General features: G+C 47.4%; 1 protein-coding gene across 3 annotated transcripts; it reads left to right on the top strand.

The window, feature by feature from the left end:
- Positions 1 to 14,861: 14,861 nt before the first annotated feature.
- On the top strand, positions 14,862 to 69,514 carry LOC141162590 (zinc-binding protein A33-like). Of its 3 annotated transcripts, XR_012250789.1 has the most exons (8): positions 14,862 to 15,687; positions 35,559 to 35,654; positions 36,660 to 36,890; positions 36,979 to 37,001; positions 37,187 to 37,311; positions 51,698 to 51,795; positions 66,766 to 66,877; positions 67,820 to 67,956. XR_012250789.1 is itself a non-coding variant. In XM_073648847.1 (7 exons), exons 1-7 carry the CDS (start codon positions 14,995 to 14,997, stop codon positions 68,241 to 68,243), a joined length of 1,704 nt encoding a protein of 567 aa, XP_073504948.1. In that variant the 5' UTR covers positions 14,862 to 14,994; the 3' UTR covers positions 68,244 to 69,514. The 3 variants fall into 3 exon arrangements, 2 of the variants coding, with proteins under 2 accessions (XP_073504948.1, XP_073504949.1); XM_073648847.1 differs by lacking the exon at positions 51,698 to 51,795 and having other exon boundaries at positions 67,820 to 69,514; XM_073648848.1 differs by lacking the exon at positions 67,820 to 67,956 and having other exon boundaries at positions 66,766 to 67,797.
- Positions 69,515 to 72,089: the final 2,575 nt, after the last annotated feature.

Below are 72,089 nucleotides of genomic sequence, written 5' to 3'. Positions count from 1 at the left end.
TCCTGTTGAAAAATAAATGATGGTCCAACTAAACGCAAACCGGATGGAATAGCATGCTGCTGCAAGATGCTGTGGTAGCCATGCTGGTTCAGTATGCCTTCAATTTTGAATAAATCCCCAACAGTGTCACCAGCAAAGCCCCCCACACCATCACACCTCCTCCTCCATGCTTCACGGTGGGAACCAGCCATGTAGAGTCCATCCGTTCACCTTTTCTGCGTCGCACAAAGACACGGTGGTTGGAACCAAAGATCTCAAATTTGCACTCATCAGACCAAAGCACAGATTTCCACTGGTCTAATGTCCATTCCTTGTGTTCTTTAGCCCAAACAAGTCTCCTCTGCTTGTTGCCTGTCCTTAGCAGTGGTTTCCTAGCAGCTATTTTACCATGAAGGCCTGCTGCACAAAGTCTCCTCTTAACAGTTGTTGTAGAGATGTGTCTGCTGCTAGAACTCTGTGTGGCATTGACCTGGTCTCTAATCTGAGCTGCTGTTAACCTGCGATTTCTGAGGCTGGTGACTCGGATAAACTTATCCTCAGAAGCAGAGGTGACTCTTGGTCTTCCTTTCCTGGGGCGGTCCTCATGTGAGCCAGTTTCTTGCAGCGCTTGATGGTTTTTGCATCTGCACTTGGGGACACTTTCAAAGTTTTACGAATTTTTTGGACTGACTGACCTTCATTTGTTAAAGTAATGATGGCCATTCGTTTTTCTTTACTTAGCTGCTTTTTTCTTGCCATAATACAAATTCTAACAGTCTAGTAGGACTATCAGCTGTGTATCCACCAGACTTCTGCACAACACAACTGATGATCCGAACCCCATTTATAAGGCCTCCCACTTATTAAACCTGACAGGGCACACCTGTGAAGTGAAAACCATTTCCGGTGACTACCTCTTGAAGCTCATCAAGAGAATGCCAAGAGTGTGCAAAGCAGTCATCAAAGCAAAAGGTGGCTACTGTGAAGAACCTAGAATATAAGACATATTTTCAGTTGTTTCACACTTTTTTGTTAAGTATATAATTCCACATGTGGTAATTCATACTTTTGATGCCTTCAGTGTGAATGTAGAATTTTCATAGTCATGAAAATACAGAAAAATCTTTAAATGAGAAGGTGTGTCCAAACTTTTGGTCTGTACTGTATATATATGCACCAAATAATAATCAGATACATTGGTTCATTGAAACATTGGACATATTACAAGATTTTGAGCAGGGTATATTGATTCTTGGAGGAGATTTTAATGTGGCACTAGAACCCCCTTTAGATACATCATCAAGAAAAAAATCGATATTTTCACAGAAAGCCCATATACAAAGCCCCAAGATGACTTGATGCGGCTGGCCAATCACAGTATTGCCAGGAGCCAACATGGCTACGGCATTACCGTGTATGGCAGGCAATCCTCGCATGTTTATTGGCTATCCAACAGCCGCAAAACATGCAGGGCAGGGACTTGAGCATGGCGCCCGGTATACTTGATCGAGTAACGACCGTACCCGAGCACCCTGATGCTCGATCGGGTATCAAGCAGTGGCGAGCACGCTCGCTCATCACTATTAGGCATTCCTTTTGTCGCATTCATTTTTCACATTTTTTTAAAAAAAAATTCTCATTTTTTTTTTCATTTCTCAATTGTTTTTTAACCTACTGCATTGTGCCTACGCATCATGTATTTATTCTAGGTTTATTTGTTGGTGGCCACAACGTAGCTGTGCACCTGCATATTACACTTATTATTAGCAGGTCTGCCGGCCCTTGTTTTTGCTTTAGTTTCTTGTACACCATACGTTTGAGGTGTTGCCACCCCCGCCCGTGTGCACCTCAGATATCAACTTGCTCTAGAAAAAGGTTGTGTGTAGTAAAATACTGGTTGCGCGTGATACCCTTACTTGCTGTGTGCCAGGTGCCGTCGGTCTACGGTCTACGGTGTATGGAAGCAGGTACTCACTGAATCTTCATAGATATCCGCCTGATGTCAACGGTATCTGGCGCATGAACGCAGGTGGCTGCGTCCGAGGAGTCAGCCGTGTGCGGGAGCAGGCTGGAGAAGGAGACCTGCCTGTGTAGAGGCAGGGGCGCTCCGGTCGGTGGCGTCCCTGGATGCCAAGCAGGAGATGGTCAACAGAGCTTGAGAAGGCATGTGACGTCACGGAATACGGAGTCCCAAGAAGACCAAAAAGTTAACCAACACGTTTCGAGGAATACACGGTTCCCTTTGTCAGGGTATATGCTCCTGGTAACACAGGAGAGTGCTTTATAGACAAATGTGCCGCCCCTTCTCCAAAACAAAGCAAAAAGGGATCAATTAGTCCATCAGAGTCTCGGTACTGAGCGGCTTGCAGAGTACTTACATGCATGTGCAAGATATGCACAAGGATTGTTTCTATAAAACGAATAGACAAGTAAGGATTGGGTATCTTTAAAATGTCTCGACAGCGGATGATGGCCAATAAAACCTTTTTTAATATTATTAAGATGTCCTTTTATTCTTTGTGATAGTTTCCTTTTAGTGCTCCCCACATATATTTTTTTTGCATGGGCAATCAATAATATATATGACCCCCATTGTGGAACATGTAATGTTGTCGTTAACGGAATGGATTTCCGTGCCTGTTGAGTTGCTGAAATTTGTCCATGCTGATCTTGTCATAAAACATTGTCTACAAACCCCCTTGATCCTGTGACCGATGCGCTCCTTCATTCGTAAGTTTATTGATGACCTTACTGGTAGAAGCAATTTGTAGGCCCAAAAACGGTGCACATCTGTATACAGATTGTGAATGTAAAGGTAAAAAGTCTCCAATAACATTGCCTTGTTTAAGAACGTGCCATTACTTAAAGGCCCCATTGTTAGTGCGGTATTTTGTGATGATGGGCACTTTTTGGATTTGTGCCTGTAAATTCGAAGACTCTGGTGGAGGCCTACTGGTATGGATCAATTGTGACCTCTTAGTATCTTGTACTTCTTTTAAGGAAACTTCTAAGGCATCTGCCTTGTAGCCTTTACTTATAAATTGGCTTTTCAGAAACTGCGCTTCTTCTACATAATCAGTACTTTTTGTACAGTTTCTTCGAATACGGGTAAATTGACCCTTTGGAATATTAATGATGGGAGGTGGCGGCTCGTGATGGGTATGTAGCTGTTTGAATCCACCTCCTTATGGAAGCTTTTTGTGCTCAGTTTGTCTTCATCCACTAGAATTGTTAGGTCCAGGAAATTAATACTTGTGGAACTGATCGTGGGGGTAAAGATTAATTCAAAATTGTTATGGTTTAATTCTGTCAAGAAGTTAGTTAGGGCCTCAGGGGATTCCTTCCAAATGAAAATTATGTTATCAATATAACGATTCCATAGGACCAAACCTTTGTGTATTAGTCCTTGGGTGTATATGGCCGACTCCTCCCGTTTACCTACATATAGGTTGGCATAACTGGGGGAAAATTTGGTCCCCATGGCAGTACCCCATGTTTGCAGATAGAACTTCTGATCATAAAAAAAAATAGTTGTAATAATGAATTGAATACTCTCTCTGATGAATTTCGTCGGCATATGGGGGTTCTTGCCACTTTTTTTCCAAAAAGAACTAGGCTGCTTCACATCCTTTTTCATGTTCTATCGAGTGTGCCAAGAATATATTGTGGTTGCCATGTGACTTTTTCTAGGATTTGAATCACATGATGTGTGTCTTTCAGATAAGTTGGCCGCTGGGGTACACATTCCTGTAGGTGCTGATCAATGTACTTAGAGAGATTGGCAGTAAGACAGTTGATGCCCCGAAATGATGGCTCTGCTTGGTGGATGAACCACATCTTTATGCATTTTTGGTATATTGTAAAAAAATGGTATGCTAGGACTTTTGTTTAGGATAAAAAGGGACTCATTTTTATTGAGAATTCCCTTAAATTTGCCCATATTGATCAACCTAGTTAGCAGGGCTGTGGAGTCGGTAAGCCAAGCCTCCAACTCCAACTCTGACTCCTCAATTTCCATGACACCGACTCCTTCATATACGGCTCATGTTTAAGTGATACATTTACTGTTGCACGGATTCATCTCAGTTAAAAGTCCAGACCCTGTGATCAGGAATAGGACGGACATTTATAGGACATTTCATAACTTTCCCAAATTCTTATGAAAAAATATTCCCCACAAACTGCATTGAACTACTGTAACCCAATTTATTATACAGGGTGGTCCAAAAGTAGGTGGCCAGAAAATAATAACATTTATTTTGATTTATATACAGTGCAGACCAAAAGTTTGGACACACCTTCTCATTTAAAGATTTTTCTGTATTTTCTTGACTATGAAAATTGTACATTCACACTGAAGGCATCAAAACTATGAATTACCACATGTGGAATTATATACTTAACAAAAAAGTGTGAAACAACTGAAAATATGTCTTATATTCTATGTTCCTCAAAGTAGCCACCTTTTGCTTTGATGACTGCTTTGCACACTCTTGGCATTCTCTTGATGAGCTTCAAGAGGTAGTCACCGGAAATGGTCTTCACTTCACAGGTGTGCCCTGTCAGGTTTAATAAGTGGGATTTCTTGCCTAATAAATGGGGTTGGGACCATCAGTTGTGTTGTGCAGAAGTCAGGTGGATACACAGCTGATAGTCCTACTGAATAGACTGTTAGAATTTGTATTATGGCAAGAAAAAAGCAGCTAAGTAAAGAAAAATTAGTGGCCATCATTACTTTAAGAAATGAAGGTCAGTCAGTCCGAAAAATTGGGCAAACTTTAAAAGTGTCCCCAAGTGCAGTTGCAAAAACCATCAAGCGCTACAAAGAAACTGGCTCACATGAGGACCGCCCCAGGAAAGGAAGACCACGAGTCACCTTTGCTTCTGAGGATAAATTAATCCGAGTCACCAGCCTCAGAAACCGCAGGTTAACAGCAGCTCAGATTAGAGACCAGGTCAATGCCACACAGAGTTCTAGCAGCAGACACATCTCTACAACAACTGTTAAGAGGAGACTTTGTGCAGCAGGCCTTCATGGTAAAATAGCTGCTAGGAAACCACTGCTAAGGACAGGCAACAAGCAGAAGAGACTTGTTTGGGCTAAAGAACACAAGGAATGGACATTAGACCAGTGGAAATCTGTGCTTTGGTCTGATGAGTCCAAATTTGAGATCTTTGGTTCCAACCAACGTGTCTTTGTGCGACGCAGAAAAGGTGAACGTATGGACTCTACATGCCTGGTTCCCACCGTGAAGCATGGAGGAGGAGGTGTGATGGTGTGGGGGGGGGCTTTGCTGGTGACACTGTTGGGGATTTATTCAAAATTGAAGGCATACTGAACCAGCATGGCTACCACAGCATCTTGCAGCGGCATGCTATTCCATCCGGTTTGCGTTTAGTTGGACCATCATTTATTTTTCAACAGGACAATGACCCCAAACACACCTCCAGGCTGTGTAAGGGCTATGTGACCAAGAAGGAGAGTGATGGGGTGCTACGCCAGATGACCTGGCCTCCACAGTCACCAGACCTGAACCCAATCCAGATGGTTTGGGGTGAGCTGGACCGCAGAGTGAAGGCAAAAGGGCCAACAAGTGCTAAGCATCTCTGGGAACTCCTTCAAGATTGCTGGAAGACCATTTCCGGTGACTACCTCTTGAAGCTCATCAAGAGAATGCCAAGAGTGTGCAAAGCAGTCATCAAAGCAAAAGGTGGCTACTGTGAAGAACCTAGAATATAAGACATATTTTCAGTTGTTTCACACTTTTTTGTTAAGTATATAATTCCACATGTGGTAATTCATAGTTTTGATGTCTTCAGTGTGAATGTACAATATTCAAAGTCAAGAAAATACAGAAAAATCTCTAAATGAGAAGGTGTGTCCAAACTTTTGGTCTGTACTGTATAAAATTATATTTACTAGCACAAGCATAACATTGACAATTAAATTTTATTCTGAACAATAATACAAAAGCCCTTAAATGTTATCAGCGCAGGGGCTCACACTGTTTTCCATTACAATTTGCAGAGCTTTGAAGTCGCCTCTTTCACGTCAACAAACGTTTTTGCACAAGTCTCTTTGGGTAATAATTTGTTGAAATGATACTTATCTCCTGTGACTGTTCCATCAAAAAATATTGGTCCCAAAACACCAAAACTTGAAATACCCCAAACATTGACACCGGGCTCATTTAGTTGTTGCTCTAATGTGAAATGCATGTTCTCATTATACCAGTAAACACAATTATGTCTGTTAATATGGCCGGATAATGTGAAAGAAGCTTCATCTCTCAACATAATGTTATCGAAAATTACTGAATTTTCTTCAATCGTTAAGCATAATCTCACTAAATTGCAGCCGCCTGTCTGGATCATCCTCCAATAAACCATGAATTAGACGTGGAGGATCAGCTTCCACCCAATAGATTTCAGGATTCGCATGATAGAAGCTCTTGAAATTCCCAATTCCATAGAGGCTCTTCTGAGGACTTTTTTGGACTCTGAACAAATGTTTCAGCAACAAGTTGTTTCTTATCTTCTGTACAGACGGTTTTGGGTCGAGCAGTTTTTGGAGCATTAAGGATTGAGCCGGTGGCATTGAATTTGTCACGAATGCAGTAAATGGTTTGTCTCTTTGGGGCTTGAGAACCAAATGTTTCAACCCAATTTGCTGTAACGGTTTCAGCATTTTGAGATTTCCGATACTCTGTTAAAATCCATTTTCTTTCATCTGTATTTAAATTATTTGCCATTATGTGTTATCTGAATTATCTGAAAAGAAAACAGTTTTGGGGGAGATCTATCTGTGAAAACTAGATCTGTGAAACTGGCTCAGTGGCCCTTAGCAACCAATCAGATTCCACCTCTCATTTTCCAAAGAGTCTGTCAGGAATGAAAAGTGGAATCTGATTGGTTGCTAAGGGCCACTGAGCCAGTTTCACTTTACACCATGTTTGATAAATCTCCCCCTTCATAACCTTATTACACTTTCTGTCCACCCACTTTTGGACCACCCTGTATATTTTAGGAGTTGGAGTCGGTCCATTTTATGCCGACTCCGATTCCGATTCCACCAAAATGGACACTGACTCCGATTCCACGACTCCGACTCCACAGCCCTGCTAGTTAGGTCATTTCAGAAAGGGACAATTGGATTTTTCTTCAGTAGTTTTTAGGTTCTGTTGTCCCCTAGAAGGTGGAGGGATTCTTTATGATACATGTCTGAATCCATTATCACAATTCCGCCTCCTTAGTCTGCTGGGCGGATGATAATTTCATTATTGTGTTGGAGATGGATAATGACCTGTTTCTCTTTAATGGTTAAATTGTATTTATATCATTTTTGGTTCGTGGTTTTCATTTTCCTAATTTCCACCGTGACCCTGTTTTCAAAAGTGGTGAATGCTTTTAGAGTATTCATTTATCGGGTTGAATTTGGACTTAGTGGCCAGTTGTGTGTGAATGAACTCGGACCGTTCGAGTGTCTCAACTTTTCTATAGGTATGAAGTGTTTCTTTAACCGGTTCCCGACCGCCCACTGTAGATAAACGTCGGCGCTTGCTGGGCTCTGTGCAGCGCCGACGTTTAAAAACGGTGGGTGGTCCTGCTAGCGCTGCGGTACCGGTTCAGAGCGATAGCTCTGACATGTGGCATCATGGGGACCTGATTGGATCAGGTCCCCATGATGTTAACCTGTTCCTATCTTCTAGATGCCGCGATCCATAGCGATCGCGGCATTTTAAAGATAGTGACAGCCGATGGTCGGCGATCGGGACCCCCCACATACCTTACCAGCGGCGGGGATCCCGGTGCTGTGACCTCTGACATCATCGAGACCTGATTGGCTCAGGTCTCGATGATGTCAGCGTCCCACCAGCCAATCAGGGAGATCACCAGGGAAGTTTGTTTTAGCAACAAACTTTCCGGGGCGATCTGCCTGATAAATACATTGTTTTTCCTCCGATCTCAGTGAGAGAGCAGAGGAGAAACACTGTGACAAGAGCAGTCAGCCTTGCCACTGTGAAAGAGAAAAATCAAAATCAAAAAAGAAAGTAAGGTTAGGGTTAGTCAGTCTGTCAGATCAGTCAGTCCTGTCAGTCAGTCAGTTCTGTCTGATCAGTCAGTTCTGTCTGATCAGTCAGTTCTGTCTGATCAGTCAGTCCTGTCTGATCAGTCAGTCCTGTCTGATCAGTCAGTCCTGTCAGATCAGTCAGTCCTGTCAGATCAGTCAGTCCTGTCAGTCAGGTCAGATCAGTCAGTCCTGTCAGTCAGTCAGTCCTGTCAGATCAGTCAGTCCTGTCAGATCAGTCAGTCCTGTCAGTCAGTCAGGTCAGATCAGTCAGTCCAGTCAGTCAGTCCTGTCAGATCAGTCAGTCCAGTCCGGTCAGTCCAGTCCAGTCCGGTCAGTCCAGTCCGGTCAGTCCAGTCAAAAAATATAAAAATAAAATGGCCCGTCAGACTTATACCGCAGAGGAGGTGTATGCCCTGCTGTGTTCTGACACTGATGACAGCGCAATCTCAGATGGAGATGTGGATTTTGAGGGCTTTAGTAGCGGCGACACTGAGAGCTCAGAAATGAGCAGTGATTCTGGTCCATCCTCAAGCCCAAGGACCAGTACAGCAATAGGGGCAAATAGCGCTACTGGAGAAACGTCTCCAAATCAGGGAACACTGCCCAGTACAAGCGCTGTCCCTGCTACTAGTGAATTGGCGCACGCCAGTGTACAAGGGGCTTTGCCACATGATCTAGCATTTCCCAGATGGGAGGCTTCGGATTCGGCTGCTCCATTCAGCCCTGATTTCAACGCCACTCCTGGTATAAATGTGGAGGTGGAAGATTTTGGACCAATTCATTTTTTTAATTTGTTTTTTACAGACATCTTGCTAGAGCATATTGTCGTGCAAACAAATTTATACGCGTCCCAATTCATAAGCCAGAATCCCCGATCTTACTATGCTAGGGCAAATTTATGGACACCAACTAATGTCCCGGAAATAAAAAAAAATTTAGGACTTACATTTGCCATGGGGCTTGTTAAAAAACCGAGCATTCGATCCTACTGGTCCAACCACCCTGTTCAAGCCACCCCTATGTTTTCAGTCGTTCTTCCTAGGACCCGTTATGAAATGCTCATGCGGTTTTGGCATTTTAACGACAATAGTCAATGCCTGCCCAGAAATGCCCCAGAACATGACAGGTTATATAAAATTAGACCCATCATTGAAAATTTGTCAGAAAAATTCTTAAGCCTCTACACCCCAACACAAAATATTTCTATAGACGAGTCCCTTGTAAAATTCAAAGGAAGACTGCACCTCAAGCAATTTATCCCATCTAAAAGGGCAAGGTTTGGAATAAAGCTCTATAAAATGTGCGAAAGTTCAACCGGATACACATCCGCTTTCCGCATATATGAGAGGAAAGATAGCCAGCTAAACCCACCAGGATGCCCTACTTATCTGGGGACATCTGGAAAAATTGTTTGGGAGCTGATAAGTCCATTTTTTCAAAAAGGCAACAATCTATATGTGGACAATTATTACACCAGCATACCCCTATTTAAAAGTCTGGTTGAACACAACATCGGGGCTTGTGGGACCATCCGTAAAAACCGTCAGGGGTTTCCACAACCATTGGTCAACCAAAAGGGGCAGTCAGGGGCTGTACGCAACGGAGAGCTTCTTGCCCTGAAATATAGGGATAAGTGGGATATTTTTGTCCTTAGCTCGATCCACACAGATGCCACAAGGGCCACTGTAGAACTAGGATCCACCACTCCGAAGCAAAAACCTGTGTCAGTCATTGACTACAACAAACACATGGGGGGTGTGGACCTTGCAGACCAGGTTCTACAGCCATACCAGGTATCAAGAAAGTCCTATACCTGGTATAAAAAGTTGGTTATTTATTTGTTTCAGGTGGCCACATACAATTCTTTTGTGTTGTACGAAAAAGCAGGAAATTCAGATCCTTTTCTTGATTATCAAGAAAAGGTAATTGAAAATCTTGTCTTTCAAAGTGTTAGCCCCGCTCATCCATTAGAATCTGAGGATGTGAAAAGACTCACTGAGCGACATTTTATTGCACTTATTCCAGCAACGGAAACAAGAAGGAACCCCCAGAAAAGATGTCGTGTATGTACTAAGAGAGGAATGAGGCGTGATACCCGCTACTATTGCCCACAATGCCCATCATTGCCAGCCTTATGCGTCACTGACTGCTTTAAAATCTACCGCACAGAACCACGTTTTTAAACTGTAAAAATGTATCCCAATTTGTCATTCAAACATTTGGTTCATTTAGTGAATGACACATTCGAGTAGAGCTCACTTAATTTCCAGGGGGGGTTCTCCAGAATCTAAACCTTCCATTGCGTGCTTGTTTCTGGAAATCATCCATCGAGTTAAAATGGTCACTAAACCCATAGATGAATTCCCAGAGGGGTGTCATTTCCAAAATGGGGTCACTTCAGGGGGGATTCTTTAGTTATGGTACTTATCGCCTCTGAAAAGTGCCAGAACAGCAGAATCCCCCCTGAAGTGACCCCATTTTGGAAATGACACCTCTCTGGGAATTCATCTATGGGTTTAGTGACCATTTACCTATCTACTTATTTTCCCACCACTAGATTAATTTATACAGAGGAGTAGATTGTAAAATTCGGTCACTTGTTGGGGGTTTCCTCTGTTTAGGCACCTCAGGGGCTCTCCAAATGCAACATGGCGTCCGCTATCCATTCCAGTCAAATTTCCATTCCAAAAGTCAAATGGCGCTCCTTACCTTCAGATCCATGCCGTGCGCCCAAACAGTGGCTTTGCACCACATATGGGGTATCAGCGTGCTCAGATGAAATTGCACAACACATTTTGGGGTCCATTTTTTCTGGCTGCCCTTGTGAAAATTAAAAATTTGAGGCTAAAGTAGCAGTTTTGTGTTAAAAATGTGCTTTTTTATTTTCACACTTCAACATTATAAAATTCTGTGAAGCCCCTGGGGGTTCAAGGTGCTCACCACACATCTAGATAAGTTCCTTGAGGGGTCTAGTTTCCAAAATGGGGTCACTTGTTGGGGGTTTCCTCTGTTTAGGCACCTCAGGGGCTCTCCAAATGCAACATGGCGCCCGCTATCGATTCCAGTCAAATTACCATTCCAAAAGTCAAATGACGCTCCTTACCTTCCGAGCCCTGCCGTGCGCCCAAACAGTGGCTTTGCACCACATATGGGGTATCAGCGTGCTCAGGAGAAATTGCACAACACATTTTGGGGTCCATTTTTTTCTGGCTGCCCTTGTGAAAATTAAAAATTTGAGGTTAAAGTAGCAGTTTTGTGAAAAAAAGTTAAATGTTCATTGCTTTCTTCCACATTCCAAAAATTCCTGTGAAGCACCTGAAGGGTTAATAAAGTTCTTGAATGTGGTTTTGAGCACCTTGAGGGGTGCAGTTTTTAGAATGGTGTCACTTTTGGGTATTTTCTGTCATAAAGACCCCTCAAAGTGACTTCAAATGTGATGTGGTCCCTAAAAAAATGGTTTTGTAAATTTTGTTGTAAAAATGAGAAATCGCTGGTCAACTTTTAACCCTTATAGCTTCCTAACAAAAAAAAATTTTGGTTCCAAAATTGTGCTGATGTAAAGTAGACATGTGGGAAATGTTATTTATTAACTCTTTTGTGTGACCTATCTCTCTGATTTAAGGGCATGAAAATTCAAAGTTTGAAAATTGAAAAATTTTCTAAATTTTTCGCCAAATTTCCGATTTTTTCACAAATAAACGCAAGTGATATCGAAGAAATTTTACCACTACCATGAAGTACAATATGTCACGAAAAAACATTCTCAGAATCAGGGGGATCCGTTGAAGCGTTCCAGAGTAATTACTTCATAAAGTGACAGTGGTCAGAATTGAAAAAATTGGCCCGGTCACGAAGGCGAAAACAAGCTGTGGCGCGAAGTGGTTAAAGCCAGATTTCTTCAGGCCAATAAATAAATCAAATTTATTGGGAGCTGCTGTAGGGGCAAGTTGATATCTGAGGTGCAGTAACATTACCCATTGTGGCTTTGCAGATTGCATACGCACATTTACGGACATTTTTTATATGGAGTAGTCATCTTTTTCAATGTAGTTATGAAATGTGTTATTATGTAATTTAAATATAAATCTATTCGTATTATCCACTCATAGTTAACTTATTGATTAGGCTAGTGGGCTGCTTCTTTTTTATGACCTTTTTTTTTCCTATAGACCTAGATGACTTCTCCACGGACTCTCACACAGGATCAGTTCATCTGCTCCAGCTTCTGCACTTGGTCTCCATTTCTTGTATCCTCACACTCAGGGCGCTTGTGTACATCTTTTCATTTTCAATTTGTGTTTTTATTCTAGGTTTTGTTTTCCTACCAACCAGACAGTGAAAAAGAGCAAACGTTTGGTATCTTTAATGAACGCATTTATTTGATTGAGGGACTTTATTCCACAAACCCGAGTAGGGCATTTTTTTAACTTTTTTTTTTTTTTTTGCTGGCCATTGATCTTGTGAAAAGGGCCAATAGACTAATTTTCCATGTGCTAGGAGTAAAAAAAAAAAAATGGATAGCGCATGTATGTGAACTTGGATGTGTGAATGGGGCCTTATAGTGCCACCACTACATTTAGAGTAAATAAAGCTTCAGTCTCACCATAGAAGAGGCTTCTTAGTACAAGTTATCCGTTAATTGCCGAGACCGGGAATTGAGAAATGTAAAAGAAAAAATCCTTGGCATTCTCTACGATCAGGGGGAGAAGAATTTTTTTTCAACTTCTCCCATGTCATGGATCATCCGGAAGGAAAGATCCAGTTTAAGCATGGGTGGGTGCTTCCATTGTCATCTCTGTCTTTATTTCCTCTTGTTCCCTGAAAGATCTGATCCCATACACATAAACATTATTATCTGTAACACTGGCACATATACATATCTTCTGGTATTCACACTCAGGGTACATTGACATAAACTTATTTTTTGATGGGAGGGACCAAAAATGAAGCAGTTGTAGCCTACTTGTAAAAAAAAAAATAAATCCACATCTGAAGAAGAGTCGCAGCAAGTAGTTGACTAGTGCACGTGAATGAGCTCCTGCCCCCGTCTGCAGGACAGGCTAGCACAAAGAGACCTTCACGTTTGCAATTTACAAACATGACTGGTTTGCAAAGTTCATGGCTGGTCTAAACTTAATCCTATAGAAAATCCAGCAGAAACAATAAAAAAAAAATCATGAGTCCCCTACAATGCTGACGAGATTTCTTAGAGCTTGCTTTAAAAAAAATGTCTTTTTCTCGCCACTCTTCCATAAAGACCAGATTCGTGGATTACAAGACTAATAGTTGTCCTGTGGACAGATTCCCCCCCCCCCCCTGAGCTGTGGATCCGCAGCTCCTCCAGTGACCATGGGCCTCTTGGCTGCTTCTAGTGCTCTCCTTGCTTGGGATGTCAGGTTAGGTGGACGGCCATGTCTTGGTAGGTTTGCAGTTCTGCCATACTCCTTCCTTGTTTGTATGATGGATTGATGCTCAGTGAGATGTTCAGAGCTTGGGCTATTTTTTTTATAACCTAACCATGCTTTCCTCTTCTCCACACCTTTATCCCTGACCTGTCTGGTGAGCTCCTTGGTTTTCTGCTTTATCCCTGACCTGTCTGGTGGGGCTCCTTGGTTTTCAGCTTTATCCCTGACCTGTCTGCCGAGCTCCTTGGTTTTCTGCTTTATCCCTGACCTGTCTGGTGGGCTCCTTGGTTTTCTGCTTTATCCCTGACCTGTCTGCTGAGCTCCTTGGTTTTCATGATGCTGTTTGATCCCTAATGACCTCACACAAACCTCTGAAGCCTTCACAGAACAGCTGTAGTTATACTGAGAAGAAATCGCACCAAGGTGGACATGGTGTACTAATTATGTGACTTCAAGAGGCGATTGGTCACTAAGGATTTTATTTAGGGGTATCAGACTACAGGGGGGCTGAATACAAATGCACCTCGCAATTATCAGATTTATATTTTTTTTAAATATTTAGAAAACCTTGTATCATTTTGTGGGGGTCGTGACGACAAATCACTCGTCCTCCAGTCACTCCAAATTCAAACTATGAGCATGGGTCAACCATTCAAAGAATGAGTCAGACAACAAGCTGGTTCAAACTCAGAGCACGCTCAAAAGACTACTACAGACAACGTTCTCAGCAATGTTCTGTATTTATTTTTTACATGCACAAATCTAAATACACTACATAATGGGAGGGAAAAGGGGTTGTCCGGAGCGGGGTAAGCCATGAGAGTCCAGTGTCTAGCCACTCCTGATTGGTCCACATCTCCTTATCTCAGTCTCTGGGCAGATATTGCAGCCGTCAGCTTATAATCTTGTTTCGTTTCTCTGGAATGAGTCTTGGCAACACTGGAACTGTCTTAGTTTAAGTTTCGATTTAAGTAATACGTAGCAAGGAAAGCTTATTGTTATAAGACACAAAATGGTGGTTAGTACATTAGCAAAAAAGCGTATAAAAATTACAAAAAATATAAAAGTTACAAATATATATATTCTCTTTTACCCCGACAATTTCCTTTCACAAATACTTGCTACTTAGTGTCGATATCACATAAAATCCCAATAAAATAATTTAAGTTTGTGGGTGTAACATGAAAAAAAAAATGTGGAAAAGTTCACAGGGTGTGAATACTTTTTCTAGGCACTATACACTCCAATAATTTACAATCTTCGTTTCATCCCATTGAATTTCTTTACCTTAACTTTGTGGTTGTAATTATAATCTCTGAATTACTGGGAAGTCGTAGGCATCTGGTTCGCCCAGTCGTTTGCCCTTTGTCTTATAGAGTGAGCCTGTTTTTGTTGCTTTTTTGGGAACTGATCTTGTCGAGTTTCATTCCTGCACCAGGGAGCGTCTGCTCAGAACAAAACAGAAAGTAAGAGAATCACAAGACTTGGTTTTACTTAATACTTTGCTTTATACTTCACTTGGTAAGACATTGATCTGCCATGGCCAAGAAGAACATAGGAAATATGGCGGACGACCTCAACTGTCCGATCTGCCACCAGGTGTTCAAGGATCCAGTCGTTCTCCAGTCATGTGGCCACAACTTCTGTCGCACTTGCCTACAAGGGCAATGGGGAGACGCGGAAGGTCAGGATAAAAAATGTCCTATATGTAAGGAGTCATTACCTGCTGACATGTTCACCTTCAACATTGCGTTGGTGGAAAAGGTTAAAGAACCAGAAAATAAAGAAATGGTAAGACAAATAATGTTGGATCCTCAAGACATCTCCGACCAACTCATCTGCAGCCTCTGCAACAAAACTTTCCGAGATCCAGTTTTCCTGAAGACATGTCGGCACAACTTTTGTCACGAATGTGTGCAAAAGAGATCAACAGCTACAGATCAGGGGGAGATAGAGTGCCCCATATGTAAGCAAAAATGCCCCAGGGATGGCTATGCTTACAACAGAGTCCTGGCCAACCTGTTAGAGAGGATCAATCGTCCAGTAAATCGGGAAGAAGGGCAAGAAGAAAAACAAGCAAGTGATCCAGTGCATAAATGTGAGGCGCACAAGGAGAGGATCACTCTTTTTTGCCTAGATGATGAGACCCTGTGTTGCTTGGTGTGCAGAGACTCCTTCCAACACCAAAGTCACAAGCTGCTTCCACTGACCGACGCGTCAAATGTGATACAGGTAAGAAAAGCCCCAGAATGTGCCGCGAGCCCAAGAATGGCGCCAAAGGTCGATTTATAGCATCGCACGGTTACGTGACCAAAAAGATTTTAGGCAATGGGGCAGGTCACATTAGTGAAAGGTCCCATATACACGCTGTATATACCACTGCCCACCAGAGCCCAGACGCTGTATATACCACTGCCCACCAGAGCCCAGACACTGTATATACCACTGACCACCAGAGCCCAGACACTGTATATATACCACTGACCACCAGAGCCCAGACACGGTATATACCACTGCCCACCAGAGCCCAGACACTGTATATATACCACTGACCACCAGAGCCCAGACACTGTATATACCACTGACCACCAGAACCCAGACACTGTATATACCACTGCCCACCAGAGCCCTGACACTGTATATACCACTGACCACCAGAGCCCAGACACTGTATATACCACTGCCCACCAGAGCCCAGACACTGTATATATACCACTGACCACCAGAGCCCAGACACTGTATATATACCACTGACCACCAGAGCCCAGACGCTGTATATACCACTGCCCACCAGAGCCCAGACACTGTATATACCACTGCCCACCAGAGCCCAGACACTGTATATACCACTGCCCACCAGAGCCCAGACACTGTATATACCACTGCCCACCAGAGCCCAGACACTGTATATATACCACTGACCAGAGCCCAGACACTGTATATACCACTGACCACCAGAGCCCTGACACTGTATATACCACTGACCACCAGAGCCCAGACGCTGTATATATACCACTGACCACCAGAACCCAGACGCTGTATATATACCACTGACCACCAGAGCCCTGACACTGTATATATACCACTGCCCACCAGAGCCCAGACACTGTATATACCACTGCCCACCAGAGCTCAGACACTGTATATATACCACTGCCCCCCAGAGCCCAGACACTGTATATACCACTGCCCACCAGAGCTCAGACACTGTATATATACCACTGCCCCCCAGAGCCCAGACACTGTATATACCACTGCCCACCAGAGCCTAGATACTGTATATACCACTGCCCACCAGAGCCCCGACACTGTATATACCACTGCCCACCAGAGCCTAGATACTGTATATACCACTGCCCACCAGAGCCCAGACGCTGTATATACCACTGCCCACCAGAGCCCTGACACTGTATATACCACTGCTCACCAGAGCCCAGACGCTGTATATATACCACTGCCCACCAGAGCCCAGACACTGTATATATACCACTGCCCACCAGAGCCCAGACGCTGTATATATACCACTGCCCACCAGAACCCAGACAGTGTATATACCACTGACCACCAGAGCCCAGACACTGTATATACCACTGCCCACCAGAGCCCAGACACTGTATATATACCACTGCCCACCAGAGCCCAGACACTGTATATATACCACTGCCCACCAGAGCCCAGACGCTGTATATATACCACTGCCCACCAGAACCCAGACAGTGTATATACCACTGACCACCAGAGCCCAGACACTGTATATACCACTGACCACCAGAGCCCAGACACTGTATATACCACTGCCCACCAGAGCCCAGACACTGTATATACCACTGCCCACCAGAGCCCAGACACTGTATATATACCACTGCCCACCAGAGCCCAGACGCTGTATATATACCACTGCCCACCAGAGCCCAGACGCTGTATATATACCACTGCCCACCAGAACCCAGACAGTGTATATACCACTGACCACCAGAGCCCAGACACTGTATATACCACTGCCCACCAGAGCCCAGACACTGTATATACCACTGCCCACCAGAGCCTAGACACTGTGTATATACCACTGACCACCAGAGCCCAGACACTGTATATACCACTGCCCACCAGAGCCCAGACACTGTATATACCAATGCCCACCAGAGCCCAGACACTGTATATATACCACTGACCACCAGAGCCCAGACACTGTATATACCACTGCCCACCAGAGCCCAGACGCTGTATATATACCACTGCCCACCAGAGCACTGACACTGTATATACCACTGCCCACCAGAGCCCAGACACTATATATACCACTGCCCACCAGAGCCCAGACACTGTATATATACCACTGCCCACCAGAGCCCAGACACTGTATATACCACTGCCCACCAGAGCCCAGACACTGTATATATACCACTGCCCACCAGAGCCCAGACGCTGTATATATACCACTGCCCACCAGAGCCCTGACACTGTATATACCACTGCCCACCAGAGCCCAGACACTGTATATACCACTGCCCACCAGAGCCCTGACACTGTATATACCACTGACCACCAGAGCACAGAAGCTGTATATACCACTGCCCACCAGAGCCCAGACACTGTATATATACCACTGCCCAGCAGAGCCCTGACACTGTATATACCACTGACAACCAGAGCCCAGACACTGTATATACCACTGCCCACCAGAGCCCAGACACTGTATATACCACTGCCCACAAGAGCCCTGACACTGTATATATACCACTGCCCACCAGAGCCCAGACACTGTATATATACCACTGCCCACCAGAGCCCAGACACTGTATATACCACTGCCCACCAGAGCCCAGACACTGTATATACCACTGCCCACCAGAGCCCAGATACTGTATATACCACTGCCCACCAGAGCCCAGACCCTGTATATACCACTGACCACCAGAGCCCAGACACTGTATATACCACTGCCCACCAGAGCCCAGACACTGTATATACCACTGCCCACCAGAGCCCAGACACTGTATATACCACTGCCCACCAGAGCCCAGACGCTGTATATACCACTGCCCAACAGAGCCCAGACACTGTATATACCACTGCCCACCAGAGCCCAGACACTGTATATACCACTGCCCACCAGAGCCCAGACACTGTATATACCACTGACCACCAGAGCCCAGACACTGTATATACCACTGCCCACCAGAGCCCAGACATTGTATATATACCACTGCCCACCAGAGCCCAGACACTGTATATACCACTGCCCACCAGAGCCCAGACACTGTATATACCACTGACCACCAGAGCCCAGACACTGTATATACCACTGCCCACCAGAGCCCAGACACTGTATATACCACTGCCCACCAGAGCCCTGACACTGTATATATACCACTGCCCACCAGAGCCCAGACACTGTATATACCACTGCCCACCAGAGCCTAGACACTGTGTATATACCACTGACCACCAGAGCCCTGACACTGTATATACCACTGACCACCAGAGCCCAGACGCTGTATATATACCACTGACCACCAGAGCCCAGACGCTGTATATATACCACTGACCACCAGAGCCCAGACGCTGTATATACCACTGACCACCAGAGCCCAGACACTGTATATATACCACTGACCACCAGAGCCCAGACGCTGTATATACCACTGACCACCAGAGCCCAGACACTGTATATACCACTGACCACCAGAGCCCAGACGCTGTATATATACCACTGACCACCAGAGCCCAGACGCTGTATATATACCACTGACCACCAGAGCCCTGACACTGTATATACCACTGACCACCAGAGCCCAGACGCTGTATATACCACTGACCACCAGAGCCCAGACACTGTATATACCACTGACCACCAGAGCCCAGACGCTGTATATACCACTGACCACCAGAGCCCAGACACTGTATATACCACTGACCACCAGAGCCCAGACGCTGTATATATACCACTGACCACCAGAGCCCAGACGCTGTATATATACCACTGACCACCAGAGCCCTGACACTGTATATATACCACTGCCCACCAGAGCCCAGACACTGTATATACCACTGCCCACCAGAGCTCAGACACTGTATATATACCACTGCCCCCCAGAGCCCTGACACTGTATATACCACTGCCCACCAGAGCCTAGATACTGTATATACCACTGCCCACCAGAGCCCTAACACTGTATATACCACTGCCCACCAGAGCCTAGATACTGTATATACCACTGCCCACCAGAGCCCTAACACTGTATATACCACTGACCACCAGAGCCCAGACGCTGTATATATACCACTGACCACCAGAGCCCTGACACTGTATATATACCACTGCCCACCAGAGCCCAGACACTGTATATACCACTGCCCACCAGAGCTCAGACACTGTATATATACCACTGCCCCCCAGAGCCCAGACACTGTATATACCACTGCCCACCAGAGCCTAGATACTGTATATACCACTGCCCACCAGAGCCCTAACACTGTATATACCACTGCCCACCAGAGCCTAGATACTGTATATACCACTGCCCACCAGAGCCCAGACGCTGTATATACCACTGCCCACCAGAGCCCAGACGCTGTATATACCACTGCCCACCAGAGCCCTGACACTGTATATACCACTGCCCACCAGAGCCCAGACGCTGTATATACCACTGCCCACCAGAGCCCTGACACTGTATATACCACTGCTCACCAGAGCCCAGACGCTGTATATATACCACTGCCCACCAGAACCCAGACACTGTATATACCACTGCCCACCAGAGCCCAGACACTGTATATATACCACTGCCCACCAGAGCCCAGACACTGTATATATACCACTGCCCACCAGAGCCCAGACGCTGTATATATACCACTGCCCACCAGAACCCAGACAGTGTATATACCACTGACCACCAGAGCCCAGACACTGTATATACCACTGCCCACTAGAGCCCAGACACTGTATATACCACTGCCCACCAGAGCCCAGACACTGTATATACCACTGCCCACCAGAGCCCAGACACTGTATATACCACTGCCCACCAGAGCCCAGACACTGTATATACCACTGCCCACCAGAGCCCAGACACTGTATATATACCACTGCCCACCAGAGCCCAGACACTGTATATATACCACTGACCACCAGAGCCCAGACACCGTATATACCACTGCCCACCAGAGCCCAGACACTGTATATACCACTGCCCACCAGAGCCCAGACACTGTATATATACCACTGCCCACCAGAGCCCAGACACTGTGTATATACCACTGACCACCAGAGCCCAGACACCGTATATACCACTGCCCACCAGAGCCCAGACACTGTATATACCACTGCCCACCAGAGCCCAGACACTGTATATATACCACTGCCCACCAGAGCCCAGACACTGTATATATACCACTGCCCACCAGAGCCCAGACACTGTGTATATACCACTGACCACCAGAGCCCAGACACCGTATATACCACTGCCCACCAGAGCCCAGACACTGTATATACCACTGCCCACCAGAGCCCAGACACTGTATATATACCACTGCCCACCAGAGCCCAGACGCTGTATATATACCACTGCCCACCAGAGCCCTGACACTGTATATACCACTGCCCACCAGAGCCCAGACACTGTATATACCACTGCCCACCAGAGCCCAGACACTGTATATACCACTGACCGCCAGAGCCCAGACACTGTATATACCACTGCCCACCAGAGCCCAGACACTGTATATATACCACTGCCCACCAGAGCCCAGACGCTGTATATATACCACTGCCCACCAGAGCCCAGACACTGTATATACCACTGCCCACCAGAGCCCTGACACTGTATATACCACTGACCACCAGAGCACAGAAGCTGTATATACCACTGCCCACCAGAGCCCAGACACTGTATATACCACTGCCCACCAGAGCCCAGACACTGTATATACCACTGACAACCAGAGCCCAGACACTGTATATACCACTGCCCACCAGAGCCCAGACACTGTATATACCACTGCCCACAAGAGCCCTGACACTGTATATATACCACTGCCCACCAGAGCCCAGACACTGTATATACCACTGCCCACCAGAGCCCAGACACTGTATATACCACTGCCCACCAGAGCCCAGACACTGTATATACCACTGCCCACCAGAGCCCAGATACTGTATATACCACTGCCCACCAGAGCCCAGACCCTGTATATACCACTGACCACCAGAGCCCAGACACTGTATATACCACTGCCCACCAGAGCCCAGACACTGTATATACCACTGCCCACCAGAGCCCAGACGCTGTATATACCACTGCCCACCAGAGCCCAGACACTGTATATACCACTGCCCACCAGAGCCCAGACACTGTATATACCACTGCCCACCAGAGCCCAGACACTGTATATACCACTGACCACCAGAGCCCAGACACTGTATATACCACTGCCCACCAGAGCCCAGACACTGTATATACCACTGCCCACCAGAGCCCAGACACTGTATATACCACTGCCCACCAGAGCCCAGACATTGTATATACCACTGCCCACCAGAGCCCAGACACTGTATATACCACTGCCCACCAGAGCCCAGACACTGTATATATACCACTGCCCACCAGAGCTCAGACACTGTATATACCACTGCCCACCAGAGCCCAGACACTGTATATATACCACTGCCCACCAGAGCCCAGACACTGTATATACAACTGACCACCAGAGCTCAGACACTGTATATACCACTGCCCACCAGAGCCCAGACACTGTATATACCACTGCCCACCAGAGCCCAGACACTGTATATATACCACTGCCCACCAGAGCTCAGACACTGTATATACCACTGCCCACCAGAGCCCAGACACTGTATATATACCACTGCCCACCAGAGCCCAGACACTGTATATACAACTGACCACCAGAGCTCAGACACTGTATATACCACTGCCCACCAGAGCCTAGATACTGTATATACCACTGCCCACCAGAGCCCAGACACTGTATATATACCACTGCCCACCAGAGCCTAGATACTGTATATACCACTGACCACCAGAGCCCAGACACTGTATATACCACTGCCCACCAGAGCCTAGACACTGTATATACCACTGCTCACCAGAGCCCAGACACTATATATACCACTGCCCACCAGAGCCCAGACGCTGTATATACCACTGCCCACCAGAGCCCAGACACTGTATATACCATTGCCCACCAGAGCCCAGACACTGTATATACCACTGACCACCAGAGCACAGACACTGTATATACCACTGACCACCAGAGCCCAGAAACTGTATATACCACTGCCCACCAGAGCCCAGACGCTGTACATACCACTGACCACCAGAACCCAGACACTGTATATACCACTGCCCACCAGAGCCCAGACACTGTATATATACCACTGCCCACCAGAGCCCAGACACTGTATATATACCACTGCCCACCAGAGCCCTGACACTGTATATACCACTGACCACCAGAGCCCTGACACTGTATATACCACTGACCACCAGAGCCCAGACGCTGTATATATACCACTGCCCACCAGAGGCCAGACGCTGTATATATACCACTGCCCACCAGAGTCCAGACACTGTATATACCACTGACCACCAGAGCACAGAAGCTGTATATACCACTGACCACCAGAGCCCAGACACTGTATATATACCACTGCCCACCAGAGCCCAGACACTGTATATACCACTGCCCACCAGAGCCCAGACACTGTATATACCACTGCCCACCAGAGCCCAGACGCTGTATATACCACTGCCCACCAGAGCCCAGACACTGTATATACCACTGACCACCAGAGCCCAGACACTGTATATACCACTGACCACCAGAGCCCAGACACTGTATATACCACTGCCCACCAGAACCCAGACGCTGTACATACCACTGACCACCAGAACCCAGACACTGTATATATACCACTGACCACCAGAGCCCAGACGCTGTATATATACCATTGCCCACCAGAGGCCAGACACTGTATATACCACTGCCCACCAGAGCCCAGACACTGTATATACCACTGCCCACCAGAGCCCAGACACTGTATATACCACTGCCCACCAGAGCCCAGACACTGTATATACCACTGCCCACCAGAGCCCAGACACTGTATATACCACTGCCCACCAGAGCCTAGACACTGTGTATATACCACTGCCCACCAGAGCCCAGACACTGTATATACCACTGCCCACCAGAGCCCAGACACTGTATATACCACTGACCACCAGAGCCCAGACACTGTATATACCACTGACCACCAGAGCCCAGACACTGTATATACCACTGCCCACCAGAGCCCAGACGCTCTATATACCACTGCCCACCAGAGCCCAGACACTGAATATACCACTGCCCACCAGAGCCCAGACACTGTATATACCACTGACCACCAGAGCCCAGACACTGTATATGTGGCACCCCAGGGGTCTGGTTTCCACAGTAACAGCAATGTTATGTCTGAGAGCAGGTGGGAGGTCTCTTGGTCAGGAATCCTATGCATGCCACACCTCCTGCCCAGTCCTGGGAGGGGAAGAACTTCCCCTGTATAAACCTGGGGCTGAGGCAGGGTTAGAGAGTTGAGAGGGAGAGTTCAGCCAGGAGGGCTGACAGGGAGCTGTGGCTCCGGCTGGGCCCAGCTCCTGGGCCATGCCAGAAGTAGAGAAGAGAAGCAGCATAGGAAGAAACAACAGGAGCTCTGTGGGAGCAGTGTTACAAAGAGTCAGGGGCTGGCAGCTGCAGAGCTCGCCCTGACTGAGAAGATTTCTTACCGGACCCGGAGTCCGAGGCTGTGGGGACTAACTCCTACCCAGCAGCAGAATCCGTCAGGCAGGGGATTTCAGGTCCTCTGGCCAAGAAACCCGAAGGCACGGTCACACGCATGGGACCAGCACCGCCGTCGTGGAGCGGAAGCTACTAGAAGGCCCCGAGTCACCGGCCATACGGGTGAGCACCACACGGTACACTCAGGGACGTGGGCTACTTATACCCGCCTCTAGCAAGGTAGCCAGAAGAGTATCGTTAGTTTGGGAGGCCTACAACTCCGCCTGGCCAGGGGAGATCCCATCTGCTCAAGGACTGACCAGGCCCCAACCGCTAGCCAGTACTCCGGGAGGGTCTATCTTTGTCACCAGTAAAGACCCTGAACTACACCGCATCGTCTCTGAGTGGTTCCTGCTACCCTCATCATCCACGTCGGCTGCCCTGAGGCCATACCCCTCCCGTTGGGGGTTATACCATCCACGCTGCACCATCCTTCCACCGGCCTCAGCGGTCTGCCCTGCAGCGGCAGCTCCATAGCTGCATTCAACGGGTGGCGTAGTCGTCCATCATCTACCGCTGATACAGCGCCACTTAGTCTGACTCCCTGGGCACGGACCGGATCACCGCCACGAGACTACAACCCTCAAGAGATCCGGCTCCGGGTAAGCTCCCGCGTGCGCAACGCAGCGCGACACAGGCCCAGGGGTGCGTCATATATACCACTGCCCACCAGAGCCCAGACACTGAATATACCACTGCCCACCAGAGCCCAGACACTGAATATACCACTGCCCACCAGAGCCCAGACACTGTATATATACCACTGCTCACCAGAACCCAGACGCTGTATATACCACTGCCCACCAGAGCCCTGACACTGTATATACCACTGCCCACCAGAGCCCAGACGCTGTATATACCACTGCCCACCAGAGCCCAGACACTGTATATATACCACTGCCCACCAGAGCCCAGACACTGTATATATACCACTGCCCACCAGAGCCCAGACACTGTATATATACCACTGCCCACCAGATCCCAGACGCTGTATATACCACTGCCCACCAGAGCCCAGACGCTGTATATACCACTGACCACCAGAGCCCAGACACTGTATATACCACTGCCCACCAGAGCCCTGACACTGTATATACCACTGCCCACCAGAGCCCAGACACTGTATATATACCACTGACCACCAGAGCCCAGATGCTGTATATACCACTGACCACCAGAGCTCAGACACTGTATATACCACTGACCACCAGAGCCCAGACACTGTATATACCACTGCCCACCAGAGCCCAGACACTGTATATACCACTGCCCACCAGAGCCCAGACACTGTATATACCACTGCCCATGAGAGCCCAGACACTGTATATATACCACTGCCCACCAGAGCCCAGACGCTGTATATATACCACTGCCCACCAGAGCCCAGACACTGTATATATAACACTGCCCACCAGAGCCCTGACACTGTATATACCACTGACCACCAGAGCCCAGACACTGTATATATACCACTGACCACCAGAGCCCAGATGCTGTATATACCACTGACCACCAGAGCCCAGACACTGTATATACCACTGACCACCAGAGCCCAGACACTGTATATATACCACTGACCACCAGAGCCCAAACACTGTATATACCACTGACCACCAGAGCCCTGACACTGTATATACCACTGCCCAACAGAGCCCAGACACTGTATATACCACTGACCACCAGAGCCCAGACACTGTATATATACCACTGACCACCAGAGCCCAGACACTGTATATATACCACTGCCCACCAGAGCCCTGACACTGTATATACCACTGACCACCAGAGCCCAGACACTGTATATATACCACTGACCACCAGAGCCCAGACACTGTATATATACCACTGCCCACCAGAGCCCTGACACTGTATATACCACTGACCACCAGAGCCCAGACTCTGTATATACCACTGCCCACCAGAGCCCAGACCCTGTATATATACCACTGCCCACCAGAGCCCAGACACTGTATATATACCACTGCCCACCAGAGCCCAGACACTGTATATATACCACTGACCACCAGAGCCCAGACACTGTATATATACCACTGCCCACCAGAGCCCAGACACTGTATAAATACCACTGCCCACCAGAGCCCAGACGCTGTATATACCACTGCCCACCAGAGCCCAGACACTGTATATACCACTGCCCACCAGAGCCCAGACACTGTATATACCACTGACCACCAGAGCCCAGATACTGTATATACCACTGACCACCAGAACCCAGACACTGTATATATACCACTGACCACCAGAGCCCAGACGCTGTATATATACCACTGCCCACCAGAGGCCAGACGCTGTATATATACCACTGCCCACCAGAGTCCAGACACTGTATATACCACTGACCACCAGAGCACAGAAGCTGTATATACCACTGACCACCAGAGCCCAGACACTGTATATATACCACTGCCCACCAGAGCCCAGACACTGTATATACCACTGCCCACCAGAGCCCAGACGCTGTATATACCACTGCCCACCAGAGCCCAGACACTGTATATACCACTGACCACCAGAGCCCAGACACTGTATATACCACTGACCACCAGAGCCCAGACACTGTATATACCACTGCCCACCAGAGCCCAGACGCTGTACATACCACTGACCACCAGAACCCAGACACTGTATATATACCACTGACCACCAGAGCCCAGACGCTGTATATATACCACTGCCCACCAGAGGCCAGACACTGTATATACCACTGCCCACCAGAGCCCAGACACTGTATATACCACTGCCCACCAGAGCCCAGACACTGTATATACCACTGCCCACCAGAGCCCAGACACTGTATATACCACTGCCCACCAGAGCCCAGACACTGTATATACCACTGCCCACCAGAGCCCAGACACTGTATATACCACTGCCCACCAGAGCCTAGACACTGTGTATATACCACTGCCCACCAGAGCCCAGACACTGTATATACCACTGCCCACCAGAGCCCAGACACTGTATATACCACTGACCACCAGAGCCCAGACACTGTATATACCACTGACCACCAGAGCCCAGACACTGTATATACCACTGCCCACCAGAGCCCAGACGCTGTATATACCACTGCCCACCAGAGCCCAGACACTGAATATACCACTGCCCACCAGAGCCCAGACACTGTATATACCACTGACCACCAGAGCCCAGACACTGTATATGTGGCACCCCAGGGGTCTGGTTTCCACAGTAACAGCAATGTTATGTCTGAGAGCAGGTGGGAGGTCTCTTGGTCAGGAATCCTATGCATGCCACACCTCCTGCCCAGTCCTGGGAGGGGAAGAACTTCCCCTGTATAAACCTGGGGCTGAGGCAGGGTTAGAGAGTTGAGAGGGAGAGTTCAGCCAGGAGGGCTGACAGGGAGCTGTGGCTCCGGCTGGGCCCAGCTCCTGGGCCATGCCAGAAGTAGAGAAGAGAAGCAGCATAGGAAGAAACAACAGGAGCTCTGTGGGAGCAGTGTTACAAAGAGTCAGGGGCTGGCAGCTGCAGAGCTCGCCCTGACTGAGAAGATTTCTTACCGGACCCGGAGTCCGAGGCTGTGGGGACTAACTCCTACCCAGCAGCAGAATCCGTCAGGCAGGGGATTTCAGGTCCTCTGGCCAAGAAACCCGAAGGCACGGTCACACGCATGGGACCAGCACCGCCGTCGTGGAGCGGAAGCTACTAGAAGGCCCCGAGTCACCGGCCATACGGGTGAGCACCACACGGTACACTCAGGGACGTGGGCTACTTATACCCGCCTCTAGCAAGGTAGCCAGAAGAGTATCGTTAGTTTGGGAGGCCTACAACTCCGCCTGGCCAGGGGAGATCCCATCTGCTCAAGGACTGACCAGGCCCCAACCGCTAGCCAGTACTCCGGGAGGGTCTATCTTTGTCACCAGTAAAGACCCTGAACTACACCGCATCGTCTCTGAGTGGTTCCTGCTACCCTCATCATCCACGTCGGCTGCCCTGAGGCCATACCCCTCCCGTTGGGGGTTATACCATCCACGCTGCACCATCCTTCCACCGGCCTCAGCGGTCTGCCCTGCAGCGGCAGCTCCATAGCTGCATTCAACGGGTGGCGTAGTCGTCCATCATCTACCGCTGATACAGCGCCACTTAGTCTGACTCCCTGGGCACGGACCGGATCACCGCCACGAGACTACAACCCTCAAGAGATCCGGCTCCGGGTAAGCTCCCGCGTGCGCAACGCAGCGCGACACAGGCCCAGGGGTGCGTCATATATACCACTGCCCACCAGAGCCCAGACACTGAATATACCACTGCCCACCAGAGCCCAGACACTGTATATATACCACTGCTCACCAGAACCCAGACGCTGTATATACCACTGCCCACCAGAGCCCTGACACTGTATATACCACTGCCCACCAGAGCCCAGACGCTGTATATACCACTGCCCACCAGAGCCCAGACACTGTATATATACCACTGCCCACCAGAGCCCAGACACTGTATATATACCACTGCCCACCAGAGCCCAGACACTGTATATATACCACTGCCCACCAGATCCCAGACGCTGTATATACCACTGCCCACCAGAGCCCAGACGCTGTATATACCACTGACCACCAGAGCCCAGACACTGTATATACCACTGCCCACCAGAGCCCTGACACTGTATATACCACTGCCCACCAGAGCCCAGACACTGTATATATACCACTGACCACCAGAGCCCACATGCTGTATATACCACTGACCACCAGAGCTCAGACACTGTATATACCACTGACCACCAGAGCCCAGACACTGTATATACCACTGCCCACCAGAGCTCAGACACTGTATATACCACTGCCCACCAGAGCCCAGATGCTGTATATACCACTGACCACCAGAGCTCAGACACTGTATATACCACTGCCCACCAGAGCCCAGATGCTGTATATACCACTGACCACCAGAGCTCAGAAACTGTATATACCACTGCCCACCAGAGCCCAGACACTGTATATACCACTGCCCACCAGAGCCCAGACACTGTATATACCACTGACCACCAGAGCCCAGACACTGTATATACCACTGCCCATGAGAGCCCAGACACTGTATATATACCACTGCCCACCAGAGCCCAGGCGCTGTATATATACCACTGCCCACCAGAGCCCAGACACTGTATATATAACACTGCCCACCAGAGCCCTGACACTCTATATACCACTGACCACCAGAGCCCAGATGCTGTATATACCACTGACCACCAGAGCCCAGACACTGTATATACCACTGACCACCAGAGCCCAGACACTGTATATATACCACTGACCACCAGAGCCCAGACACTGTATATACCACTGACCACCAGAGCCCTGACACTGTATATACCACTGCCCAACAGAGCCCAGACACTGTATATATACCACTGCCCACCAGAGCCCTGACACTGTATATACCACTGACCACCAGAGCCCAGACACTGTATATACCACTGACCACCAGAGCCCAGACACTGTATATATACCACTGACCACCAGAGCCCAGACACTGTATATACCACTGACCACCAGAGCTCAGACACTGTATATATACCACTGCCCACCAGAGCCCAGACACTGTATATACCACTGCCCACCAGAGCCCTGACACTGTATATACCACTGACCACCAGAGCCCAGACTCTGTATATACCACTGCCCACCAGAGCCCAGACCCTGTATATATACCACTGCCCACCAGAGCCCTGACACTGTATATACCACTGACCACCAGAGCCCAGACACTGTATATACCACTGACCACCAGAGCCCAGACACTGTATATATACCACTGCCCACCAGAGCCCTGACACTGTATATACCACTGACCACCAGAGCTCAGACACTGTATATATACCACTGCCCACCAGAGCCCAGACACTGTATATACCACTGCCCACCAGAGCCCTGACACTGTATATACCACTGACCACCAGAGCCCAGACTCTGTATATACCACTGCCCACCAGAGCCCAGACCCTGTATATATACCACTGCCCACCAGAGCCCAGACACTGTATATATACCACTGCCCACCAGAGCCCAGACACTGTATATATACCACTGACCACCAGAGCCCAGACACTGTATATATACCACTGCCCACCAGAGCCCAGACACTGTATATATACCACTGCCCACCAGAGCCCAGACGCTGTATATACCACTGACCACCAGAGCCCAGACACTGTATATATACCACTGCCCACCAGAGCCCAGACACTGTATATACCACTGCCCACCAGAGCCCAGACACTGTATATACCACTGACCACCAGAGCCCAGATACTGTATATACCACTGCCCACCAGAGCCCAGACACTGTATATACCACTGCCCACCAGAGCCCTGACACTGTATATATACCACTGCCCACCAGAGCCCAGACACTGTATATACCACTGCCCACCAGAGCCTAGACCCTGTATATACCACTGACCACCAGAGCCCAGACACTGTATATATACCACTGACCACCAGAGCCCAGACACTGTATATATACCACTGACCACCAGAGCCCAGACACTGTATATATACCACTGACCACCAGAGCCCAGACACTGTATATACCACTGCCCACCAGAGCCCAGACACTGTATATACCACTGCCCACTAGAGCCCAGACACTGTATATATACCACTGCCCACCAGAGCCCAGACACTGAATATACCACTGCCCACCAGAGCCCAGACACTGTATATATACCACTGACCACCAGAGCCCAGACACTGTATATATACCACTGACCACCAGAGCCCAGACACTGTATATACCACTGCCCACCAGAGCCCAGACACTGTATATACCACTGCCCACCAGAGCCCAGACACTGTATATACACCACTGCCCACCAGAGCCCAGACACTGTATATACCACTGCCCACCAGAGCCCAGACACTGTATATACCACTGACAACCAGAGCCCAGACACTGTATATACCACTGCCCACCAGAGCCCAGACACTGAATATACCACTGCCCACCAGAGCCCAGACACTGTATATATACCACTGCCCACCAGAGCCCAGACACTGAATATACCACTGCCCACCAGAGCCCAGACACTGTATATACCACTGCCCACCAGAGCCCAGACACTGTATATATACCACTGCCCACCAGAGCCCAGACACTGTATATACCACTGACCACCAGAGCCCAGACACTGTATATATACCACTGCCCACCAGAGCCCAGACACTGTATATACTACTGCCCACCAGAGCCCTGACACTGTATATATACCACTGCCCACCAGAGCCCAGACACTGTATATATACCACTGCCCACCAGAGCCCAGACACTGTATATATACCACTGCCCACCAGAGCCCAGACACTGTATATATACCACTGCCCACCAGAGCCCAGACACTGTATATACTACTGCCCACCAGAGCCCTGACACTGTATATATACCACTGCCCACCAGAGCCCAGACACTCTATATACCACTGACCACCAGAGCCCAGACACTGTATATATACCACTGCCCACCAGAGCCCAGACACTGTATATATACCACTGCCCACCAGAGCCCAGACGCTGTATATATACCACTGCCCACCAGAGCCCAGACACTGTATATACTACTGCCCACCAGAGCCCTGACACTGTATATGCCACTGCCCACCAGAGCCCAGACACTATATATACTACTGCCCAGAACAGCCCTGACACTGTATATACCACTGCCCACCAGAGCACAGAAGCTGTATATATACCACTGACCACCAGAGCCCAGACACTGTATATACCACTGACCACCAGAGCCCAGACACTGTATATATACCACTGACCACCAGAGCCCAGACACTGTATATACCACTGACCACCAGAGCCCTGACACTGTATATACCACTGCCCAACAGAGCCCAGACACTGTATATATACCACTGCCCACCAGAGCCCTGACACTGTATATACCACTGACCACCAGAGCCCAGACACTGTATATACCACTGACCACCAGAGCCCAGACACTGTATATATACCACTGACCACCAGAGCCCAGACACTGTATATATACCACTGCCCACCAGAGCCCTGACACTGTATATACCACTGACCACCAGAGCTCAGACACTGTATATATACCACTGCCCACCAGAGCCCAGACGCTGTATATACCACTGCCCACCAGAGCACTGACACTGTATATACCACTGACCACCAGAGCCCAGACTCTGTATATACCACTGCCCACCAGAGCCCAGACCCTGTATATATACCACTGCCCACCAGAGCCCAGACACTGTATATATACCACTGCCCACCAGAGCCCAGACACTGTATATATACCACTGACCACCAGAGCCCAGACACTGTATATATACCACTGCCCACCAGAGCCCAGACACTGTATATATACCACTGCCCACCAGAGCCCAGACGCTGTATATACCACTGACCACCAGAGCCCAGACACTGTATATATACCACTGCCCACCAGAGCCCAGACACTGTATATATACCACTGACCACCAGAGCCCAGACACTGTATATATACCACTGCCCACCAGAGCCCAGACACTGTATATACCACTGCCCACCAGAGCCCAGACACTGTATATACCACTGCCCACCAGAGCCCAGACACTGTATATACCACTGACCACCAGAGCCCAGATACTGTATATACCACTGCCCACCAGAGCCCAGACACTGTATATACCACTGCCCACCAGAGCCCTGACACTGTATATATACCACTGCCCACCAGAGCCCAGACACTGTATATACCACTGCCCACCAGAGCCTAGACCCTGTATATACCACTGACCACCAGAGCCCAGACACTGTATATATACCACTGACCACCAGAGCCCAGACACTGTATATATACCACTGACCACCAGAGCCCAGACACTGTATATATACCACTGACCACCAGAGCCCAGACACTGTATATACCACTGCCCACCAGAGCCCAGACACTGTATATACCACTGCCCACTAGAGCCCAGACACTGTATATATACCACTGCCCACCAGAGCCCAGACACTGAATATACCACTGCCCACCAGAGCCCAGACACTGTATATATACCACTGACCACCAGAGCCCAGACACTGTATATATACCACTGACCACCAGAGCCCAGACACTGTATATACCACTGCCCACCAGAGCCCAGACACTGTATATACCACTGCCCACCAGAGCCCAGACACTGTATATACACCACTGCCCACCAGAGCCCAGACACTGTATATACCACTGCCCACCAGAGCCCAGACACTGTATATACCACTGACAACCAGAGCCCAGACACTGTATATATACCACTGCCCACCAGAGCCCAGACACTGAATATACCACTGCCCACCAGAGCCCAGACACTGTATATACCACTGCCCACCAGAGCCCAGACACTGTATATACACCACTGCCCACCAGAGCCCAGACACTGTATATACCACTGCCCACCAGAGCCCAGACACTGAATATACCACTGCCCACCAGAGCCCAGACACTGTATATATACCACTGCCCACCAGAGCCCAGACACTGAATATACCACTGCCCACCAGAGCCCAGACACTGTATATACCACTGCCCACCAGAGCCCAGACACTGTATATATACCACTGCCCACCAGAGCCCAGACACTGTATATACCACTGACCACCAGAGCCCAGACACTGTATATATACCACTGCCCACCAGAGCCCAGACACTGTATATACTACTGCCCACCAGAGCCCTGACACTGTATATATACCACTGCCCACCAGAGCCCAGACACTGTATATATACCACTGCCCACCAGAGCCCAGACACTGTATATATACCACTGCCCACCAGAGCCCAGACACTGTATATATACCACTGCCCACCAGAGCCCAGACACTGTATATACTACTGCCCACCAGAGCCCTGACACTGTATATATACCACTGCCCACCAGAGCCCAGACACTCTATATACCACTGACCACCAGAGCCCAGACACTGTATATATACCACTGCCCACCAGAGCCCAGACACTGTATATATACCACTGCCCACCAGAGCCCAGACGCTGTATATATACCACTGCCCACCAGAGCCCAGACACTGTATATACTACTGCCCACCAGAGCCCTGACACTGTATATACCACTGCCCACCAGAGCCCAGACACTATATATACTACTGCCCAGAACAGCCCTGACACTGTATATACCACTGCCCACCAGAGCACAGAAGCTGTATATACCACTAACCACCAGAGCCCAGACACTGTATATATACCACTGCCCACCAGAGCCCTGACACTGTATATATACCACTGCCCACCAGAGCCCAGACACTGTATATATACCACTGACCACCAGAGCCCTGACACTGTATATATACCACTGACCACCAGAGCACAGAAGCTGTATATACCACTGCCCACCAGAGCCCAGACACTGTATATACCACTGCCCACCAGAGCCCAGACACTGTATATATACCACTGACCACCAGAGCCCAGACACTGTATATACCACTGCCCACCAGAGCCCAGACACTGTATATACCACTGACCACCAGAGCCCAGACACTGTATATACCACTGCCCACCAGAGCCCAGACACTGTATATACCACTGACCACCAGAGCCCAGACACTGTATATACCACTGCCCACCAGAGCCCAGACGCTGTATATACCACTGCCCACCAGAGCCCAGACACTGTATATACCACTGCCCACCAGAGCTCAGACACTGTGTATATACCACTGCCCACCAGAGCCTAGACACTGTATATATACCACTGACCACCAGAGCACAGAAGCTGTATATACCACTGCCCACCAGAGCCCAGACACTGTATATATACCACTGCCCACCAGAGCCCAGACACTGTATATACCACTGACCACCAGAGCCCAGACACTGTATATACCACTGCCCACCAGAGCCCAGACACTGTATATACCACTGACCACCAGAGCCCAGACACTGTATATACCACTGCCCACCAAAGCCCAGACACTGTATATACCACTGACCACCAGAGCCCAGACACTGTATATACCACTGCCCACCAAAGCCCAGACACTGTATATACCACTGCCCACCAGAGCCCAGACACTGTATATACCACTGACCGCCAGAGCCCAGACGATGTGTACACCATTAAATACAAGGAAACGATTGCGTATCCCACCATTTACCACTGTACAATGACCTGCAGAATCCAATTATAGCGAGAATCCAATATTAAGACGTAGAATAATGATAATGACAAAATGACATAATAATTTTCATTTCAGAGTAATTTGTTTCGGAATATCCAGAAGCAGCTGGGAATAGTGAATGAAGTGAAAAATGCCAAGACCGAGCAGGAGCAGAAGATCACAGAACATAAGGTAATTTACACTCCTCAACAGTGAAATTACAGCACCAAGAAGGAAAAGTTGTGGAATGATAGAAATTGCAGGATGGAGACGTTACTGATCTGCAAAGATAACATTTTTTTTCAAAACATCTGGGTTTATTCAGTATTTTTTAAGATGTCCTTCCTGCTGCCCACAGCCCTTTTCAGTAAAGTACCTATTTCCCAGTTTGGCAAGCCCAGTGTTATTTCACTAACATTCTCAGGTACGGCATACACGTTGCCTCTGTCAGTCATATCTGTTGCTGTCTCAGGGTCCCCACAAAACTACAGCTGTACCTTCCTGGGTTCTCGACTCCGTACCCACCGCAGCTGGGCTCTCCTTCCGTTCTGCCCAAATTGCTACCTCCATTTCTTTACTACACACGTAACACTGCGGCCTAACAGCTCCACTCCACTACTTCTCACGCTGAGAACCTAGAACTCTCTAACATTGCCTTTTCTGTAAGGCTCGTTCAGACATCTGTGTACATTGGTCAGATCTCGGACCCGAATACACCGACTGGCGCCGGCTGTCGTGACCAAAGCATGATAGCTTCGGGCCGATGTGCACAGACGTCTGAATGAGCCCTTGCTTAAAGCTCCCTTTCCCCATTGCAGAGGTCTCTGGATCAGTGTTAACTCTTTGCTAACCAGTGTAAATCTTGCAATTTTAGGAGAAACACAGTAACCAGCACATACTAAAACAGCTACAGAGCAATGACACAAATATATTACATATCGATACCACCGCATATGTAGGCATTAGTGCAACACACTAAAACATCATGTAATCTTAATACAATTTTCAGGGGTACAGTGATCATCCACTCCTTTACATTGGTATAACCTGGGTATCTAAGTGTACAGCTAGTATAACCTGGGTATCTTCGGTATATAGTGACAGCTAGATAATACATACATTGTACATCTTCAGCTTTGCATACCTAGGTTAGATCAGTGTTTCCTGACATGTTTCTGGCTCTCCTATTATTTCCAGGCTCACAAGCAGCAGCTCGCTGAACATATCACTAAGGAGTTTAAGAAACTGCACAAGTTTTTAGATGATGCACAGCAAGAGCATCGCCAGCAACTGGACGCCACCTACGATCCCATCCTGAAGGAAATGGAGAGGAACATGGAGAATCTCGTAAAGAAGCAGGAGGACCTTGAGAAAAACTTGGAGGAATGTCAGAAGAAGCTAGTAGCCAGCGACGTCAAGATATTACAGGTCGGGGTCAGCGTCACTAATGGGGGTGGAAACATTGCCACATTTTTTAGGATATGAATTTCAAAATGTCTCTTTTTCCTTCCCGCAGGATATTGCAGAATTCATACGGCGGTAAGTCCCTGATGATACAGTGTGTCCGCTTTAATGAATGGTCAGTATGGTGGTGGACCTGGGATATCAGCCGGTAACACACAGCATGGACACGGCGGCATCACCGTTACTCCAAGCAGTAGCCCCAACACCCGGAAATTAAGGAGCCGGGACTTTATAACTTTTGGGTATTTTTTTTGCAACAGTCATTGTAAGACGGGAGAGATAGAAGAAAATATCACTGTGATAAAGGAGAAGCCGCCCGAGGGACTGTTCAAGGGACCGCTCCAGTACTATGCCTGGAAGGACATGCTGTCCGTAGTGCAGCCAGGTAATCTACACACTCACCAGGACGGCACTCAGAGCAGCGAAGGCTGAGCTGTACTCCACCAGCAGAATAGTGAGTGCAGCTCTGGGGTATAATACAGGATGTAACTCAGGATCAGTAATGTAATGTATGTACACAGTGACTGCACCAGCAGAATAGTGAGTGCAGCTCTGGGGTATAATACAGGATGTAACTCAGGATCAGTAATGTAATGTATGTACACAGTGACTGCACCAGCAGAATAGTGAGTGCAGCTCTGGGGTATAATACAGGATGTAACTCAGGATCAGTAATGTAATGTATGTACACAGTGACTGCACCAGCAGAATAGTGAGTGCAGCTCTGGGGTATAATACAGGATGTAACTCAGGATCAGTAATGTAATGTATGTACACAGTGACTGCACCAGCAGAATAGTGAGTGCAGCTCTGGGGTATAATACAGGATGTAACTCAGGATCAGTAATGTAATGTATGTACACAGTGACTGCACCAGCAGAATAGTGAGTGCAGCTCTGGGGTATAATACAGGAGGTAACTCAGGATCAGTAATGTAATGCATGTACACAGTGACTGCACCAGCAGAATAGTGAGTGCAGCTCTGGGGTATAATACAGGAGGTAACTCAGGATCAGTAATGTAATGTATGTACACAGTGACTGCACCAGCAGAATAGTGAGCGCAGCTCTGGAGTATAATACAGGATGTAACTCAGGATCAGTAATGTAATGTATGTACACAGTGACTGCACCAGCAGAATAGTGAGTGCAGCTCTGGAGTATAACACAGGAGGTAACTCAGGATCAGTAAGGTAATGTATGTACACAGTGACTGCACCAGCAGAATAGTGAGTGCAGCTCTGGAGTATAATACAGGAGGTAACTCAGGATCAGTAATGTAATGTATGTACACAGTGACTGCACCAGCAGAATAGTGAGTGCAGCTCTGGAGTATAATACAGGATGTAACTCAGGATCAGTAATGTAATGTATGTACTCAGTGACTCCACCAGCAGAATAGTGAGTGCAGCTCTGGAGTATAATACAGGAGGTAACTCAGGATCAGTAATGTAATGTATGTACACAGTGACTGCACCAGCAGAATAGTGAGCGCAGCTCTGGAGTATAATACAGGCTGTAACTCAGGATCAGTAATGTAATGTATGTACACAGTGACTGCACCAGCAGAATAGTGAGTGCAGCTCTGGAGTATAATACAGGATGTAACTCAGGATCAGTAATGTAATGTATGTACACAGTGACTGCACCAGCAGAATAGTGAGTGCAGCTCTGGAGTATAATACAGGAGGTAACTCAGGATCAGTAATGTAATGTATGTACACAGTGACTGCACCAGCAGAATAGTGAGCGCAGCTCTGGAGTATAATACAGGCTGTAACTCAGGATCAGTAATGTAATGTATGTACACAGTGACTGCACCAGCAGAATAGTGAGTGCAGCTCTGGAGTATAATACAGGAGGTAACTCAGGATCAGTAATGTAATGTATGTACACAGTGACTGCACCAGCAGAATAGTGAGTGCAGCTCTGGAGTATAATACAGGAGGTAACTCAGGATCAGTAATGTAATGTATGTACACAGTGACTGCACCAGCAGAATAGTGAGTGCAGCTCTGGAGTATAATACAGGAGGTAACTCAGGATCAGTAATGTAATGTATGTACACAGTGACTCCACCAGCAGAATAGTGAGTGCAGCTCTGGAGTATAATACAGGAGGTAACTCAGGATCAGTAATGTAATGTATGTACACAGTGACTGCACCAGCAGAATAGTGAGTGCAGCTCTGGAGTATAATACAGGAGGTAACTCAGGATCAGTAATGTAATGTATGTACACAGTGACTCCACCAGCAGAATAGTGAGTGCAGCTCTGGAGTATAATACAGGAGGTAACTCAGGATCAGTAATGTAATGTATGTACACAGTGACTCCACCAGCAGAATAGTGAGTGCAGCTCTGGAGTATAATACAGGAGGTAACTCAGGATCAGTAATGTAATGTATGTACACAGTGACTCCACCAGCAGAATAGTGAGTGCAGCTCTGGAGTATAATACAGGATGTAACTCAGGATCAGTAATGTAATGTATGTACACAGTGACTGCACCAGCAGAATAGTGAGTGCAGCTCTGGAGTATAATACAGGATGTAACTCAGGATCAGTAATGTAATGTATGTACACAGTGACTGCACCTGCAGAATAGTGAGTGCAGCTCTGGAGTATAATACAGGATGTAACTCAGGATCAGTAATGTAATGTATGTACACAGTGACTGCACCAGCAGAATAGTGAGTGCAGCTCTGGAGTATAATACAGGATGTAACTCAGGATCAGTAATGTAATGTATGTACACAGTGACTGCACCAGCAGAATAGTGAGTGCAGCTCTGGAGTATAATACAGGAGGTAACTCAGGATCAGTAATCTAATGTATGTACACAGTGACTGCACCAGCAGAATAGTGAGTGCAGCTCTGGAGTATAATACAGGATGTAACTCAGGATCAGTAATGTAATGTATGTACACAGTGACTGCACCTGCAGAATAGTGAGTGCAGCTCTGGAGTATAATACAGGATGTAACTCAGGATCAGTAATGTAATGTATGTACACAGTGACTGCACCTGCAGAATAGTGAGTGCAGCTCTGGAGTATAATACAGGATGTAACTCAGGATCAGTAATGTAATGTATGTACACAGTGACTGCACCAGCAGAATAGTGAGTGCAGCTCTGGAGTATAATACAGGATGTAACTCAGGATCAGTAATGTAATGTATGTACACAGTGACTGCACCAGCAGAATAGTGAGTGCTGCTCTGGAGTATAATACAGGAGGTAACTCAGGATCAGTAATGTAATGTATGTACACAGTGACTGCACCAGCAGAATAGTGAGTGCAGCTCTGGAGTATAATACAGGATGTAACTCAGGATCAGTAATGTAATGTATATACACAGTGACTGCACCAGCAGAATAGTGAGTGCAGCTCTGGAGTATTATACAGGATGTAACTCAGGATCAGTAATGTAATGTATATACACAGTGACTGCACCAGCAGAATAGTGAGTGCAGCTCTGGAGTATAATACAGGATGTAACTCAGGATCAGTAATGTAATGTATGTACACAGTGACTGCACCAGCAGAATAGTGAGTGCAGCTCTGGAGTATAATACAGGAGGTAACTCAGGATCAGTAATGTAATGTATGTACACAGTGACTGCACCAGCAGAATAGTGAGTGCAGCTCTGGAGTATAATACAGGATGTAACTCACGATCAGTAATGTAATGTATGTACACAGTGACTGCACCAGCAGAATGGTGAGTGCAGCTCTGGAGTATAATACAGGATGTAACTCAGGATCAGTAATGTAATGTATGTGCACAGTGACTGCACCAGCAGAATAGTGAGTGCAGCTCTGGGGTATAATACAGGATGTAACTCAGAATCAGTAATGTAATGTATGTACACAGTGACTGCACCAGCAGAATAGTGAGTGCAGCTCTGGAGTATAATACAGGAGGTAACTCAGGATCAGTAATGTAATGTATGTACACAGTGACTGCATCAGCAGAATAGTGAGTGCAGCTCTGGAGTATAATACAGCATGTAACTCAGGATCAGTAATGTAATGTATGTACACAGTGACTGCACCAGCAGAATAGTGAGTGCAGCTCTGGAGTATAATACAGGAGGTAACTCAGGATCAGTAATGTAATGTATGAACACAGTGACTGCATCAGCAGAATAGTGAGTGCAGCTCTGGAGTATAATACAGGAGGTAACTCAGGATCAGTAATGTAATGTATGTACACAGTGACTGCATCAGCAGAATAGTGAGTGCAGCTCTGGAGTATAATACAGCATGTAACTCAGGATCAGTAATGTAATGTATGTACACAGTGACTGCACCAGCAGAATAGTGAGTGCAGCTCTGGAGTATAATACAGGAGGTAACTCAGGATCAGTAATGTAATGTATGTACACAGTGACTGCATCAGCAGAATAGTGAGTGCAGCTCTGGAGTATAATACAGGAGGTAACTCAGGATCAGTAATGTAATGTATGAACACAGTGACTGCATCAGCAGAATAGTGAGTGCAGCTCTGGAGTATAATACAAGAGGTAACTCAGGATCAGTAATGTAATGTATGTACACAGTGACTGCATCAGCAGAATAGTGAGTGCAGCTCTGGAGTATAATACAGGAGGTAACTCAGGATCAGTAATGTAATGTATGAACACAGTGACTGCATCAGCAGAATAGTGAGTGCAGCTCTGGAGTATAATACAGGATGTAACTCAGGATCAGTAATGTAATGTATGTACACAGTGACTCCACCAGCAGCATACTGGGTGCAGCTCTGGAGTATAATACAGGAGGTAACTCAGGATCAGTAATGTAATGTATGTACACAGTGACTCCACCAACAGAAAAGTGAGTGCAGCTCTGGAGTATAATACAGGAGGTAACTCAGGATCAGTAATGTAATGTATGTACACAGTGACTGCACCAGCAGAATAGTGAGTGCAGCTCTGGAGTATAATACAGGATGTAACTCAGGATCAGTAATGTAATGTATGTACACAGTGACTGCACCAGCAGAATAGTGAGTGCAGCTCTGGAGTATAATACAGGAGGTAACTCAGGATCAGTAATGTAATGTATGTACACAGTGACTCCACCAACAGAAAAGTGAGTGCAGCTCTGGAGTATAATACAGGAGGTAACTCAGGATCAGTAATGTAATGTATGTACACAGTGACTGCACCAGCAGAATAGTGAGTGCAGCTCTGGAGTATAATACAGGAGGTAACTCAGGATCAGTAATGTAATGTATGTACACAGTGACTGCACCAGCAGAATAGTGAGTGCAGCTCTGGAGTATAATACAGGATGTAACTCAGTATCAGTAATGTAATGTATGTACACAGTGACTGCACCAGCAGAATAGTGAATGCAGCTCTGGGGTATAATACAGGAGGTAACTCAGGATCAGTAATGTAATGTATGTACACAGTGACTGCACCAGCAGAATAGTGAGCGCAGCTCTGGAGTATAATACAGGAGGTAACTCAGGATCAGTAATGTAATGTATGTACACAGTGACTGCACCAGCAGAATAGTGAGTGCAGCTCTGGAGTATAATACAGGAGGTAACTCAGGATCAGTAATGTAATGTATGTACACAGTGACTCCACCAGCAGAATAGTGAGTGCAGCTCTGGAGTATAATACAGGATGTAACTCAGGATCAGTAATGTAATGTATGTACACAGTGACTCCACCAGCAGAATAGTGAGTGCAGCTCTGGAGTATAATACAGGAGGTAACTCAGGATCAGTAATGTAATGTATGTACACAGTGACTGCACCAGCAGAATAGTGAGTGCAGCTCTGGAGTATAATACAGGATGTAACTCAGGATCAGTAATGTAATGTATGTACACAGTGACTGCACCAGCAGAATAGTGAGTGCAGCTCTGGAGTATAATACAGGATGTAACTCAGGATCAGTAATGTAATGTATGTACACAGTGACTGCACCAGCAGAATAGTGAGTGCAGCTCTGGAGTATAATACAGGAGGTAACTCAGGATCAGTAATGTAATGTATGTACACAGTGACTGCACCAGCAGAATAGTGAGCGCAGCTCTGGAGTATAATACAGGATGTAACTCTGGATCAGTAATGTAATGTATGTACACAGTGATTGCACCAGCAGAATAGTGAGTGCAGCTCTGGAGTATAATACAGGATGTAACTCAGGATCAGTAATGTAATGTATGTACACAGTGACTGCACCAGCAGAATAGTGAGTGCAGCTCTGGAGTATAATACAGGAGGTAACTCAGGATCAGTAATGTAATGTATGTACACAGTGACTGCACCAAAAGAATAGTGAGTGCAGCTCTGGAGTATAATACAGGATGTAACTCAGGATCAGTAATGTAATGTATGTACACAGTGACTGCACCAGCAGAATAGTGAGTGCAGCTCTGGAGTATAATACAGGAGGTAACTCAGGATCAGTAATGTAATGTATGTACACAGTGACTGCACCAGCAGAATAGTGAGTGCAGCTCTGGAGTATAATACAGGAGGTAACTCAGGATCAGTAATGTAATGTATGTACACAGTGACTGCACCAGCAGAATAGTGAGTGCAGCTCTGGAGTATAATACAGGATGTAACTCAGGATCAGTAATGTAATGTATGTACACAGTGACTGCACCAGCAGAATAGTGAGTGCAGCTCTGGAGTATAATACAGGAGGTAACTCAGGATCAGTAATGTAATGTATGTACACAGTGACTGCACCAGCAGAATAGTGAGCGCAGCTCTGGAGTATAATACAGGATGTAACTCAGGATCAGTAATATAATGTATGTACACAGTGACTGCACCAGCAGAATAGTGAGTGCAGCTCTGGAGTATAATACAGGAGGTAACTCAGGATCAGTAATGTAATGTATGTACACAGTGACTGCACCAGCAGAATAGTGAGTGCAGCTCTGGAGTATAATACAGGAGGTAACTCAGGATCAGTAATGTAATGTATGTACACAGTGACTGCACCAGCAGAATAGTGAGTGCAGCTCTGGAGTATAATACAGGATGTAACTCAGGATCAGTAATGTAATGTATGTACACAGTGACTGCACCAGCAGAATAGTGAGTGCAGCTCTGGAGTATAATACAGGAGGTAACTCAGGATCAGTAATGTAATGTATGTACACAGTGACTGCACCAGCAGAATAGTGAGTGCAGCTCTGGAGTATAATACAGGATGTAACTCAGGATCAGTAATATAATGTATGTACACAGTGACTGCACCAGCAGAATAGTGAGTGCAGCTCTGGAGTATAATACAGGAGGTAACTCAGGATCAGTAATGTAATGTATGTACACAGTGACTGCACCAGCAGAATAGTGAGCGCAGCTCTGGAGTATAATACAGGATGTAACTCAGGATCAGTAATGTAATGTATGTACACAGTGACTGCACCAGCAGAATAGTGAGTGCAGCTCTGGAGTATAATACAGGAGGTAACTCAGGATCAGTAATGTAATGTATGTACACAGTGACTGCACCAGCAGAATAGTAAGTGCAGCTCTGGAGTATAATACAGGATGTAACTCAGGATCAGTAATGTAATGTATGTACACAGTGACTGCACCAGCAGAATAGTGAGTGCAGCTCTGGAGTATAATACAGGAGGTAACTCAGGATCAGTAATGTAATGTATGTACACAGTGACTGCACCAGCAGAATAGTGAGCGCAGCTCTGGAGTATAATACAGGCTGTAACTCAGGATCAGTAATGTAATGTATGTACACAGTGACTGCACCAGCAGAATAGTGAGTGCAGCTCTGGAGTATAATACAGGAGGTAACTCAGGATCAGTAATGTAATGTATGTACACAGTGACTCCACCAGCAGAATAGTGAGTGCAGCTCTGGAGTATAATACAGGATGTATCTCAGGATCAGTAATGTAATGTATGTACACAGTGACTGCACCAGCAGAATAGTGAGTGCAGCTCTGGAGTATAATACAGGATGTAACTCAGGATCAGTAATGTAATGTATGTACACAGTGACTCCACCAGCAGAATAGTGAGTGCAGCTCTGGAGTATAATACAGGAGGTAACTCAGGATCAGTAATGTAATGTATGTACACAGTGACTGCACCAGCAGAATAGTGAGTGCAGCTCTGGAGTATAATACAGGAGGTAACTCAGGATCAGTAATGTAATGTATGTACACAGTGACTCCACCAGCAGAATAGTGAGTGCAGCTCTGGAGTATAATACAGGAGGTAACTCAGGATCAGTAATGTAATGTATGTACACAGTGACTGCACCAGCAGAATAGTGAGTGCAGCTCTGGAGTATAATACAGGATGTAACTCAGGATCAGTAATGTAATGTATGTACACAGTGACTGCACCAGCAGAATAGTGAGTGCAGCTCTGGAGTATAATACAGGATGTAACTCAGGATCAGTAATGTAATGTATGTACACAGTGACTGCACCAGCAGAATAGTGAGTGCAGCTCTGGAGTATAATACAGGATGTAACTCAGGATCAGTAATGTAATGTATGTACACAGTGACTGCACCAACAGAATAGTGAGTGCAGCTCTGGAGTATAATACAGGAGGTAACTCAGGATCAGTAATGTAATGTATGTACACAGTGACTGCACCAGCAGAATAGTGAGTGCAGCTCTGGAGTATAATACAGGATGTAACTCAGGATCAGTAATGTAATGTATGTACACAGTGACTGCACCAGCAGAATAGTGAGTGCAGCTCTGGAGTATAATACAGGATGTAACTCAGGATCAGTAATGTAATGTATGTACACAGTGACTGCACCTGCAGAATAGTGAGTGCAGCTCTGGAGTATTATACAGGATGTAACTCAGGATCAGTAATGTAATGTATGTACACAGTGACTGCACCTGCAGAATAGTGAGTGCAGCTCTGGAGTATAATACAGGATGTAACTCAGGATCAGTAATGTAATGTATGTACACAGTGACTGCACCAGCAGAATAGTGAGTGCTGCTCTGGAGTATAATACAGGAGGTAACTCAGGATCAGTAATGTAATGTATGTACACAGTGACTCCACCAGCAGAATAGTGAGTGCAGCTCTGGAGTATAATACAGGATGTAACTCAGGCTCAGTAATGTAATGTATGTACACAGTGACTGCACCAGCAGAATAGTGAGTGCAGCTCTGGAGTATAATACAGGATGTAGCTCAGGATTAGTAATGTAATGTATGTACACAGTGACTGCACCAGCAGAATAGTGAGTGCAGCTCTGGAGTATAATACAGGATGTAACTCAGGCTCAGTAATGTAATGTATGTACACAGTGACTGCACCAGCAGAATAGTGAGTGCAGCTCTGGAGTATTATACAGGATGTAACTCAGGATCAGTAATGTAATGTATATACACAGTGACTGCACCAGCAGAATAGTGAGTGCAGCTCTGGAGTATAATACAGGATGTAACTCAGGATCAGTAATGTAATGTATGTACACAGTGACTGCACCAGCAGAATAGTGAGTGCAGCTCTGGAGTATAATACAGGAGGTAACTCAGGATCAGTAATGTAATGTATGTACACAGTGACTGCACCAGCAGAATAGTGAGTGCAGCTCTGGAGTATAATACAGGATGTAACTCAGGATCAGTAATGTAATGTATGTACACAGTGACTGCACTAGCAGAATAGTGAGCGCAGCTCTGGAGTATAATACAGGAGGTAACTCAGGATCAGTAATGTAATGTATGTACACAGTGACTGCACCAGCAGAAAAGTGAGTGCAGCTCTGGAGTATAATACAGGATGTAACTCAGGATCAGTAATGTAATGTATGTGCACAGTGACTGCACCAGCAGAATAGTGAGTGCAGCTCTGGAGTATAATACAGGAGGTAACTCAGGATCAGTAATGTAATGTATGTACACAGTGACTCCACCAACAGAAAAGTGAGTACAGCTCTGGAGTATAATACAGGAGGTAACTCAGGATCAGTAATGTAATGTATGTACACAGTGACTGCACCAGCAGAATAGTGAGTGCAGCTCTGGAGTATAATACAGGATGTAACTCACGATCAGTAATGTAATGTATGTACACAGTGACTGCACCAGCAGAATGGTGAGTGCAGCTCTGGAGTATAATACAGGATGTAACTCAGGATCAGTAATGTAATGTATGTGCACAGTGACTGCACCAGCAGAATAGTGAGTGCAGCTCTGGGGTATAATACAGGATGTAACTCAGGATCAGTAATGTAATGTATGTACACAGTGACTGCACCAGCAGAATAGTGAGTGCAGCTCTGGAGTATAATACAGGAGGTAACTCAGGATCAGTAATGTAATGTATGTACACAGTGACTGCATCAGCAGAATAGTGAGTGCAGCTCTGGAGTATAATACAGGAGGTAACTCAGGATCAGTAATGTAATGTATGAACACAGTGACTGCATCAGCAGAATAGTGAGTGCAGCTCTGGAGCATAATACAGGATGTAACTCAGGATCAGTAATGTAATGTATGCACACAGTGACTCCACCAGCAGCATACTGGGTGCAGCTCTGATCAGCTGCTAGTCAGTGTGGTGATTACGGGTGTGGTGGCTGCAGATCCTGCTGTGAGCTCCTGATCTCTGAGAAACCAACACCTCTCCACCTGGGGACCTGCTCTCTCTCTTTCCCGGAGGGAGAGCTGGTTTCTGGGATGAGTGAAGGAGCCAAGTCCCAGGCTTCTGCTTCCCGAACCAGGCCGGCGGGGGGCAGAAGAAACCAGCAACCGGCCTGCACATCAGAGGACTCGGGGGTGAGACGCTGCACCAGGAGTCGCAGCAATGTGGCTCCTACTCCTCCCGGGATTGTGGAGACCCCCAGAAGCCGCAAGGCTTCCAGCATGGAGGAAAAGCCTGACAGCGGCGTGCAAGATGGTGCTCCTTCCGGAGGAAAGCGGAGTGCTCACGGAGGTGAGGCCAACCTCCCTGAGGGGGGTTGGGCGCTGCAGGGACCCCGGGAGTCTGTGTCCACCTATGCCTCCCGGGTCATGATCCGCCTCCGTGAGTATGAAGATGCCAGTAAGCTCATCAGGAGGCTCCGGGAGCAGCTGCGCTGCACAAGCGCCAAAGCTGCGGGGGCCTCCAAACAGAGCAAGGCTAAACTCCAGGCAGAGGTAAAGCGACTGACCAGCGAGATTCACCTGCTGGAACTGAGGAAAGCTGACATCAGGGAGCAGAGTGGTCATTTCAAAGAAAAACTAATAAATGAAGACCGCTTTAGAGAAATGGCTGATACCAGAGAGCAAAGGCAGATGGGGCTGCAGCCTGAGAGCCAGGTGGATGATGATGATGACCAGCAGGAAGCCCCACCTGGCAGCCTGCAAAGTCACCCGCAGGCCACGTGCAGCGAGCTCCCTGCAGGACAGGCGATAGTGACATCCGGTCGCAGTTCTGCCGGCTCTGGGGAGGACAGTGACAGCAGCGGCCAGGGAGGGGCGCTAATGGCGGAGATTAAGCTCCTGGAGTCCCCAGTGTGCCTCCAAAACTTCCATCTTGGTGACGATCTACCAGAAGAGGCACCTGGGGGCCACAAAAAGGCAAAGAAGACCAAGCCAAAGCTGCAGGAAGCGGTAAGATACGTATATGCCCCCCTCCCTGTACCCCCTGAGTCGGCGGCAGGCTCAGCTCGCTGTATAAGCCCCGTTGCCCAGCCCAGCCCGGGTTCTGCTGTGGATCCGGTGCAAAGGCGCGGGGAGATTACAGAGCGCAGTAGTGAGGCGCAGAGCTCCGTCTCTGCTTGTAGTAGTGGGGACGCAGCAGGAGGTGCATCAGCCGAGAGGCTGGACAGTGAGGGCGGCCCGGCGGCGGGCGTTCCATCAGGCCACGATGCTGTGGTGCGCTCCTCAGTGGGAGGGGGGAGCAGCCCGGTGTCGGGGGTAGCTCCGGTAGCCTCGGCGCCTCTGAATGCTGTTGCCGCTGATCACTTAGTTGAGAAGCGACGGCAGTGTGAGGGGGCTGTCGGGGCTGAGCGTTCCGGTCCTCCCACGAAAGTGCTATTTTGTGTTGGCGTCGCTGGTCCGGAAGATCCTGATGCTAAAGATCAGCGGCGCCTAACAGCATCTAAAGCTCAGCGCCACATTATTCCGAATGCCAAACAGCGGAAATTACCGACCAATGATGTGGAGGGCACACATAAGACCGGGGGTGAGGTCGCCTCCAGTTCTATGGAGGTGACTGAGCCCCTTGTGCCTTGTGCAGAGGTCAAAATGTCATCCGCCATTGTTACTGGTCCAGCAGGAATGAATGTGGTGGTGGGGGTGAATGAGGCTAATTCATTGTCTAGTGGTGTGGTTGCTGGTTTGGTGGAGGGTGAGATGGAGGTGGGTAATGGTGTTGCTTTTCGGGCTGATATGGTCACTGGTCCGGTTGCCCCCCCCGGGGTGGCAACACCTGTCCAGAGTTATGCCAGTGTCACCTCCGGGGCAAATAGGGCATCCTCCTTGTCTCCGGGCTTTGGGGACGGCATGTTGCAACGGCGCCTTCTGGAGGCTCTAAAGAAGGGGGAGAGATCACTAATGGTAGAGGGTCGAGAGGTTGATCTATCCTTCTGGATAGAGAGGCATGGCCTCGGGGCCTTCCGAGAGCAAAAAGGGGGGGATACAGTGTGGTCCCTCCCAACAGCCGGGCCAGGCAGTGTGCGTAGGAATGTGGTCCGTCTTCGGTGGAGGGGCAGTGATGCATGTACTCCAAGGTCTAAAGTTGTGGAGCTCCTGCTGAGGATGGGCTTCAAGGCGATTGACATCTGCGCCTTGATACATCCCTATTCCACGCCTGAGTTTGATATCAGCTTTGTTCGGCCGGAGGGGCTTGAGCTCTTCTGGGCGAATTATGAGCTGGCAAAAAATGAGCCCGGCTGGCGAGACTTTGCCGTTCAGGCAGTGTCTCGCCAAAACCAGATCAAGAAAGTGACCGTGATGACTCGTAACGAGTCGCTTTCTTGCTATGACATCATGACGTGGCTTGGTCGGTATGGAGAGGTGGTGGAGATGCCAAAGAAAAACCGCGACGAGTTTGGTATCTGGTCAGGGGCCTGGACGTTTATGGTAAAACTTAAGCGTTCAGGTGGTACGGTTGCCCACATTCCATTGTCTGCCTTCCTGGGTAGGGATCGTATCCTGGTCTTCTACCAGGGGCAACCGAAGCTCTGTCACAGGTGCGGCGACCCCACACACTTCAGTGCAAACTGCACCGTGCAGAAATGCGCGTTGTGTGGGGGTGTCGGCCATCTTGCCGCCTCTTGTGTGGAGATTAGGTGCCACCTGTGTGGTGAGTTAGGTCACCCATTCAGCCGTTGTCCTCGCTCCTTCGCTAATGCAGTCGAGACCCCGGTGGGAGTAAGCCGTGAGGCCGATTCTGCTGGGGAGGGGACTAGCAGGGGTGGGGGAGCCGAGGGGCCAGGGAAGAAAAGCAATAAAAAGACGCCTGCCCAGCTGAGGCGTCTAGACAAGCGCAGACAGGAGAGGGAGCGGGGCGAGCCCCAGACTACCGGGGCAGCCCCTGTCCTGGATGCCAGTCTTGCTGCTGAGGCCCCGAGGGATGATGAGTTGGATGAGGAGGTCAGGAGGATCCACAGGGAGGAAACCGCCTCTGCCTCAGAATCCTCCCATTATGAAAGTATGGATGAGGATAATAAGCGGTGGCTAGAGCACAAGCGTAAGCTCGGCACCAAAAAGAAGAGAAAGAAGGGAGATAAAACATCTTCTCCCGCTCTGACCAAGGTACCTAAGGAAGGTAAAACCGACTTCCCTCTGGTTGGTCTTTCTAACCGGTTCCAAGCCCTTGATAACATCTCTTCCTCTGAGGAGGAGGCTGAGGGTGAGGTTCCGGCTTCAGCGGAGCTTACAGGGGGTGCCGAGTCTCCTTCTCCTGGGGATGCAGGGTCCGTGGGGGGAGGGACTGGCCCAGAGTCCGGAGACGAGGACGAGAAAAGAAGGAAAAATGTGGTAATGGACACCTCTGTGTCATTAAAGAGGGGGAAGGATTCCTCCTCTGAGGCAGAGGGTAAGGGGAGTGGGAAGAAGAAAGCCATCTAACTCAATCACCAATGATGGCGGTACCCACTCCGTTGACGCTGGCGTCCATTAATGTTGCCAGCATTAAGTCAAATATGGCTAGATTTGCGGCCTTTGATTTTCTCAGCCGGGTTGAAGCTGACATTTTATTTTTGCAAGAGACCAGGCTGCCAAATATGGCAGAGGTGTTTATAGCTAAGAGGGAGTGGAGACTCGGGCCCTCCTATTGGTCTCTTGCGGCCGAGCCGTATAGCGGAGTGGCGGTCCTTTTTACCGCACCAGTAGAATGCCGACGGGTTATTGAGTTAGAAATGGGGAGGTGCCTGATATTAGATGTCCTCATGAAGGGACAGGAGCTTCGGCTCATTAACATTTATGGTCCCCAATCTAAGTGGGACCGGAAGTGTCTCTTTACGAGGATCAAGCCCTACCTTTTTACGAGTCGGCAGGTCGTCTTTGGAGGGGACTTCAACACTGTCACGAGGCCCCGGGATAGAGGAGGTTCCAGAGACAAGCTGACTTATGATAGCGTCGCCCTTAATAGTATAGCTAGTGAGGCTCGCCTGGTGGATGTCCACATCCGGCACACCCCAGGCCACGAGGGGTTCACCTATCATAGAGGTAACTGTAGGTCCAGGATAGACAGGTTTTATTTAAAGGAGGAAGCCGTCTCTTCAGCAGTATCTGTTGTTGAGGTGGAGTTCTCCGATCACTGTATGATTTTGTTTTCCCTGAATGTTACAGAGACCCCCCGGATGGGAAGAGGCTTTTGGAGGCTCAATTCGTCTCTCTTGGAAGAAGCGGAGATAAGACAGTCCTTTGAGGATTTTCTTCAGAGCCAGGTACCCTTACTGGATCTTTGTAGTAGTAAGTCAGAGTGGTGGGAGATGTTCAAGAAAAGGGTGGCGAGATTCTTCCGCCAGCTCTCGAGCCTCAGGAGCCTGGACAGGTATCGCCTGTATCAGGGCCTGAGGAGGAAACTCGAGCATCTTGTCTCAACTGGAGGTAGCCGCGAGGAGATCTCCAGAGTGAAATCTTTGCTAATGAGGTGTCAGTATGATAGACACGCATCTTTGGTTTTTGAGAGGGATTACGGGAAGTACCGCTCGCCCGACCCTTACAGAAACTGCAAGATGTCAGTGAATAGTAAAGTTGTTACAGGACTGGTTGACACTGCGGGGTCCCTGAAAAGATCCAGATCAGGGATCCTGGAGGTCGTCAGATCCTTCTACTCGCACCTCTTGGGGAAGAGTGATCTGGATTGGGATGAGATGTCGGCTTTTCTGGCTGAAGCCGTCCCCGAACCAGGGGTAGACCCCTCTCTTGGCGTTTTGACAGAGATGATCAGGGAAGAGGAAGTTAAGTTGGCGATTGAAGGGCTTGCCCTGAAGAAATCTCCCGGTCCGGATGGCTTAACATCTGAATTCTATAAGACCTTTAAGGACGCCTTGGTTCCCCTCTTGACTGAGGTATTCAATGAGTGTCTTTCCTCGGGCACTCTGCCAAAGTCAATGAGGAGGTCTGCCCTGATCATCTTGTCAAAGGGTAAGGACCCATCTTGCATTGAGAATTGGCGTCCCATAGCGCTTCTCAATGCAGACAGGAAGGTTTTGGCAAAGGTGCTGTTTAATCGGCTGGTGAAATTTGCACCCCAGCTCCTTTCGGGGGCCCAGCATTGCTCTGTTCCGGGCCGCAGTACAATTAGTGCTGTACTCTGTGTCCGAGAGGCGGTGGAGCAGGGTAGGGCTGGCCACTGGAAGGGGTACATGCTGTCATTGGACCAGGCAAAAGCGTTTGATCGGGTTAATGATGAGTACCTCTGGTCTGTCCTTCTGAGGTATGGCCTGCCGGGGGGGTTCGTTGATTGGCTTAAGACCTTGTACGCTGGGGCAGAGAGTTTCCCGCTTGTGAACGGTTGGATTGGCAGCTCTTTTGAGGTTGGGTGTGGTGTTCGCCAGGGTTGTCCCTTGAGCCCGCTACTGTACGCGTTTTCGATTGACCCACTTCTTAGGAGGGTGGAGCGTGGACCGTTAGCTGGGATCGGGATGGACCGGGCAGCACCGGAAGCCACTCTGAGAGTGGTGGCGTATGCCGATGACGTCACCGTTTTTGTTTCCTCTGATGGGGAGGCAGAATGGCTGATGTCAGAGGTAAATCGCTACTCGGAGGCATCCGGGTCTAAGATCAACCGGGATAAGTGTGAGAGTCTCTGGCTGGGAGGAGGAGATCCTGGTTTTGATCTCCCGGACACCCTTCCAGAACCCAAAGTCTCTGCAAAAGTTCTTGGCATCGAATTTGGCCAGGGGGATTACCCCAAACAAAATTGGGACAGCAGGCTAGAGATCGCCACTCAGAAGGTGAACCAATGGAAGGGTTGGTCTTTGACCCTAAGGGAAAGGGTAAACCTGATCAAAACTTACCTGCTCCCTTTGCTGATCTATCTGGGCAGTGTGTGCATCTTGCCAGAGCCTCTCTGGACTCGGGTCTACAGTTTGTTCTTTCAACTGTTATGGGGGAATAGACTGAACCTAGTCAAGAGGTAGGTTACTTACCGTACGAGGAGACTAGGAGGGTTGGGTATGGTCAACCCTGTGGTATTCCTTGTGAATACCTTCATTAAGATCAATATTGCAAACCTCTGGAAAGAGAGGGCTCCTCCGTGGGTATTCTCCTGTAAGGGATGGTTTCAGCCTTTCTTCCAGGAATGGGAGACAGGAGGGCAAGTGAAGGATCTCCGCACACCGCATGGACATCTACCGGCTTACGCTACCGTGGTTCTGAAGGTAATTCGCCGGTGGGGTCTGGGAATGTGGGAGGTCAGGACTCTGCCAAGGAAGCTCCTTGACAAAAGGGTTCTGTTGACCCATTTTCAGAGGCCTCTGGCGCTCAGGGATTGCCCAAGTCGGGATCTTGGGGTAGGTCTGCATCTTTTGAATTCTATCAGGATCCCCTCGAAGGTTTGGGACTTGGCTTGGCGCTGCTTCCATGGGAAACTGTGTGTGAGGGACAATCAGAAGTGTAGGAGCTCTGAGGACAGGAACTGTCCTCGGGAGCATTGTGGTACCATGCTTGAAAGCATGGACCACTTCCTGCTTTGTTGTCCCTTTAACACAGAGGTGTACAACAGGGTGGGCGCCTCCATTGGCTGGCCCCGGCTGGCCGGTCTCTCTTATGCGGAATGGTCCTATGGAGCATTCGGGGACCTGGGTGGTCGGGACCGCTGCACCTTATTTCTAGTTAGCGCAGTGGTTAGGTATCACACGTGGAACGCACGGTGCTTAGTATCGACGCAGTGGAAAATCCTCCCAGTGGACGATGTGTTTAGGACCATACTCGGTGACCTGGTGAAGGTGCGTTCTCTGGAGTATGAGAGACTGGGTACACGGAGGGCCGCTCTCCTCTGGAGGGGCTTTTCTTTTAGTGTGCCCTAGTCTGGTCGTCTCCTCTCCTGGTGGGGGGCTGCTGCTGACACCATAGATTTTTGTTTTATTGATCAGTAGACAGTGATGTAGGGCTGCAGGTGCCGAACTTGGTCTTTGTCAGTTGTGGTTATTGTATTGTTTGTTTCTGTATATGACGCGCCCCTGGGCCTGTGTCGCGCTGCGTTGCGCACGCGGGAGCTTACCCGGAGCCGGATCTCTTGAGGGTTGTAGTCTCGTGGCGGTTATCCGGTCCGTGCCCAGGGAGTCAGACTAAGTGGCGCTGTATCAGCGGTAGATGATGGACGACTACGCCACCCGTTGAATGCAGCTATGGAGCTGCCGCTGCAGGGCAGACCGCTGAGGCCGGTGGAAGGATGGTGCAGCGTGGATGGTATAACCCCCAACGGGAGGGGTATGGCCTCAGGGCAGCCGACGTGGATGATGGGGGTAGCAGGAACCACTCGGAGACGGTACTGTGTAGTTCAGGGTCTTTACTGGTGACAAAGATAGACCCTCCCGGAGTACTGGCTAGCGATTGGGGCCTGGTCAGTCCTTGAGCAGATGGGATCTCCCCTGGCCAGGCGGAGTTGTAGGCCTCCCAAACTAACGATACTCTTCTGGCTACCTTGCTAGAGGCGGGTATAAGTAGCCCACGTCCCTGAGTGTACCGTGTGGTGCTCACCCGTATGGCCGGTGACTCGGGGCCTTCGGGTTTCTGGGCCAGAGGACCTGCAATCCCCTGCCGGTCGGTTTCTGCTGCTGGATAGGAGTTAGTCCCCACAGCCTCGGACTCCGGGTCCGGTGATAACTTCTCAGTCAGGGCGAGCTCTGCAGCTGCCAGCCCCTGACTCCTTGTAACACTGCTCCCACAGAGCTCCTGTTGTTTCTTCCTACATTTGCTTCTTTTCTCTGCTTCTTCTCTACTCACTCACCCTGCCTCAGCCCTAGGTTTATATAGGGGAAGTTCTTCCCCTCCCAGGACTGGGCAGGAGGTGTGGCATGCATAGGATCCCTGACCAAGAGACCTCCCACCTGCTCTCAGACATAACATTGCTGTTACTGTGGAAAACCAGACCCCTGGGGTGCCACATTCCCCCCTAGTGAAATTTAGTACTCCGGGACTAAACATATTTTAGAAAAACATAACAAGATATAACAATAACAATAAAGAAACACATAAAGGTGGTCACGGCATGTCCGTAACCGGGTGCAGTCTTTGAAGAAAGCAAGGTGTCCATTTCACCAAAACAGGGAGACGTAACCAGGTAGGGGTCTGTCCTGCCCCGAGTCCTTAACAGTCTTTAGTCCGTCCTGGGTTACGCTCCAACTATGTACAAAGGATTCCCGGTAAATCCACCAAGGACTCCTAAAAATAACTAGAAACACATAATTATACACAAGCAACAATAAACAGGTAACCACAAATAAAACAATTTATACACTTCAAATCCTCCAACGTGCGGGTAACTGGCCCCTAGTAGCCCTAGTGGACCTACGGAGCTGACTGTCTGGCCCTGAACTACAGGGTGTAGGAGCTGTTAAGGGTAAACTGGGCAGCGGTCTACGGGCCCTTTGGCTCACTAGGGATATGGCAGGCTCACTGCAAGCAGAGGGTTGATCCTCCTGGTCTGCTGGTGTGGGGTCTTCTGCCTCCTGGACCGGCTGTTCTTCCAGCTCTACCTGTTGCTCCGTAGGTGCTTGGGATGCTGGTTGGAGGAAGGTGAGTACGGGTACCACAACTGCACCATTGACTTGAGTCCAAGACCGAGGGAAGTCTCCGAGCACAGTATTAACCATGTCTTCCCTTTCCTCTACGGGTCGAGGGTCTTCTTGTTCCTCTTCAGGGTTCCGTAGCTGTTCGGGACACTTCTTCAGGTGATCCCGGGATACAATGGTTGTGGTTTCCCCTCCGTCTTTACTGATGGTACAGACCTTTGGGTTGTCGTGGCTTGAGGGCAGTACGGTGTACGGGTCCTTCTCCCACTGGTCGTCCAACTTGTGGAGCCGTCTTTTTCTCTTCAAGACCTGCTCTCCGGGTACCAGGGGAACAGCGGGAGCATACTGGTTGTAAGTTTTCTCTTGTCTTTCCCTAGCCTGACAGAGACTTCGCTCCACGCTCTCCTGTACTCTCCGGTACTGCTGCTGCCTCTCTGTGTCCCAGTCTGCTTCTGGTGAAGTGTCCTCAGGTGTCAGGACTCCCATTTCCAGGTCAACAGGTAACTTACCAGGTCTCGCCCTCATTAGGTAAGCCGGGGTACAGTTGGTGGAACCTACCGGGATGTGGTTGTATAGGTCCACCAGATCGGGCAGCTTCTCAGGCCACAGACTGCGTTCTTCCAGGGGCAACGTTTTCAGAAGATCCATTACCACCTGGTTCATTTTCTCACAAAGTCCATTAGTTTGCGGATGATAGGGTGTCGTCCTTATCTTCCGGCAGCCATACAGAGTGCAGAATTCTTGGAAGACCTCCGCTTCAAAGGCAGGTCCCTGGTCTGTCAACACTTGGTCCGGGTACCCGTGTGGACGGCAGAAATGCTGCTGGAAGGCTCTCGCTGCTGTTCGAGCTGTTAAGTCCTTGACGGGGACGACAACCAAGAACCGGGAGTAGTGATCCACGATGGTTAGTGCGTAGACGTAGCCGTAGCCACTTCTGCTTGGGGTCAGTTTTACATGATCCAAGGCTACCAGTTCCAACGGCTGCCGGGTGACGATGGACTGCAGGGGAGTCTTCTGGCTGGCACGGTCCTTCCTTCTTAGGTTGCACGGGCCACAGTCTCTGCACCACCTCTCGATGGTTCCCCTCATGCCTACCCAGTGGAACCGCTCGCGCAGCAGGAACTCCAGCTTCTTCCATTCGAAGTGTCCAGCCCCGTCGTGGTATGCCTCCATCACCATGGCTGCGTCTCTTCGTGGCACCACTACTTGCCAGATTAGTTCATGCGTCCGGGAGTTAACCATTCTGCGGCACAACTTCCCCTTATTAAGGAACAGTCAACTCTTCTCAGCCCACAGTTGCTTGGCTTCCTTCGGAGTGTCTGGGTCAAGGCGAGCCTCTGGCCGAGTCAGCATCTCCTTCACCAGTCGGACGGCAGGGTCACTGTCTTGCGTTTCCTCCCAGTTGTAGTGAGGCAAGGGGTTAAACGTAGCGGCTTGCTTACTCCTTACCCGGTGGGAATACTGGATAGTCCCATGCCGGTGGAACGCAGGGAGTTCGACTTCTTCCAGTCCCTCTGGATCTTCTCCTACGTCCGGTAGGTTTGGCATCCTGGACAGGGCGTCCGCGTTGGTATTGGAGCGTCCTGCCCGGTATTTGATTGTGAACTCGTAGTTGGACAGACGGGCCATCCATCTCTGCTCTAGGGCACCGAGTCTTGCTGTGTCCAGGTGTGTCAACGGGTTGTTATCCGTGTACACGACGAACCGGGAAGAAGCGAGGTAGTGCTTAAAGCGTTCGGTGACTGCCCACACCACTGCCAGGAACTCTAGCTTAAATGAGCTGTAATTCTCAGGGTTTCTCTCGGTGGGTCGCAGTTTTCGGCTGGCGTAAGCGATTACTCGTTCTTTCCCCTGCTGGATCTGGGACAACACGGCTCCTAGCCCGATGTTACTTGCGTCGGTGTAGAGGATAAAGGGCTGGCTGTAATCCGGGTACGCCAGGATTTCATCCCCATTGAGGGCCATCTTCAGCTGGCGGAAGGACTCCTCTTCCAACTTCTCCCATCTGAAGGGCGGCTTCTGGTTCTTGGCTTTCCGGGACTGGCCTATCAGGAGGTCCTGCATAGGAGCTGCCTTTTTGGTGAAACCGGGGATGAACCTGCGGTAGTAGCCTACCAACCCGAGGAACTGCCGCACTTCCTTTACACTGGAGGGACTTGGCCATTCCTTAATTGCGGTGATCTTATCAGGGTCGGGAGCCACTCCGTCAGCGCTCACCACGTGTCCCAGGTACTGCACCTTTGGTTTCAGGAGGTGACACTTGGAGGGTTTCACCTTTAGGCCGTAGCTTGCCAGAGCTTCGAACACTTCCGCCAGGTGTTTCAGGTGGTCCTCATAAGTCTTAGAATATACGATGACATCGTCCAGGTACAACAGGACCGTCTCGAAGTTTCTATGGCCCAGACAGCACTCCATTAATCGTTGGAAGGTTCCTGGTGCGTTGCAGAGTCCGAACGGCATGCAGGTAAACTCGCTAAGTCCCATCGGGGTGGTGAATGCGGTCTTCTCCCGGTCCGTCTCTGCTACAGGAACCTGCCAGTACCCACTAGTGAGATCCAAGGTAGAGAAGAAGTTAGCAGATCTTAAAGCAGCCAAAGACTCCTCTATCCTTGGTAAGGGGTACGCATCCTTGTGTGTGATACGGTTGATTTTCCGGTAATCTACACACATCCTCATGGTGTTGTCTTTCTTTTTGACTAAGACTAGTGGAGCTGCCCAGGGGCTACAGCTATCCCTGATCACCCCAGCCTCCTTCATGTCTCTAAGCATCCCCTTGGCATGTTGGTAGTGTGCAGGGGGTACGGGTCGATACCTCTCTTTTATGGGAGGATGGTCTCCCGTGGGGATGTGGTGTTCTACCCCCTTGACTCGCCCGAAGTCTAACGGGTGTTTACTAAACACTCTCTCGTACTCTTGAACCACCCGATAGACTCCCTGTTTCTGATGTGAGGGAGTGGAGTCAGTACCCAAATGTAGTTGCTGACACCAGTCCTCCATTGTTTTCTTAGAGCCGTTACCTTCCTCTGGGTGAGATGGAGGCAAGGGTTCCACAGATTGTATAGCATTTTGGTTAATGGTATATAATTTGGCTAGCGTGGCATACCGGGGCAGGTACACTTCCCTCTTCCCGATATTGATTATGCGAACGGGCACCCTCCCATGGCGTACATTAACCACCCCCCGTGCTGTCAAGATGGTGGGCCTACTGTCTGAGTAAACTGGTTCTACCATTGCCTGGTAATCTCTACCTCTCAGACCAATAGCTGCCCGGCACCAAATCATCATTTCACTTTTTGGGGGCATGGCAATAAGGAAAGGGTCACACATTCTCACGCTACCAATCTCACCGCCGGAGAGTTCCACCTGTTGCCGTCGCATCAGTGCCCGGATCTCTTTTTGGAGCACTCGCTGCTCGCCGGAGCTGGCGTTCTTGGCAACCTGCTGTAAAAGGAAAATCACCTCTGCAAGACAATTTTCAATTACATTAGTTCCTAGAGTTATCTTTGGGTGACTCTCGTGTTTGTCAATGTCTACAATGATCAGTCCCTGTGCTGCCAGTTCAACTCTACCAATTTTAATGGTCACCTCTTTAAATCCGATCTGTGGCACGGGCTGACCATTGCTGGCGATGATACTCAAGTCGTCGTCAGGGTAGCGGGTAATATCCGAGTCATTCCAGTACTGCTTGAAGAGCACGTACGGGATGGTGGTGACCTGTGACCCGGTGTCCAGTAGGGCACTCATAGGAATGCCATCCAGTACCACAGGCAAGACTGGACGTCCTCCCACATATTTGTCGCGCCAGTTTGATGGACCTGATGATCTTTTTCCTAGGGGTTGGCCCTCTACCCTAGGTTGTGCCAGTTTAAAGGACAGTACCTTGCCATATGTCCGGGTTGATTACAGCGGCGGCAGATGGGTCGTCCGTCCTCGTTGTATCGGTCGCTGGGTCTTCCTCTGGCCGGTGGGGTCCTCCTTGGTCGACGCCACGGGATGTCCTCCGGTCCGGATGCCAGCTGGATCTTCCCTGGAGTGGAAACCTGTAAAGACTGCACAGTTCGGGTTAGGGCAGCAACGCTTTTAGCTAGCTCTTGGACCTGATGGTGCAGGTCTGGAGCCGAGTCATTGTTCAAAGCCTGCGCATCAGCTCCCACAGGCCCTGCCGACAAGGGCGCCGCCTCCTGGTGGTAGGTGGTAGTGGGGCGTCTGTGGGTCACAACGCCACCTGGTGCCGGTTCTCGGAGCACCCGGATGGCTCTGTCCTTGAACTGTGCAAATCCCAGATGAGGGTCCTGTAAGGCCATTGCCCGCAACCACCGGGTACTGCGTGCCTGAAAAAGACTGTGAAAACTTACCCGTGGTGAAGATTCCCAGTTTTCACAGTCTTTTTTTTTTTTGTTTTGTCTTCTATATATTTGTATAGTTAGAATTTATTTTATTTTATTTATTAAAAAAAAAAAAAGAAAAGAATGTATATATTAGTTTGTATATAATTTGTCGGTTATTGTTTATTATATTGTTATTTTTTTTTGTTTGGTAACCGGACCAGATGTCATGGTGTAGGTAGTTATTATTGTGTGTATATGTATAATATGTGTGTGAAGAGAGAGGGAGCGGCTGGACCAGCAGAATAGTGAGTGCAGCTCTGGGGTATAATACAGGAGGTAACTCAGGATCAGTAATGTAATGTATGTACACAGTGACTGCACCAGCAGAATAGTGAGTGCAGCTCTGGAGTATAATACAGGAGGTAACTCAGGATCAGTAATGTAATGTATGTACACAGTGACTCCACCAGCAGAATAGTGAGTGCAGCTCTGGAGTATAATACAGGAGGTAACTCAGGATCAGTAATGTAATGTATGTACACAGTGACTGCACCAGCAGAATAGTGAGTGCAGCTCTGGAGTATAATACAGGATGTAACTCAGGATCAGTAATGTAATGTATGTACACAGTGACTGCACCAGCAGAATAGTGAGTGCAGCTCTGGAGTATAATACAGGATGTAACTCAGGATCAGTAATGTAATGTATGTACACAGTGACTGCACCAGCAGAATAGTGAGTGCAGCTCTGGAGTATAATACAGGATGTAACTCAGGATCAGTAATGTAATGTATGTACACAGTGACTGCACCAGCAGAATAGTGAGTGCAGCTCTGGAGTATAATACAGGAGGTAACTCAGGATCAGTAATGTATGTACACAGTGACTGCACCAGCAGAATAGTGAGTGCAGCTCTGGGGTATAATACAGGATGTAACTCAGGATCAGTAATGTAATGTATGTACACAGTGACTGCACCAGCAGAATAGTGAGTGCAGCTCTGGAGTATAATACAGGATGTAACTCAGGATCAGTAATGTAATGTATGTACACAGTGACTGCACCAGCAGAATAGTGAGTGCAGCTCTGGAGTATAATACAGGATGTAACTCAGGATCAGTAATGTAATGTATGTACACAGTGACTCCACCAGCAGAATAGCGAGTGCAGCTCTGGAGTATAATACAGGATGTAACTCAGGATCAGTAATGTAATGTATGTGCACAGTGACTCCACCAGCAGAATAGCGAGTGCAGCTCTGGAGTATAATACAGGATGTAACTCAGGATCAGTAATGTAATGTATGTACACAGTGACTCCACCAGCAGAATAGTGAGTGCTGCTCTGGAGTATAATACAGGAGGTAACTCAGGATCAGTAATGTATGTACACAGTGACTGCACCAGCAGAATAGTGAGTGCAGCTCTGGAGTATAATACAGGAGGTAACTCAGGATCAGTAATGTAATGTATGTACACAGTGACTGCACCAGCAGAATAGTGAGTGCAGCTCTGGAGTATAATACAGGATGTAACTCAGGATCAGTAATGTAATGTATGTACACAGTGACTGCACCAGCAGAATAGTGAGTGCAGCTCTGGAGTATAATACAGGATGTAACTCAGGATCAGTAATGTAATGTAAGTACACAGTGACTGCACCAGCAGAATAGTGAGTGCAGCTCTGGAGTATAATACAGGATGTAACTCAGGATCAGTAATGTAATGTATGTACACAGTGACTCCACCAGCAGAATAGCGAGTGCAGCTCTGGAGTATAATACAGGATGTAACTCAGGATCAGTAATGTAATGTATGTGCACAGTGACTCCACCAGCAGAATAGTGAGTGCTGCTCTGGAGTATAATACAGGAGGTAACTCAGGATCAGTAATGTATGTACACAGTGACTGCACCAGCAGAATAGTGAGTGCAGATCAGGAGTATAATACAGGATGTAACTCAGGATCAGTAATGTAATGTATGTACACAGTGAGTGCACCAGCAGAATAGTGAGTGCAGCTCTGGAGTATAATACAGGATGTTACTCAGGATCAGTAATGTAATGTATGTACACAGTGACTGCACCAGCAGAATAGTGAGTGCAGCTCTGGAGTATAATACAGGAGGTAACTCAGGATCAGTAATGTAATGTACACAGTGACTGCACCAGCAGAATAGTGAGTGCAGCTCTGGAGTATAATACAGGATGTAACTCAGGATCAGTAATGTAATGTATATACACAGTAATTGCACCAGCAGAATAGTGAGTGCAGCTCTGGAGTATAATACAGGATGTAACTCCGGATCAGTAATGTAATGTATGTACACAGTGACTGCACCAGCAGAATAGTGAGTGCAGCTCTGGAGTATAATACAGGAGGTAACTCAGGATCAGTAATGTAATGTATGTACACAGTGACTGCTCCAGCAGAATAGTGAGTGCAGCTCTGGAGTATAATACAGGATGTAACTCAGGATCAGCAATGTATGTACACAGTGATTGCACCAGCAGAATAGTGAGTGCAGCTCTGGAGTATAATACAGGATGTAACTCCGGAGCAGTAATGTAATGTATATACACAGTGACTGCACCAGCAGAATAGTGAGTGCAGCTCTGGAGTATAATACAGGATGTAACTCAGGATCAGTAATGTATTGTATGTACACAGTGATTGCACCAACAGAATAGTGAGTGCAGCTCTGGGGTATAATACAGGATGTAACTCAGGATCAGTAATGTAATGTATGTACACAGTGACTGCACCAGCAGAATAGTGAGTGCAGCTCTGGAGTATAATACAGGAGGTAACTCAGGATCAGTAATGTAATGTATGTACCCAGTGACTGCACCAGCAGAATAGTGAGTGCAGCTCTGGAGTATAATACAGGATGTAACTCAGGATCAGAAATGTAATGTATGTACACAGTGACTGCACCAGCAGAATGGTGAGTGCAGCTCTGGAGTATAATACAGGATGTAACTCAGGATCAGTAATGTAATGTATGTACACAGTGACTGCACCAGCAGAATAGTGAGTGCAGCTCTGGAGTATAATACAGGATGTAACTCAGGATCAGTAATGTAATGTATATACACAGTGACTGCACCAGCAGAATAGTGAGTGCAGCTCTGGAGTATAATACAGGATGTAACTCAGGATCAGTAATGTAATGTATGCACACAGTGACTGCACCAGCAGAATAGTGAGTGCAGCTCTGGAGTATAATACAGGAGGTAACTCAGGATCAGTAATGTAATGTATGTACACCGTGACTGCACCAGCAGAATAGTGAGTGCAGCTCTGGGGTATAATACAGGATGTAACTCAGGATCAGTAATGTAATGTATGTACACAGTGACTGCACCAGCAGAATAGTGAGTGCAGCTCTGGAGTGTAATACAGGATGTAACTCAGGATCAGTAATGTAATGTATGTACACAGTGACTGCACCAGCAGAATAATGAGTGCAGCTCTGGAGTATAATACAGGATGTAACTCAGGATCAGTAATGTAATGTATGTACACAGTGACTGCACCAGCAGAATAATGAGTGCAGCTCTGGAGTATAATACAGGATGTAACTCAGGATCAGTAATGTAATGTATGTACACAGTGACTGCACCAGCAGAATAGTGAGTGCAGCTCTGGGGTATAATACAGGATGTAACTCAGGATCAGTAATGTAATGTATATACACAGTGACTGCACCAGCAGAATAGTGAGTGCAGCTCTGGAGTATAATACAGGATGTAACTCAGGATCAGTAATGTAATGTATGCACACAGTGACTGCACCAGCAGAATAGTGAGTGCAGCTCTGGGGTATAATACAGGATGTAACTCAGGATCAGTAATGTAATGTATGTGTACAGTGACTGCACCAGCAGAATAGTGAGTGCAGCTCTGGAGTATAATACAGGATGTAACTCAGGATCAGTAATGTAATGTATGTACACAGTGACTCCACCAGCAGAATAGTGAGTGCAGCTCTGGAGTATAATACAGGATGTAACTCAGGATCAGTAATGTAATGTATGTACACAGTGACTGCACCAGCAGAATAGTGAGTGCAGCTCTGGGGTATCATAGAGGATGTAACTCAGGATCAGTAATGTAATGTATATACACAGTGACTGCACCAGCAGAATAGTGAGTGCAGCTCTAGAGTATAATACAGGATGTAACTCAGGATCAGTAATGTACTGTATGTACACAGTGACTGCACCAGCAGAATAGTGAGTGCAGCTCTGGGGTATAATACAGGATGTAACTCAGGATCAGTAATGTAATGTATGTACACAGTGACTCCACCAGCAGAATAGTGAGTGCAGCTCTGGAGTATAATACAGGAGGTAACTCAGGATCAGTAATGTATGTACACAGTGACTGCACCAGCAGAATAGTGAGTGCAGCTCTGGAGGATAATACAGGATGTAACTCAGGATCAGTAATGTAATGTATGTACACAGTGACTGCACCAGCATAATAGTGAGTACAGCTCTGGAGTATAATACAGGATGTAACTCAGGATCAGTAATGTAATGTATGTACACAGTGACTGCACCAGCAGAATAGTGAGTGCAGCTCTGGAGTATAATACAGGATGTAAGTCAGGATCAGTAATGTAATGTATGTACACAGTGACTGCACCAGCAGAATAGTGAGTGCAGCTCTGGAGTATAATACAGGATGTAACTCAGGATCAGTAATGTAATGTATGTACACAGGGACGGCACCAGCAGAATAGTGAGTGCAGCTCTGGAGTATAATACAGGATGTAACTCAGGATCAGTAATGTAATGTATATACACAGTGACTGCACCAGCAGGATAGTGAGTGCAGCTCTGGAGTATAATACAGGATGTAACTCAGGATCAGTAATGTAATGTATGTACACAGTGACTGCACCAGCAGAATAGTGAGCGCAGCTCTGGAGTATAATACAGGATGTAACTCAGGATCAGTAATGTAATGTATATACACAGTGACTGCACCAGCAGAATAGTGAGTGCAGCTCTGGAGTATAATACAGGATGTAACTCAGGATCAGTAATGTATGTACACAGTGACTGCACCAGCAGAATAGTGAGTGCAGCTCTGGAGTATAATACAGGATGTAACTCAGGATCAGTAATGTAATGTATATACACAGTGACTGCACCAGCAGAATAGTGAGTGCAGCTCTGGAGTATAATACAGGATGTAACTCAGGATCAGTAATGTATGTACACAGTGACTGCACCAGCAGAATAGTGAGTGCAGCTCTGGAGTATAATACAGGATGTAACTCAGGATCAGTAATGTAATGTATATACACAGTGACTGCACCAGCAGAATAGTGAGTGCAGCTCTGGAGTATAATACAGGAGGTAACTCAGGATCAGTAATGTAATGTATGTACACAGTGACTGCACCAGCAGAATAGTGAGTGCAGCTCTGGAGTATAAGTAATGTAACGTATAAATGGAACAGATCTGCTGAAGATTAACCTGAGCTTTCTTCACGATTTGTACAAGACTGTTTCAGAAACATGTGGAAAATCCTGCAGTGTAGGCAAATATATCTGTTGTTACTTGTGTCATTCATTTTTGCAATTAGTAAATCTTAAGAGGACCTCTGACATAGGTTGCGAGCTTGAATATTTTGGCCAAAATATCTAATACCGCATATATTTTTCCGCATTGCAGGATGTCGGCAGGTCTTGCAGGGTTGTTGGGGGACACTTGTGTGCTTCTTCTCATGGGGTGCACTCATATAGTGCTGGCCAGCCGCCTGAGCTATTAGTATGGGTGTCATTAGGCTGTAAGCTGACCTGGTGCACTACACGTATCTGTGTGACTTGCTCCTTATACAAGCCTTATCCATTTGCATCTATTGAACTAAGGATACGGCCCCCATGTTTGGCTGGTGTGTGAGTGGTTGTTTTATCAGCATTTTACACCTGTGCTGCCTCCGTCTTTTATCATGGAGGCCTCCTGCAATATATTGGTACTGTGCCAAATATTGGTCAAGAATGGTTGGGTTTTTTTCTGTCATGTTTAAAAGTTTTGTGCCAAGTTTGGACAATATCTCCTAATCACTAGATAGGGAATATAATTTCTCGACTGCTGGGACCCCCGACCAATTTCAACTACAGGCTCTGAGGAGCAGAAGCCGAGCCCGTGCACCTCCGCTTCACTCATTCTCAATGGAACTGCAGGAGGTAGCTGTATCCTTTAGTCTTAGACATCAGGCGTCCGGCTTATGCTTCTTAGGAGACAAAATCCTGGATAAAGTCTGAAATATTGTCATCTCTATATATTTCAAGTAACCTTCAACCTCTTCCATGTCATCTACTCCCACAGCTGCCTCAACTCTGACGCTGGATCCCGAGACGGCTCACCGCAATCTCCTATTGTCTGAGGACTTCATCGGCGTCTCCTACAAGCCCAGTGTCTTTAGGAGGGTTGTGGACAGGTAGGCGGACATCACAAGGAATGACCGTGTCCATTTCCTACAAGTGAGAAGCCTCAATCCACTGGAGGCCAATGTTTCAGCTGGAGGCTTCGAGAAGTTTACACAGTGCAAATGACATCATATAGCCAAAAGTTGCGTAAAAGACAATCAAAAGATACAGGATAAAAATTACATGTCCACAAGATATTGGATTAGCTGTAAGGTTGTGTGCCCACGATGCAGCTGCATTTCCAGTGCGAAAACACATTAAAAACGCATGTTGTCTGCCATGTTTCCCAATGATAATCCGCATGTGCTGTGTACATGCTGCGGAAATTTCCACTGCGGATTATCATTGCGGAAAAATCCGCAGCACTACCTTTAATTTTGGGGAATCGCGGCGAAATCGCCGCCACTGACTTGCATTGAACCACATAACAAGTATGCATGCGGATGTCATGAAATTCAATGCGCGGATGGTACACGGGTCTGGAGAAGAGGAGACTCTCCTCCAGACCCGGGTACCATAGTACCTGTAGTTAAAAATGAACTAAAATAAAAACATAGACTCACCTTCCGATGGCCCCCTGTCCTGACCGGTCACATGACTAAATGACGTCATGGAAGGTCCTTTTTAGAGCACCGCGAGCCGCCGAAGACACCAGATGTCGTTCTACAGTGTAATGTCTCTTCCATTTGTACAATTATGGAATCCAAAAACAGCAACTAAAGGAAAATTAACTGATATTTGATATTACATGTGATATTTGCAACAGTGGGACTGATCTTCCACAAGTATGATACTCCCATCATTGCGTCTGGTCCACACAGTAGGAACGCTGCTCGTATCGGAGTGAAATCGTTTATGTGATTATTGAGGGTGGACATTTATATGGAAAAATTTAACAAAAAAATAAAGCTTCAGGCGATTAAACTATTCATTATTTTATATGTTTCCTCTAGCCCGAAGAGGTTCTCGAATTTTGATTTAGCTTTGACCAGCGAAGGATTCAATAATGGCCGCCACTACTGGGAGGTCGAGATAGATGGGAAGAAGGACTGGGACATCGGTTTAATAAAGGAGACCCTGAATAGGAAGGAAAGAAACCTTATTCTTCTACTTGATGATCTCTGGGGGGTGTCTTACAACAACCAGCTTGGCCTTTCCTTATTGAGTGAGTCGATTACAATTCTGGGCATTTATGAGTCACCGAAGAGAGTTGGGGTTTACCTTGATTACGAGGGTGGTCAGATCTCCTTCTATGATGTTCAGAAGAAGACTCATCTCTGCAGCTTCTCCGCGACCTTTGCCGGGAGACTTTATCCGTACGTCGGGACCAGCAGAGCTGAAGACGCCCTGATGAACATGGTCCACATCCGACTGTGATCAGATGCTTATAGCGACCGAACAGGGACTATGCGATGTGAAGCAGTTACAATGTCCGAACCTTTTTTCTGCTCCCCCATAAACAGCGATCATGCACAATATGACACCGCAATCACCAATCAATGAACCTTTCATTTTACGCCAATAAAGCTTAAACGTTGTGTTATTTTTTTTTAAGACGCTTTGGGGATAATTTACTTAGACAAGCTTTTAAATCCGTCAAAAACAAAAAGTCAATCAGAGTAAAATGCAGGTAGCTTTCGCTTTATATGACTTACCCAGCACCATCAGCAGAACAGACCTGCCGAGACACCCAATCATCAGGTCCTGCGCCCCTGTCCATACAATAGGCTTCATATGTTGGGGTGAGAGTCAGTAGGTCCTCATACACACCTGACTGACAGGTAATTCAGGCGACATTGGCAGATACAGAAAATTCTAACACACGTTATACACATTGGATTAAACCTGATGAAAAATAAACGATTACAACTAAAAAAGACAGTTTTTCCAGGTAAAATTCTAACAAAAATGTTGACAATCGTTATAGTCAACCGACCACAGATTGGAATGAAATCGGCTGTTTTCAAGCGTTTAATCCCTTCCCGAAAAATGATTTGTGCCGATGCTCCTGTGAAGTCCAGCCTGTGAATTTAACTATATGTTGCAATACAGTTCTGTTGCACTACATAGTATAAGTGAACGGAAGATTGCAGGTTCAAGTCCCTTAAGGGAACTTAAAAAATAAAGTACAAAAAAAAAAAAAGATTTTAGAAATAGTTAAAAAAAAAAAATGTAAGAAATCAAAATCACTTTTTTTTCCCTTACTAAAAATAAAAGTAGTATCAATTTAAAGATAAATTTAATCTCATCTATCAAAATATAAAATTACTTAACCTGATCAGGAAACGTACTGACATGGAGAATCATTTTACTAGGTAATTTTTACCGTACAATAAATGACGTAAAAACAAAACAAAAAAAAAAAACAAACAATAGCAGAATTGATTTTTTTTTCACCAATTTTTTCCTGTTTTCCAGTACATTGTATGGTAAAATAAATATTGTCATTGGAAACTAAACCGCGTGTTACAGAAAATAAAAAAAGTACGGTTCTCGTAAGAAAGGGAGAAAAGAACATAACGAGAAAAAAAAGAAAAAGAAGTCACCAGGTACTTGATGTATTAAAAACATTGGAAAAGACTGTGAGAGAGTAGCGTGTGCGCGGGGCAAGAGACGCTTCTGTGAGTCTGATTGCGGCTGGGAATCATCACATACTACATAATCATTTCCTCTCTCACCACGCCATTACTCAATGGATAGACATTGCAACCTAATGCGACATCTGTCTAACACAGGTTAAGGCCTCTTTCACACGTCAGTATCTCCGGTACGAGAGGAGACAGTTTCCACACGTACCGGAGACACTGACACACGCAGACACATTCAGATTCGGTGTGTATTCACGGACCGTGTGTCTGTGTGCTCCACACAAAGACAAGTTAGTTTTTTTCCGGACACACGGTCCGCAAAACGTCCCACACGGATGACATCCATGTGTCATCCGTGTGACACGTACCAGCGCCTGGGAATCAGTGTACAGTTAGCGCTGTTCCCAAGTGCCGATGCTCAGCGCTGCCCTCATCATGATTCCCTGCCGGCGCTGCGATCAGCACCAGCAGGGACCATGATGAGGGTAGTAGTAGTCTGCTCCCGGTGTCTCCACTTGTAAAAATAAGAATAAATAATTAAATCCATGTACTCACCTCTCCTAGGTGTCCCCCGCTGTAATCCATGCGACCGCTTGAGCCGAGAAGCTGGGGAGAATGAGCAGCTCCGTAGCGGTGTCCTGTCACTCACTGAGCACAGCTCCGGACCATTCTCCCCGACTCCTCTACAGGAGCGGTCGCATTGATTACAATGGGGAACACCTAGGAGAGGTGAGTACATGGATTTTATTATTTTGTTCTTATTTTTACAGGTACACACTGTGAGAGTAGACACTACTACCCTCATCATGGTCCCAGATGGAGCTGATCGCAGCGCCGGCAGGGAACCATAATGAGGGCAGCGTTCAGCACAGGCGCTTGGAAACAGCGCTAACTGTGGCGCTGATTCCCAGGCGCCGGTCCGTGTGATCCTAATGCGTCACATAGTTGCCACTCGTGTGACACACGTGACACGGATATCTCCAGTACGGGAAATATCCGGATGAGTGAAACCGGCCTAACTAAGAGCCATCGGTGATATAACATTACAGAAACACACTTGCTGCCGTCCGGATAACTCACTTTTGCTTCTCTTTGTAGTGGTGACTTGTGCAGAGCGCCACCTTGTGGCGGATTAGTTACAATTTCTAAACTTGCAAACCTTCATCCAGTCAGTTCTCCATGATGCACGCTTTGGACCGGTAGACACATGATTTGTGAAACATGATACTTTATAATAAAATGGTAAATTTAGGTTGATATGTTTTGCATTTATTTCTAAAAAATATCAGAAATTTGACAAAAATGTTTTAAAAAAATTGCAATTTCCAAACTTTGAATGCCTCTCCCTTTAATCCAAATAGTCACACCACACAAAAAACATTAATAAACAACATTTCCCACGTGTCGGCTTTACATCAGCGCCATTTGTAAAGTGTTGTTTTATTTTCTTAGCATTTTAGAAGGTTTAAAAATTGTAGCAGTAATTTTTCATTTTTTTTCAAGGAAATTTACAAAACTTATTTTTATAGGGACCTGTTCAGTTTTGAAGTGACTTTGGGCATCCTCTATGTTGGCAAACCACCCAAAAGTGATACCATTTTAAAAACCGCGCCCCTCAACGTAATTAAAATTGCTTTCAGGTAGTTCATTAACTCTTCTGATTCTTTTCAGGAAGTAATGGAAAGTGGCATGACAAAGAATGAAAAAGTTTATTTTTACCGCCTAAATTTTGATAACTTCTGAATTGGCCGCTATAGCCGGAAGACTCTAAGGCCATTATTTGGCCATTACCTGCCAAGGCAAACATAAGGACCACACAATCAAGATCTCAGGGTGCCGATGAGATTAAAGAGGAAGCCCCCCCACACGCTGTTAACTATTTAGATTCTGTGGTTTAAATGTTTCAGATCATAAAACAAATGTAAATATGAGACAAAGAAAACACAAAATGCAGTTTATAAATGAAGGTCTTTATTATTAAGGGAAAAATAAATCCAAACCTACAGGGTCCTGTGTGAGAAAGTGATTGCCCCCTAAACCTAATGGCTGGTTGGACCCTTAGCAGCAACAACTGCAATCAAGCGTTTGCGATAAGTGGCAATGAGTCTTTACAACGGAGGAATTTTGGCCTCTCATCTTTGCAAAATTGTTGTAATTCAGCCACACTGGAGGGTTCCCGAGCATGGGGAAAAAAAGAAAATGTCCAGCGATAAAATAAAGTAAAAGTATCTTCCTTTATTGATTCCTTTAACAATCTTGGGATTTTCCGTTTTTGCATTTTCGGTTTTTTGCTCCCCTTCTTCCCAGAGCCATAGCGTTTTTATTTTTTGGTCAATATGGCCATGTGAGGGCTTACTCTTTGCGGGACGAGTTGTACTTTTAAACGCCATCACTGGTTTTACCATATCGTGTACCAGAAAACGGGAAAAAAAATCCAAGTGCGGTGAAATTGCAAACAAAATGCAATTCCACAGTTGTTTTTTTTTGTTTGCTTTTTACCACGTTCACTGGATGCTAAAACTGACCTGCCATTATTATTCTCCAGGTTATTAAGAGTTCGTAGACACCAAACATGTATAGGTTCTTTTTTATTTAAGTGGTATAAAAAAATGCAAAGTTTGGTTTAAAAAAAAAA

Source organism: Phyllobates terribilis, unplaced genomic scaffold, assembly GCF_046119375.1.
Source record: "Phyllobates terribilis strain yellow unplaced genomic scaffold, ASM4611937v1 Scaffold_9__5_contigs__length_417890890, whole genome shotgun sequence".
In the NCBI taxonomy this organism is placed as follows: Eukaryota; Metazoa; Chordata; class Amphibia; order Anura; family Dendrobatidae; genus Phyllobates; species Phyllobates terribilis.
The sequence above is the reverse complement of the archived record's forward strand: the minus strand, read 5'-3'. Positions and strand labels throughout refer to the sequence as shown.

Coding starts and splice junctions, on each gene's coding strand:
- LOC141162590 (XM_073648847.1), top strand. CDS start 14,995: ATGGCCAAGAAGAACATAGGAAATATGGCGGACGACCTCAACTGTCCG. Junction 36,891..36,978: donor GCGACGTCAAGATATTACAG/GTCGGGGTCAGC, acceptor TCCTTCCCGCAG/GATATTGCAGAATTCATACG. Junction 37,002..37,186: donor ATTGCAGAATTCATACGGCG/GTAAGTCCCTGA, acceptor TTTTTGCAACAG/TCATTGTAAGACGGGAGAGA.